The sequence below is a fragment of the Microcaecilia unicolor genome, chromosome 10, assembly GCF_901765095.1.
Source record: "Microcaecilia unicolor chromosome 10, aMicUni1.1, whole genome shotgun sequence".
Classification (NCBI taxonomy): domain Eukaryota; kingdom Metazoa; phylum Chordata; class Amphibia; order Gymnophiona; family Siphonopidae; genus Microcaecilia; species Microcaecilia unicolor.
The window spans coordinates 154811675-154883763 of record NC_044040.1 but is presented as its reverse complement, the minus strand read 5'-3'; the positions used below and the strand labels follow the sequence as shown (position 1 = coordinate 154883763).

Genomic DNA, 72089 nt, shown 5'->3' with positions numbered 1-72089 from the left:
GGTCCCTGCTTGCTTTTGCTAAGGTCCAGGTTAGTGTTAGTGCAGTGTGCACTGGTGTCTTATGTGTTTAGCTTTCCTGCTTTTCCCTTTGGTTCCCCTGCTTTTCCCTCTTGGTTTTGGAAGCATTGCTATGTGTAGGGCTTTGGAAGCTCTGTTGCTGATAGAAGTACTTCAGGGTTTGGTGTTGTTAGGAACACTGCAGAGTTTGCTGTTAGAAGTACTTCTGGTGTTTGTGCTATTGGGAGCATTGCAGTCTTTGCTGTTGGTGTTTGGTGATTTAGAATCACTTTTGGCTTATGTGTTAGCTTCACTGCTTTTTCCTTGTGGCTCCCCTGTCTTCCCTTTTAGTGCTAGGAGCTCTTCTGGTTGCTTGCCAGAGTAGTGCTTAGGAAGCACCTTGTTAGTTGTATCTAGCTTGCTAGAGCAGTGCTTAGGTAGCTTGTTAGTTTTGTGTTTAGCTTATTAGCGTAGAGCTCTGCTTGTAGCTTGGTGCTTAGTAGCACCTGTGTTAGCTTTGTGTTTAGTTCCCTGCTCTGTTAGTTTAGGGCTTAGGAAGTCCCTTTCTTGAGCAGGGCTTAGGAGCTCCTGTTTAGTTTAGGGCTTAGGAAGTCCCTTTCTTGAGCAGGGCTTAGGAGCTCATGTTTAGTATAGGGCTTAGGAAGTCCTTTTGGTCAGTTTACTGTTAGGAACACTCCTGCTGGTTTAGGGCTTGGGAGCACGTAGATCAGTTTAGGGTTAGGAGCACTTCTGTTTCCAGTCCTGGTCCCTATGTCATCCGGTATCCAGTAAGTCCTGTCGGCTACTCGAACCCAGGAGCTCAACTCTTGGGGGGCTTAGTAGCTAAGTACAGGTGAAGCTGTTGGACCAGTCCAGTGTGCTCCAGTCCCGTGTGTTCCGGTCCGGTGTGTGTTCCAGTCCGAGGGATTGCAGTCCAGTGTTCCAGTCCTGTGTCCTCCAGTCCGGGGGATTCCAGTCCAGGTGTTCCGGTTCGCTGGGCAGTGCCTGCAGTCCCTGACGGTGTGCTTACCCAGTGTTGGTTGGTGGGTTTTGCCTGCTGCTGTCGCTCCTCGGCAGCAGCCCAAGGGCTCACGTTTGCTCCAGAGCCCAGCCCTGCGGGCTCTGAACCTGAGAACCTGACAGCCGGCTGCCCACGACTCCAGCAAAACTATAATATTTAAAGGTACGGCGGCGGCGGGGGGGGGGGGGGAGGAAGGAAACAGGGTAGACAGGAGAGGAGGGTAGCTGCACATGGTGGAAGAAGGGGAGAGGAGGGTTGCTGGATGGAGGGAAGGGAAGAGGAGGGTTGCTGCACATGGTGGAAGAAGGGGAGAGGAGGGTTGCTGGACATGGTGGAAGAAGGGGAGAGGAGGGTTGCTGGATATGGTGGAAGAAGGGGAGAGGAGGGTTGCTGCATATGGTGGAAGAAGGGGAGAGGAGGGTTGCTGGATGGAGGGAAGGGAAGAGGAGGGTTGCTGCACATGGTGGAAGAAGGGGAGAGGAGGGTTGCTGGACATGGTGGAAGAAGGGGAGAGGAGGGTTGCTGGATATGGTGGAAGAAGGGGAGAGGAGGGTTGCTGCATATGGTGGAAGAAGGGGAGAGGAGGGTTGCTGGATGGAGGGATGGGAAGAGGAGGGTTGCTGGACATGTTGGAAGAAGGGGAGAGGAGGGTTGCTGGACATGGTGGAAGAAGGGGAGAGGAGGGTTGCTGAATATGGTGGAAGAAGGGGAGAGGAGGGTTGCTGGATGGAGGGATGGGAAGAGGAGGGTTGCTGGACATGGTGGAAGAAGGGGAGAGGAGGGTTGCTGGATGGAGGGAAGGGGAGAGGAGGGTTGCTGCACATGGTGGAAGAAGGGGAGAGGAGGGTTGCTGGACATGGTGGAAGAAGGGGAGAGGAGGGTTGCTGGATATGGTGGAAGAAGGGGAGAGGAGGGTTGCTGGATGGAGGGAAGGGGAGAGGAGGGTTGCTGGACATGGTGGAAGAAGGGGAGAGGAAGGTTGCTGGACATGGTGGAAGAAGGGGAGAGGAGGGTTGCTGGATGGAGGGAAGGGGAGAGGAGGGTTGCTGGACATAGTGGAAGAAGGGGAGAGGAGGGTTGCTGGATGGAGGGATGGGAAGAGGAGGGTTGCTGGACATGGTGGAAGAAGGGGAGAGGAGGGTTGCTGGATATGGTGGAAGAAGGGGAGAGGAGGGTTGCTGCACATGGTGGAAGAAGGGGAGAGGAGGGTTGCTGGATGGAGGGATGGGAAGAGGAGGGTTGCTGGACATGGTGGAAGAAGGGGAGAGGAGGGTTGCTGGACATGGTGGAAGAAGGGGAGAGGAGGGTTGCTGGATATGGTGGAAGAAGGGGAGAGGAGGGTTGCTGAATGGAGGGAAGGGGAGAGGAGGGTTGCTGCACATGGTGGAAGAAGGGGAGAGGAGGGTTGCTGGACATGGTGGAAGAAGGGGAGAGGAGGGTTGCTGGACATGGTGGAAGAAGGGGAGAGGAGGGTTGCTGGATGGAGGGATGGGAAGAGGAGGGTTGCTGGACATGGTGGAAGAAGGGGAGAGGAGGGTTGCTGGATATGGTGGAAGAAGGAGAGAGGAGGGTTGCTGCACATGGTGGAAGAAGGGGAGAGGAGGGTTGCTGGATGGAGGGAAGGGGAGAGGAGGGTTGCTGCACATGGTGGAAGAAGGGGAGAGGAGGGTTGCTGGATGGAGGGATGGGAAGAGGAGGGTGGCTGGACATGGTGGAAGAAGGGGAGAGGAGGGTTGCTGGACATGGTGGAAGAAGGGGAGAGGAGGGTTGCTGGATATGGTGGAAGAAGGGGAGAGGAGGGTTGCTGGATGGAGGGAAGGGGAGAGGAGGGTTGCTGGACATGGTGGACGAAGGGGAGAGGAGGGTTGCTGGACATGGTGGAAGAAGGGGAGAGGAGGGTTGTTGGATGGAGGGAAGGGGAGAGGAGGGTTGCTGGACATGGTGGAAGAAGGGGAGAGGAGGGTTGCTGGATATGGTGGAAGAAGGGGAGAGGAGGGTTGCTGGATGGAGGGAAGGGGAGAGGAGGTTTGCAGGACATGGTGGAAGAAGGGGAGAGGGCAGGGGAGAGGAGAGTTGCTGGACATGGGTGGATGGAGGGTAGGGTAGGGGGGAGAGGAGGGTTGCTGGACATGGAGGGGAAGGGAGGAGTGAGGAAGGAGATGAGATAACAGAAAAGGAAGAGAGTAGAAAAACTGCACATGGATGAAGAAAATAGGCAAAAGCTGGATCCACTGGACAGTCAAGTTTGCGGAGGACCCAGCTTTTACTTACGGATGTAGGACAAGAAATGAAGAAGAAAGGCGGAAAGTAAACAAATAAATGGAAAGGAAGCCCTGGAAACGGAGTTAAGAGGACAGATAGCAGCAGAATCGGATACTGGGCCAGCATGATCAGAAAAACAGTCACCAGACAACAAAGGTAGAAAAAAAATCATTTTATTTTCATTATAGTGTTTGGAATATGTCCACTTTGAGAATCAGGTGCTCAACATTAAAAGTTTATATTCACCTTTCAGGATCTAAGTGTTATTTACTTTTCCTTGACTACTACTTCTACTTTTTCACAATTATAACACGGGATCTATACCTTTCGACACTAAGCCCGGTTTAAATAAAATAATGCGTCACCGGGGCATCGCTTTAAAATAGGTTAACACAGTCACTATACTCCCGATAGCAGACGCTGTTATACTACCACGGAGGTTCACGGCTTGGGATTTAACCCCTTTCAGTTAAGTAAGAAGACCTATGCTTAATAATATAGCCTTCCATAGTATTCCCCCGATGTATTTGTCCCCCGATGCAGTTGCTGTCCGTCTGCCTCAAACAGTTTTTCTTACATTCAAGTTTTATTTCATGCAGGTTTACAAATCCTTTGCTTTTATATCTCTGAATGAGCCGTTTTTTTAAAGATTTTGTTCATACACGTGAGTCTTTTTTATATATACATTTTTTAAGAGATCTTTTCATTATATGTTATTTCTTTCATCATTTTTTCTTTCTCTTTCCTTTTGTATTTATAGTTGCTTTTTCCAAAGCATATCCCTTGCTTGGTAATGAGGAATCATTTTTTTAGGTGGGTGTTTTGTATGGTATATTGTAAAAGATGGCTGTCTGGTGCATATGGTATTTTTGAGTTCATAATTAGAAATTATCTTTGTTTTTCTATGTGTCCTTTTTAGATGTTGGTACAAAATATATTTTTGCATTTCTGTAATATATATGTATATATATGTCGCAGATATATTAGTAGTTATTATTGTTTTACCACATATATATATATTTTCTTACAATTCTAGTACTGTGGGATTTTATCATAATTTGAATATTGTGGGATTTTATTATTATTTCATTATTAATTTTGGTGTTTTTAAGAAGTTATATTAATTTTGTTGTCTTTAAGAAGTTATATGATTTGTATGATATCTTCTTACAATATTATTGTTATATGATTTTTATTTATATATTTATTTATTTATTATTATTTCTTAGCCCCTGAAGCAGCCCAGTTGGGCGAAACACGGCCTGTGTCGGGCTATCTACTGTATGCATATTTTATTTTGATTTTTACTATATCAATAAATATATTTTTTGGTTTATCTACGATCTGCTTTGTACAGTTTCCATCTTGGAGTTTGCAGATCGTCTGCCCCTTTGTTTTCTTGGACCCTCCCTTTTGGGCACTTTAGAACCTGTAACTACAGGCACCATGTCCTTCTCACCGTGGAAGGATATCCTCAGTTTTAAGGATGACTGTTTACAAAATATGCTACCACCAGATCCCTTCTTCAAAGAGCCAGATGTTCTAGAGGACTATCTTAAGCACTGGGAAGAAGTGGTGAAATTAAGTAAAAGATGGAAAAGAACAGAACTTCATGGGTCGTCTCTACTAGAATATTGTAGATATAAAAGGATACCAAGAGGGTTACGTATTAATAAGGCATCCACTATGTTTACCGATGATAATACATTTATGCTACAATGGGAAGCTATTCTAAATAAATGTTCACTAGATCTTATGATCCTGCTTATCAAAACCTGTAAAGAAAAAGAGCAAAAAGTAAAGGAAGAATTAGATAAGGAATTAATTTTCTTGAAAGAGAATGACACCTGTTTTGACATATTACATGAAGATTTCAAAAAGAGTACTGCCCAATTCGAACGTGACCTCAGACTTATTAAGTTTGAGAAATTTAGAAGAGATGATCAGGATTATAAATACCATAATGTATACCCATGGCATAGACAAAGGAATCAGAGGAATAGAAGCACTTATAAATACCAAACTAAACGGACAGATAACCCTCGTAGAACTATAAATTATAACACTCAATATAATAAGATGATAGGTAATAACATTCAGACTAGTCCACAAACCGTAAGAGAAAGAAAACGACCCAGGAGCGACCAAGACGATGTATTTGATCCATCAGCCTCCCTCTATACCACACCCCCGAGAATGAATGCTGACAAACAGGTACATCATTTGGGTCAACTTTGGAGGAAAAAATCTGACATAGGCAACTCCACTTCAGAATACCCACGGGGATACTCATCATATAGAGGTAGGGGACGTGGTAGAGGTAGAGGAAGAGGTGGTATTTTTCAACAAAGATATGGACAGGGAAACATAAATGGGTATTAGATACAGTATATAATCTTTCAGATAGAGAATTAACAGATATAGAGAAGAACGTTTTGAGTAAGGGCTTGTCATTTATACCCACGCCAAAATATAATGCTTTTAAAACAAGAATTGAATTTTTTAAGTTTATACGCAAACTAAAAATCATGGAATTTTTTTCAAAAAAATCATCCGAGTATAATGACCAATCAATTGTCAAAAATAATAGTAAATGGCTCCCGCCTGCCAACACCCATCATCTAATACAAGCCTACGAAACTGTTGTACTTAAAGATATAGCAACGTTAGAGAAACAAGGTAATAAGAGGACTTTCTATAATTTAACAAGGGAAGAAAATACTGCTATTAAAACATTACAGAAAGACCATAGTATTATTATAAAACCGGCAGACAAAGGCGGAGCCGTTGTAGTCATGAATAGGAAAGACTATATAGATGAAATTTATAGACAACTCAATGATCAGTCCTTCTATAAGGTATTGAATAAAGACCCCACAACTAATATTCAAAATGAAATTTCCTCTCTTGTTGAAATAGGAAGAAAAGCACAGTATTTAACTGAAAAAGAAGCCAGCTTTCTAGTGGTTAAAGAACCCACTATACCTACTATATATATTCTCCCAAAGATACACAAATCTCTGTCTAAACCTCCAGGTAGACCAATCATATCTGCCTGTGGCTCCTTATTAGAACCGTTATCAATTTTTACCGATAAGTTTTTACGTCCTCTGGTTCACAGCATCCCTTCTTATACACGTGATTCTTCAGATATTATTAATATGTTGAATAAGATTACACCTAGTAAAGATATGTTATTAGTAACCTTTGATGTAGAGAGTTTGTACACTAATATCCCACAGAAAGAATCAATAGAAATTATCAAAGAAAAACTGGCAAATCAGAATCTAAGACCTAGGATACCGACTCAACTCATTGTTGAACTTGCAACAATAGCACTTACAAAAAACTTTTTTTCATTTGATGGCAAATATTATCAACAGACTAAAGGTACAGCGATGGGCGCCACATTCGCACCATCAATTGCTAATCTGTATGTAGCCCAATTTGAAGAGAAATTCATTGTAAGGAATGAATATATAGATCATATACACACTTGGAAAAGATATATTGATGATATCTTTATGATATGGAAAGGTACAGAAGAGGAGCTCAAAGATTTTTATAATTGGCTAAATACTCTGGATATCAATCTAAAATTTAAAATGCAATTTGATGGAAGAAAAATCCCTTTCCTAGACATCAACATAAACATAATGGGAGACAAGTTCACTACTGACATATACCGCAAACCCACGGATGTGAACAAATTTCTGCATTATGAAAGTTGTCATAGTAGAAGTTTGAAAGCTAATTTACCATACAGCCAATTTCTACGCCTAAGAAGGCTATGTTCAGAACAAAGAACATATACACTTCGCTCCCAGGATATGTCCAGACGGTTTAAAGAGAAAGGGTACCCATCAAAATGCATTAAAAAAGGATTCTATAAAGCATCCAATAATTCGAGAGAATCACTGCTCAACCCAATCCAGAGAACAAATGAGAATAAGATAGTTTGTACCTTACCATTTACCAGTATGTCCAGCTCTATAGTCAATATTATTAAAAAACATTGGCATCTGTTAGAAGGTCTAGAACCATTTCATCAGAAGAGAGTAATAGTTGCATACAAACGAGAACGCAATTTGAGGGACCTTTTAGTTCCCTCTGCATTACCTGATGTTCCCAATACACTAAATAAATTGCCAACTGGTCATTTCCCTTGTGGGAAATGTTCAGTTTGTAAAGTTAATACTAAGACCAAGAATCTCTATATACCATCAGCAAATAGAGACATTCATCTTCGACATTTTTCAAATTGCCAAACTAGCAACGTTGTATATATTGCTATGTGTCCTTGCAAATTAGTGTACGTGGGAAAAACAAAAAGGAAACTTAATACTAGAATTATTGAACACAGAAGTGCAATTAAACGAAAACAAATAGACAAACCACTAGTACAACACTCAATATCATTAGGTCATAAATTTGATGACTATAGGTTCTGTGCAATTTTTGTATATAAAAGTAAATGGAGAGGTGGACCGACTGATATGTATCTATTACGGAAAGAACAAGAATTTATTTTCATGTTAAATACCCTCCATCCATATGGTCTAAATGGTGAAACGGATTATTCTGTATTTTTATGATTTTAAATACAAGTAGGTACATTAGACATCCATCTTTATAATATACAATATACTATACCATATTATTTTTGATTTTTTATTTAATCTCCAGTGCCCCTTGGTTGTTTATTATTATTATTATCACTATTACTATTTTATTTCTCTTTTTATATTATATTTTTATATATATTTTTTTATTCCTCATCCATTTATTTTATTTATTATATTGTCCCCCATTTTATTTGTCTGTTAACATAGTGACGATTTGTGCCTTCCCATTAATTAAATAGACATGTGCAAGTAAACAAGATGACCTTTAACCCCTACCTCCGTGGCTGCCAAAAAAATTTTTAAATATGAGATAACCCCCTTTTTTTCGTGGCCCCCCCTTTTTTTCGTGGTGTCCATTGACTTTTGTATTAAATTTTCCACCACATAAGTTGTCTCTTTTAGTTTACACATGTATATATTTTTTTCGGTTCAAATTATGACCCGTTTGTTTGAGTCATTGCGGCCATTCTGATTGGCTATTCTTTAAGCCTGCCTATTTGTTTATACCTCTATGTCCTTCTAACGTTAGTATTTTTTAATATAAGTACTTATTAATATTCTTATTCATGGGTGATCATTATTCATGACTTGCATTCGGAATAATGAATATTTTTAGAACATAACATTTGACTTTTGACTTTTGACCTCCACTTCCCTTTAAATACACTTCCGGTTCTTCGACGTAGCTTTTTCGGCAAACTCAGAGTTTAGAGACTGTTCATACGATTCTAGGTAAGTGTTATTTACTTTTCCTTGACTACTACTTCTACTTTTTCACAATTATAACACGGGATCTATACCTTTCGACACTAAGCCCGGTTTAAATAAAATAATGCGTCACCGGGGCATCGCTTTAAAATAGGTTAACACAGTCACTATACTCCCGATAGCAGACGCTGTTATACTACCACGGAGGTTCACGGCTTGGGATTTAACCCCTTTCAGTTAAGTAAGAAGACCTATGCTTAATAATATAGCCTTCCATAGTATTCCCCCGATGTATTTGTCCCCCGATGCAGTTGCTGTCCGTCTGCCTCAAACAGTTTTTCTTACATTCAAGTTTTATTTCATGCAGGTTTACAAATCCTTTGCTTTTATATCTCTGAATGAGCCGTTTTTTTAAAGATTTTGTTCATACACGTGAGTCTTTTTTATATATACATTTTTTAAGAGATCTTTTCATTATATGTTATTTCTTTCATCATTTTTTCTTTCTCTTTCCTTTTGTATTTATAGTTGCTTTTTCCAAAGCATATCCCTTGCTTGGTAATGAGGAATCATTTTTTTAGGTGGGTGTTTTGTATGGTATATTGTAAAAGATGGCTGTCTGGTGCATATGGTATTTTGAGTTCATAATTAGAAATTATCTTTGTTTTTCTATGTGTCCTTTTTAGATGTTGGTACAAAATATATTTTTGCATTTCTGTAATATATATGTATATATATGTCGCAGATATATTAGTAGTTATTATTGTTTTACCACATATATATATATTTTCTTACAATTCTAGTACTGTGGGATTTTATCATAATTTGAATATTGTGGGATTTTATTATTATTTCATTATTAATTTTGGTGTTTTTAAGAAGTTATATTAATTTTGTTGTCTTTAAGAAGTTATATGATTTGTATGATATCTTCTTACAATATTATTGTTATATGATTTTTATTTATATATTTATTTATTTATTATTATTTCTTAGCCCCTGAAGCAGCCCAGTTGGGCGAAACACGGCCTGTGTCGGGCTATCTACTGTATGCATATTTTATTTTGATTTTTACTATATCAATAAATATATTTTTTGGTTTATCTACGATCTGCTTTGTACAGTTTCCATCTTGGAGTTTGCAGATCGTCTGCCCCTTTGTTTTCTAGTTGATTATGGGGAAGAGAAATGGTAAATCCAACTTACCGAGCTCCACAGGACGGGTGAACCCCCTTCCCTCTCGGCAGACGACGTTGGAGGAGGCGGGACTGCTGTTACAGAGGACCCAAGCCGGCGCCTCGAGGGGTCTGATGGAATCTTCGGACCTCAGCATAGAGGGAGTGACGTTGAGTCCCCCTCCGATAACAACGCCCCAGAGACCCGGAGGGGAACAGATGGCTATGGAGAGGCAATTGGCGGGAGCGTCCGGAAGTGTAGTCCCTGCTGATAGCAGTGGAGACCCCATAGCTACCTCATCTCCGTTGGAAACACCTTCGCATACAGGCTTGATGCTGCAAGCGTCTTTGCCTGAGCGACAACTGAGTGAGCCTTCCGTTAGCGTCCGGGAATTAGCTAGACCATCGGTTGTTACAATGGACTCCATTTGGGAGGCAATCCAAGGACTAAACAACACGCTACTACAAGTGGCAGAAACTTTGCGTGGAGATATGGGGAAGCTATCTCAGGCTCATTCAGAACTTTCCACTAAGGTAACTGATCAGACGAATAGAATAGATCATCTTGAACCTGAGGTAAATTCTATAAAGAATTCTATTTCTGCAGTTATTAAAGATAATACTATTCAAAGGAAAAAAATTGACTATATGGAAAATCAATTACGAAGGAATAATTTACGTTTTTTGAATTTTCCTAAATCCCCTTTGACTCCAGCCAAGGAAATGTTAAAAAAATACTTTACTGAAGTTCTGGGGCTTCCCTCAGAAGCTTTTCCTCCTCTGACTAGGGTGTTATACATTTCTGGAGCTCGAGTTAATAATGTACAACCTTTTCAGCCTGATTTGAACCTAACTCAGATTTTGGAAAGTTCAATGGATGTCATTACAGAAAGGACAACATTGTTGGTCTCGTTTGCATTAGAATTGGACCGTAATAATATATTCAGGTTATTTTTTCGCCACATCTCCACACCTTTCCTAGGTTCAAAATTCAAGTGTTCCCTGATCTCTCTCGAGAGACACAAAGAAAAAGAAAAGAATTTTTACTATTAAAAGTAAGGGTCTTACAATTAGGTGGGACCTTTATACTTAAATTTCCTTGTAAATGCTATATTTCTTTCCAGTCCACTAATTATATTTTCTTTGAGCCGGAAAAACTTTTAGAATTTACAGTGAGTAAAGAGTAGTTTGTTGTTTGTCTGGATTGAATGCTATATCGGCTGCTCCGACTTGATTTCTTGTCTTTCCTGTTGTAAGACTGGGGTGGGAAACCACCTCAGTTATCTTGTTTTAAATTTGAGTTCCTAGTTCTTGGATCATTAATGTGGACAAACAAATGTATATTTTCTTTACCTGATTGTTTTTTTTCAATATTGTATATTTCTTTAAATTCTAATTTATGTATATGACATAAATGAAATGTTAAACTGAATAAATAAAAATTAAAAAAAAAAAAAGTTTATATTCATTTACTTATTTATGGCATTTTATCCCACATTAAACATGAATTAAATTGGAACCTGGGATCATTTAATTTTTTTTTCCTGGAGACAGTAATGCATTGCCCCCCCCCCCCCCCCAGGCTCTCTCCCCGGCTATAGCCAGCTCTGCAATTTTGAGGGGAGGTGCACAGGTGGATGGGGGGGGGGGGGTGCAGAGGTGGACCGGGGAGAGAGCCTGTTGTTAAACATTTACCAGCACACCACTGTCTAGTGCTCACCCATCCAAACTGTTGGCCCACCCAAAAATTGACTTCTGGCTACGCCACTGTGTTATACTATGTAAGCCGCATTGAACCTACTAATGAGTGGGAAAGCGTGGGGTATAAGTGTTACAAATTAATTAATAATGTTATCTATGGATTCTATGACCCATATCAGTTGTGCATCTTTTTGGATGGAAAAATGACTGTTAGTTCAGATAAGTTTGGGGTTATTAGGTTTAGCTGCTATGGACCCTGTTCTGTCCTTAGATTTGTTTCTTTAATACAGCTTCTCAGGTTAGTGAGGTTCCCACCCCCCCCCCCCCCCCCCCCCCCCGAGTTTGTGGACTACTCAAGTTTAACACTTCTTTTGTTTGTTCTATATTTCCTTATTTCTTTGATTTTGCTGTACAAATTATATTCTTTGTGAAATGTGAAATTCTATCAATAAAAAGTTTTTAAAAATCTTACATGCAACATGCATTATTTCTTTATTTTTTGCTGTTGTGATTAGTTATATTTAAATTCTGATGTAACCGGATCTAAATACATACTATTGAAATACTATAGTCTATTAGTATGGGATTCTTTTCCTCTGCAGCTTCAGTAAATTAAAACATTTTAAAATGAACAATTCTCATCGCAAAGCCAACTATGAAAGGCATGAAAATAGTAAAAGAAAATTGTTGTATGAAGGAAAAAACAAAGCTGAAACCTACTTAAGATGTAAAAGCATTATTAACAATAACATAAAATACTGGTTTAGGGGAACTTTCAGGTAGGGAATGTGTGTTTGTTTGAAATAACATGGAAAATATCAACAACCTCTCCCATGTTGTTTCATGTTTTATTTTTTAAACCTTAAGTGACTAAAAAACACTAAAATTTCAGGGTTTTTTTTTAAAAGAAGCTATCAATAGCATGAACTTGTTCAATAGTATACTCTCTATTTCTCAGTGTGCCCTATTGGTCAATAGTTTGCATTGCTTATCAATAGATATACTATCTGAGCAATGATGTGTACTACTATAGAGTAATAGTGCGTACTATTTATCATATAGACCCAAAATGAAAAAAAATATCCAAGCAAATTGAAATATCCTATAAATGACATGGAAAACTAAACAAAATGAAAATTTTTGGTCTCCACAACCCTACTTTCACCAGGAGAAACATAACATCAATACTTTTGAAAGAAAATGACAAGAAACAGACCAGGTTGGCCCATTCCAGGGAAATTATACAGCAGAATGTACTCACCTCAGATTTTACTATGGTAAGAATCAGTTTTACTCAACTGTACTTTAAACATTTATACATTCTTCAATGGCTTATTGTCCGAGAAAGCATTTTCAGAAGAATTCTTCAGCTACCATGATTATAAAACCATGAAGCTAGTATTTGCAACCAAGACCTGCTTGTGAGCATTTGAGGCTACTCTCTCATTGTTGCTTTTGGAATATTAAAATGTGAAATGCACTTGTCCTATCATTTCTTAGATGATCAGCTTTATCGAATGAAATTCAGTTCTTCAACAATTTAACATACATAAGCACCCGTCTTTATTATTTTTTTAGGAATCCATGTAGACTTCCAAGTATTTGTACCAATGCCCTGCAAACTACAGTTTTTGCCATTGAAACCAACTACACCTTTTGAGAATGCCAAGAATTTTCAAATAATTGACTGTAGATTAACAGCAATTAAAACTCTCTGGTGTTTGATTTTGCAGTCATATCCACTTAGTTTGCTTCTTAAAATGCCTTTCTCAGTACACATATTTAATGCACAAAGGAGAGTCCAGTTTCAGATTGCATTTCATTTCCATGGCGAATGAACATCTCTTCTGATATTGCTGGTACTGCACAGTAAGAGAACACATGGAAAAATTGAATAAGTAATTGAGCAAATCCAGTATGACTTAGAGAACCCAGCAGAAATTCCAATGTAACCTGGGTATCTCATAGGGATCCAGAGTACATAAAAATACACCACTGACATTTATCTTGCCCTTATCTATTCTGTAGATTCGGTTATACCATTCCAGCTATATTATAGGACCACGTGCTCCTGATAGTATCATAGTTTTGTTGAGAAGTGGAGCTGCTTATTTCATAGGCATTAGTAATCTCCTGGCAATTTTTTTAAAATGAACAAATAGGGGTGCTTGATACAATGGGTCAGAAAGTTAACTAAATAAAATCAGGAGTCAATGGGTTAAATCATTTTTTTCATAACCCCTCCCCCTCCAAGCCAATTAAATAATGAGATGTCCTTAGAATGGTGAGATGCCAGTTGTTTAGCATGAATTTGCATTGCAAACTGACTAATTTACATGCCTAAAACTGGGCAAATGAATTGCAGACTCAGATTTTGACTAGCTAGATTTAAGATAAATTTCAGCTGCAAATATGTCAGGCTAAGTCTAACTAAAAATAACCTAAAGATAACCACTCATATTAATGAGAAGCTCTTTGTAAATTTATCCCAGTGTCATTACTAAATTTCAGCATGAATTCTATAGTCTGTCCTTTGCTCCGCTAAGCTCAGAAGAGACTCAGAGAACAGCATAATTCAACTCTCTGCTAGGCTCAGAAATGAATACACAGATTTTTCAAATGCACTACATGTTTATTCATTAGGATTTATTCACCACCTTTTTGAAGGAATTTACTCAAGGTGGTGTACAGTAAGAATAAATCAAACATAAGCAATAGACAATTACAGCAGTGAAAATATTCAAATAACAATACAAAGTATGATAGTATACTACTTACAATGTCAACACAACATATAATAAAACATTTTAATAAACAGCTAGGGTATAAGCAAAGATGGAACATGTAGATAAGTAAGAGATATAACAACATGATTAGGAATAACTAAGATTTTATCTTCTGTACTTTTGTTTTATGTATGGGAAATGTCAAATGGTTTCTTACCTTTCGAGAGAGTTGTCATTTGCCAGAAATGCACTGCCGTATTTTAAGTTTGTTAAAAAAGATATTGCATCTAGAGCAAGAAAAAGGAAATATGTGGTTTACCAACAGATTATATGAATCATGGAAAGAACTAGTGAGAATTATGTGCACATGAAGCTAGTCACGCATTTTTATTTATTGAGGGGGTCTTTTACAAAGTGGCAGTAAGTCCAATGTGGACTTATAATGCACTAAAACGGAACTACTGCCGGCCCAACACAGCTTCCAACAGTACTTCCGGCTAACCCAGTGGTAACCAGGCAGCGATTACTGCCCATTCATTTCTGGCACTACAAAAATAGGAGCCGATGCTTGCTTAAGGACTGGAGTAACAGCAGTTATGAGATTGAAAGTCTCATTCTGCTTATGTAGTGCCTGAAATCTATTGCAAGTGGAGGTGTTCATCCCCAGAGAAGTGTGTTGGGGTTTGTCTTGAACTTTCATGAAACTTTATGTGAAACCGGAAACCGGAAGAGCAGAGTGAATGGACACATGCAAAGGTCCCGTATTTCTAATTCTGTGAAGTCTCTTTGAGAGACAAGAAGTTATGAACTCTGACACAGTGTGTAATGATATTCAAGAAAGTCATGTATATATAAATCCTCCTTGTTATAGATTTTCTATGCAGGTACTATAAGGTGTGAATGAGTATGGAAGATATAAGAGAACATTGTTTGTGAATAAAGGTTTTAAACACACGTGAGCAGGTTTTGAAGCACACGTGTTTAATAAAGATATTTTGTATTCAATAAGACTGGAGCTATTTAGTGATTGATAATACGAGTGCTCCAGCAGCTCTATTGAGTCCCTAATTGTATAACATTAACACTACAAAAATAGGACATATTTTTGGGAACTGCCACTGGACTCCTGTGGTAGCCCACCGGTAGTTTCAGATTGGCACGTGGTAAACCCACGGTGGGCTTACTGAGCTTAGTAAAAGGGCTCCTAAAGGAGAAATGATAACAGCAAACCTCTAGATGCTGAGAAGATGCCAAAAAAAATAAAATGTGGGTACGAACAGGGAAAAAAAAAGGATGAATGCAGTTTGTAACAAAGAAGTTCTTCAGTGACCAACTTTTACGACAAGGAATAAAAATACAAATAAATAAATTAACACTTACCGACAAAGAGCTGCATAAGCAGTATCCCGCATAAGGGAAATCATCCAGGAAACCAGCAGAGTAACACTTCTGAAATCAAAGATGCTGACATGCTAGAAAATTTTTAAAGTGCATGTGTGTGTGACACCGACTTAATTAAATGAAGTAAAAAACTTGAAGGAAGTGTCTTCAATGCAGATTCCACCTTTGGAAATCTAAATCCATGTGCATAAACATTTTATCTGAAAAATGTTATTTATAGTATAGTGAAAGAAAAAAAGGAAAGAATACTCATTTAAATGTAATCAGCTTTGCTCACGCTCAGTTAGCAGTGCTTGGCTGGAAATCTGATGGTGTTAGTCGTGGCCGACTCCCAGCTTTCACACCACTGAGCGTCAGAAAGCTGCACAGGTCACTAACCCCGCCCTTTACTTCCTAGAATTAAAGGGGGAAAAAAACTAAAAATTGGATTACTCCTGATTCTGAGGAAAACCAGACTAGCTTGGAAGATGTAATAATTTTATATTTATTTAATAACACCAACAGTTTCAGTGAATGAAAATAGTCAACAGTTTTTGTAATAATTGAACTATAATTTCTATTATCAGTTTCCTTAGTTGAACCAATTACAAAACATTAACCTTGTAACTTTTTCTTTCTTTACAGGTTTCACAATCTTAACATCACAGAGAAGAACAAATCAGATAAGTACTATAACGTTCAACCTACCCCTTTTTGTACAAGAAAATGTATATGTTTAAGAAAAACCCCTACAATCAGCGACCCACCCCTTTTTAGAATTTGATTCTTTGTTATTCTTCTCTTTTACAGGTGTCAAGGATCTTCACTCCCGGGAGACTTAAGGTAAGTAATAATTTTTGTCTGTTTCTGTTATTTGTATTCTTTAACTTTCTTTGTTTATACAATTGTACTTAGCTGTCGCCGAACTTGTACACTGGACCTTTCTTGCAGTGGGGCCCAAACTTCGGATGTCCACTCTTTCCTCCGTGACGTCTTTGTGCTACACCTCTTGCTTAATAAATAAAATGGGAGCAAAACCCTACCTTCTTATTTTAAACCTTTTAGAATATTCTATTTATGGGAATTTATAATAATAAACTGGGCACACTAGCTAAAGTCAAACAAAAATTAACTTAAACACCCTTCTATTTCAATTCTAGGCTTTATTTTATATATGCCCTAGGCTAAACAGAGTGTCTGATCATTTGCAGCAGAGCAGTGCAGCTCAACATTCCACTGCCAGCCTTACTTCCCAACATTCCGCTCTTTCATCTTCCCTGCACTCATACAGCCTTTCAAGATTCTTTCCTTTACCCTCACCTAAAACCCCAAAACCCAACTTCAAAAAATACTTAACTCAACCACTTAACCTCCCCCTTCACCTTATCTAACCTAACTTTCACTCTCAATCACCTTTTACTCACCCAGGACATTCAAACTCAAAATCAACTTAATAGAACACTCTTCACTCTAAATTTTAATCACACATACATACTTCCTAACTACCCTTAATAATTCTATTACCCTAAAATTATTTGTTCTCCTCTTTTCACCCAAAATCACTTTTCCACACTCACAACACCACAGCGCTTCCTCACTCTCTGAAGGTCAAAACCACTCTGACCAACTGTCCACCAAGCCGTTTCCTAGGAAACGGACCCTTCAGCTTGGGGTTCCAAACCCTAGCAGCCAATCTTAAGTCCTGCTCAACATTCTGCAGCTGCCTGCTGACAAACGGAATGCTGAGCAGCACAACTAAATCTCCATTTTAAATAAGAAATCCCCATAGAAATCTATGAGAAATTCCTAAATTATTTAAAAACCACAATAAATTTATGTTAAATCACCCCAAATTTACTATGCCCACTAAACTTCCCATTCCCTACTAAACTGTATTTTTAGAATTTAAATATCCCACAATTTAACGTCCGCCCGCCATTATTCTACCTAAATCCCTTCCAAAAATCCCAAACTCAGTAAAAACCATTCCAAAAATTCAATAAATACTTCCTTAACCCTAGAACGCATATTGGGGGCCTTTTAGGCCCCCATGCTTACATTTTTGCTATTATCTGCAAAATTACTTTAGTTAGAATTTTGAAACTCAAGGTATTCCTCAAGTATGTCATTGTTGATAATATCCAGTTGTTCATATAATTTTTTTTCATAGGCATTATGGTGTAACAATGCTTGTTTGGTGAAAACTACATCTGTACGAATTGGGGGCCTTTTAGGCCCCCGCTGTTTTTATCATGTTCTCAGAAGTGTTTGTGTCTCAAGTTACTTTATTTGTACTCAGTAATGCTGGTGGAGGGGCCAGGGTGTGGATAATAACATGTGAGGATGTCATGTGATTTTTGGAGGGAGTGATAAGGCCATGACATCACCTCAGGTCCTCTGAACACTGAGGACAGTATACACTGTGAGCTAATTGCTGAAGGACCTGTGATAAGATAAGCTGTTGAGAGGAAATCTGTTTCATTTTCTAACATCTAGTCAGCAATGGCACAGTCTTCCTCCAAGTGTCTGACTGACCAAGAGATTGAAGCGATTATGTTTCAAAGCGATGATGAAAGTGAACTATCTTTGTCTGATGAAGAATATCTGCCACCAGCTAATCAAACATCCTCATCCAGTGATTCTTCTGATGATGAAGAAGTGAATCTAGTGGATCCTCAAGAAGTGATAAGTAGAACATCCAAAACGAATGTTTTTTGGGACAGTAATCCTACATTAGTCGGACGTACTCCAATACACAATATTGTGAGACAGGCTCAAGGAGCTGTGGGAAGTCCCAGTTACTTTACCCCTAAAGATGTATTCTGTACTTATTTTTCTGACAATATTGCAGAAGAGGTCCTATTATGTTCAAACCTAGAAGGAAGATGTATCGCTTCAGCAAAAAATAAGTCCTGGAAAAATATCTCAAAAGAGGAACTTTATGCATATATTGGACTTTTCCTGCTGGCAGGGAGTCAAAAATCGTATGATGTCCCAATACGAGAATTATTTCTGGACCCACTTTCTGATCCACACTATAAGGCGACAATGTCAGTGGGCAGATATGAGGAAATTAGAAGGATCATTCGCTTTGATGATAAGCGAACTCGTGCAGCGAGGTTTGAAACAGACAAATTAGCCCCTATCAGTTATATCTGGAACATATTTATCAAAAATTGCACAAAACTTTACAATCCTAGTACTAATGTTACTGTAGATGAGCAACTTGTACCGTTCAGAGGACGCTGCAAATTCATACAATACATGCCCAGCAAGCCAGCCAAGTACGGTATAAAAATCTTCTGGATGTGTGATTCTGCAAATTATTATGGCATAAATGGCGTAATCTACTGTGGCAAAGAGGTTGGTGCACCAGTACAGAAGGATCTGGGGTCTGAAATAGTCAAAACTCTTGCTGTTCCAATATTCAATTCAGGTAGAAACATCACCATGGACAATTATTTCACCAATGTTGAACTAGGCAATTTTCTGCTTGCAAAAGCTATTACACTTGTTGGTACTATAAAGCAAAACAGACGAGAAATTCCAGCAGCACTCAAACACAATCGTCAGCGAGCACTTTATGAGAGTGTCTTTGGATTCAATAACAAAGCGACTTTGGTATCTTACAAGGCAAAGAAGGAGAAATCTGTAATTTTACTCAGTACCATGCATCACGATTGCAGTGTTGACAGCAATAACCAAAAATTGAAACCAGAAATCATCCTGCATTACAATGCAACAAAAGGAGGTGTAGATAAAATGGATGAGATGGTGGGAGAATATTCGTGTAAGAGGCAAACAAAACGATGGCCTGTAGTACTATTTTCAAATATGCTTGATGTAGCAGCCCTAAATTCATTCATTATTTATACAGAAACTCATCCTGAATTTCATGCACAGAGGAAGGACAGGAGACGCTTATTCTTGAAGGACCTTTGTCATGAACTTGTAATACCTCACATGATAGAGCGAAGCGACTTGAAATGCTTGCCAAAGAAAACTAAAGAAGCAATGAAACGGTGTGGCGTACAGTTTCAGATTACTCCAGAGCCAGGAGAAAGAAAACGAAAGCGTTGTTTCATGTGTCCAAGAAACATAGAGAGGAAAACTGAGCGATATTGTTCCACTTGTAAGGAAACTGTTTGCAAAGAACACTCTTCTGAAAAAATAACATGTCAGAATTGTTTGGAAGACTAATATAATAGAAAAGAAAGTTAGAATAAAAATGTAGCTGCAGCTAATTTGCTATAGATTTCTATGCATTTTTGTGTGTTTTCATGTCTTTGAGTGAAATTTGGGAAAAAAAAGATTTTTTGGTGTTTTCTGTGAAAAATTATAATTAAAATGTTGTCCACTATTCATATTTTATTGAGCAATTTTGAAATAAACTTGTGAAAGTTATTTAAGTGTGTTTTTCTACATTATGTGCATGGGGGCCTAAAAGGCCCCCATGACGTTAATATGTATATTTTTAACGTCATGCGTTCTAGGGTTAACCTGCCCCATCAAATTTATCAATTTAACCCTTTCCTAACCCTGTTAAACCCACGCTCGCCCAAAACCCCTATTTAAAAATTAAAAATTGAAAAACTAAATCACCACAAAAATCCTAAAAAATTCCCCGAACCTAAAACTGAAAACCCCGTCCAAATCCGTTGAACCCCTGATTTATTAAAAATCAAAAACCGTATTTTCATAATTTAAAATTAAACTAATTAAAATTTTAAAACAAAAACCTCCTTACCTGATTCCTGATTTTCTCCTCACGTTTCCACTTCCCTCCGTTCCGGTCCACGACGTCCCGACGCGAAAATGGAGCCAAAACAAAAAAAGCTCCGAAGCCGGCCCAAAATTTAGGCCCCGGCTTCGGCCTACACGGAGCTTCGCGCGCCTCATGCACACGCGCGCACGTCAACTCGTCGCGTTTCCTCTCCTCCTCCTCATCTCTCCAGCGCAGAGGGCCCGCCGGCCCCAAACAAGCCCGAAAATGCTGCCGCTGCCTCCCGCAGCTCACCTCTCCCGACATCCACGTGCTTCTCGCAGCGCCGTAGCAACTTTTCACCCCCGGGGACATGCTCAATCGTCCCCGGGAGTCGTAATTCGTGGCGCTGCCTAGCCCTCCACACCCGGGAACGTACCCAACCGTTCCCGGGAATAAAAAAACACGGCGCTGCTTCCCCGGACTGCGATCGGGCCCACACCTGCCCAGAAGACACTCCGTCCCTCCGGGCCGCCCGAACAGCCCCAGAACGACCCCCTCCCCCACAAGGTTGGACCAGACTCCCCCACAAGACTCCCCAGGTAAAAAAACTTTTTTTAAAAAAAATTTTAACCCCCCTGTTACATAAATAAAAGCATAGCGATGTTCTTGAATGACAAAAATAAATAAATAAATAAATATAGTTAATTAACAAGAGGAAATACAATTAAATTGCATTAAAGGAAAACATTATAGCGAACAGTAAAATCATAAATATCTGACTGTCTGTCCTTGTCTACAGCTGACATTGTAGTCCTCAGTCTATGTTATAGGTGGTCAATGTTGCTAGACACTGTCAATGGTTACAGGTGGTGGTTACTGGTGGTAACTACAGCTACCAGAGATACAATGAACGGCAATGAGGTACTGCTACTGTTTGTACTGGCCTGCAGGGGAGAAAGGATACAGCAAACGAGGAGACAGCAGAAGCAGTGAATGTACAGAAGCAGAACCCACTTCATGGACCTGAATGATAAGAAATGCCTGAGATGATATACATTTAATGACACCATTGCTCAGTTGTGCAGCCAGCTGAAGAAGGACCTAGAGCCTACTGCCTGGTGGGGACATGCATTGCTGGCCCATGTAAGGTAACAACAACCCTTGCCTTCCTAGCCACTGGATCATTCCAGAAACCCCTTGTTGCTCCTGCAGGCATCAGCCAGCCAGTCATCTCAAGATGCCTTGCACAGTTCCTAACTGCCTTTGTGAGAAGAAATGCTCAATATATCATTTTCCCAGAAATGGAGAAGCTGTAGCACCAAACAATGACTGCTTTTTATATGCTGGCACAATTCGCCTCTGTCTTTAGAGCCATTGACTGCACACATATCCATCAGATTACCCTCTGGAAAAGAGCATATATATAGAGTAATGGAAAAGCATTCCATTCCTTAAATGTGCAAATCATCTGCACCTCTGCAAACATTATAACATATGTTTGTGCTTGCTACCCTTGATCATGCCATGATTTTTATATCTTGTGCCAATCTAGAATACATGATTGTCTGAGCATTGCAAGACAACTGACAGGTAGCTTCTAGGTGACCTTACAACATCTTCCTCACCCATACCCACTACATTGTTACTCTCTAACTCCCACCTCCCTCCCCCCCCCCCCATGAAAGCACATCATGCCAATCCAATTCCTGTCAAACTCTCCAAACTGCAATGCCTTAAGCTTTCAAGACGCAGTACAACATGCTAACATTCTCATACATGTCTCATTCTTCCATCCCTGCAGATGATAGAGGCTATCTCTATGGACATTACTCCTTATATCCACTGTGCACCCAGTGAGTGCCCCAGAACACTGCTATAATAAAGCCCACAGCAGGAGCAGGGTTGAATGTTAAAATCCTGATTCATATGCCTTTGTTGGAGTGTGATGATATGATCAGGACATTTGTGCTTATCATCCTTCAAGTCATAGGCGCCCGGTATAAGAGGCTTGGGGAGGCTAAGCCTCCCCTGCTGCAGCAGGATGGATCAGCTGTGAAGTCCGTCTGCTCTGGGGGGTTTAAGTTGTTGATTTACCTCCATCCTCACAGCAGGAGCTGTCTCTAGCCTTGTGTAACCAGTTGTAGAAATTGGTTTATGGTTTAATTTGTTTACCTTACTGCTGGGAGAGCAGGGGGGTTGGCTGGAGGTGTCCTGGGTTGCCAGGGAGATATTTAACGAGGGTGACTTCCTGACCTGCACATGAGCAGTTCATACCAAAGAGACTTGCACTGACACCTGAGGACAGATAGCAGCAGAATCGGATACTGGGCCAGCATGATCAGAAAAAGTCACCAGACAACAAAGGTAGAATAGATCATTTTATTTTCATTATAGTGTTTGGAATATGCCCACTTTGAGAATCAGGTGCTCAACATTAAAAGTTTATATTTATTTACTTATTTATGGCATTTTATCCCACATTAAACATGAAATAGGGTGTTTTGTGGCTCTACATGAGAATTGTGATGATATGATCCCTTGTTTCATATTGTTGATGGTCTGCATTTCCCGTATGGGTGGTATATTGGTGTATTAGGTTCTGCCCAGTGTAATATTTATGGTACAGTAAGGTTCTGAGTGTGCTTTTGCACAAAGTTGTGCATAGTGTTTTGCAGTTGAGCGATTGTGGTTAGAATATGCTTTGAGCAACCGCTTTATTCTTTGACATATGATACATATCTAATATCTAAATTTAATAAAAGCTATTAATTGTGACTTTTATTTTTATTTATTTATTTTTTCTGTGTGTTATCAAACGATTATGGATTTAAGCTCCACTCCTGGCCCCACCCCTAACCCCGCCCCCTTTAGCCTCCCCAAACAGTTGGGCCACCGACCGCCTATGCTTCAAGTTTGTGGGTGTTTTACTCTTAATGCTGGTTTTGAAATGTTGCCACATCAGGCTTTTTTTTTAATCAATCAACTACCTTTCTCATACTGGTTGTTTCTGTCATTGTTTTTTGGCCTTCCTAGTGTCTCTGAAACAAGTTTCATTCTTTTTGACATTACAGTTGAATTGCATCTCTGTTTGTTGTAGCCCCAAAGGAGGAGATTCTATATATGGCACCTAAAAAATTGGCCCTGAAATCAGTGCCAACTAAGTATGTTCTATAATCGGTGCCTAGATTTAGGCACCGATTATAGAATATACTTAGTTCATATTTCAGCGCCTAAATCTACACGTATCCATTTATACCAGTGAAAACTTGGTCTAAATCCCTGTGCATAGGTTTAGGCACACTAAGCCATATTCTATGTTGAGCCCTGAGGCGCCGTCACACGCTCCTTATGATTTTGGGGTGATCCTCCTAATGCCAAAACGTCTGTAAGATACAAGTTTGTACACCAGGAGTCAGGGGATGGCCCTTCTTGCCTTCACAACATAAAATCATTTGGCAGCCAAATTGTAGAGACACACTACACTGATGATGAGGGGGGGGGGGGGGGGACACATGACATTGGTATAGGTGATGTCATTGAGGTGGACATGAGGACAGCGAGTACTGTTTGTGTGCAGTATTGTTGGGAAGTGAGAATGTTTTTCCTTTCTAGTACATTGATTCTATTAATGAATGTGCGTGTGCACATACTGATTACCCTTGAATGCAGACTACAGTTAGTGCTTACATTGCTGAGGGAGCTCTTATATGTGTAGCTACAGGAGGGGCACCTGATAGACCAGGACCATGGGGGAGGGGGGGACAAACAGTTACCTTTTCAACCTGTCTCTTATATGAGTCCAGGCTCGTATACAGACAGTCCTAGGGGGCAGGTGGTGGTGGTGCATGAAAAGTGAGCGACGGTGCCTCAGGCACAGCTGGATGAGAAGTAGATTTTCAGCGATGCTGAAATTCGGCTCTCGGCGCAAAGACATGTTTCTCAGTGCATCGCCTTATATGGATGTCCATGCATTATGGGCGTCCTTACATGCACAGTTCCATATATGGGTGACCATCCCATATATGGACAGGTCAGCACGTGGACATCCTAGCATATATATAATGGGTCTGCACGTGGACAACCATCACGCATGGATGTCCATGACATGCATAGACCGTCGTCACACGTGCAGGGCCTTATATGGATGAGTACGTGTTCACACGTGCAGAGCCTTCCTTATGGATCATTATAACAGTGTGTGAACCTCTTCATATATACACAATAAAATATGTATGTTCCTTATATTTCCCATAGCTGCATGTTTCGCAAGTACAGTGTATGTAGTTGCGGACATCCAGGCATGGGAAATATATGGAAAATTCACAGTGATAAGTACAGTAAAAAGGACGTTTATCGCAGAACTGTCGAAGGACGTCCATCTTACAGGTCCGCCGTCCTTCAGCGGGCCTGTAAGATGGATGTCCTTCGGCAGTTCTGCAAGAAACACGTCCTTGTTACTGTACTTTGCACTTATGAATGTTCCTTATATTTCCCGTACCTGGATGTCCACAACTACAAGCACTGTACTTGCGGAACAACCAGGTACATCAGAGAAGTCCAAAGTATAGTAATAAGGATGTCTCTCTCGTAGAACTGCCGAAGGACATTCAGATGACAAATGTTAGCAAGTACAATGAATGTATTTGCTAACATTTGTTTTGGGAACTTCCTTTGGCAGTTCTGAAAGATGGACGTCCTTTTTTACTATAATTTGGACGTCCCTGATTTGGATGTTTCGCACTGCGATAATCCAAACAAAAAAAACAGCACCATGGGCCTTTAAAAATGGAACACAGTTCTTTAATGAATGAACCTTGACAAAAAGACCCAATACGGGCTGTGTTTCGGTGACTAGCACCTGCGTCAGGGGTCTACATAGAATACAAAACATAGAAATAATATATTTTTAAAATTTTTTTAACATATAATGAATAAAACCAAAGATTAATATTTAGACTCATCAAGCATACATATATAAGCCTATATAAACACCTAAAGCATTTAATATTTTAACATTCTCATATATTATTATATAGTAATTTGAAAATAAATGGATAATTAATCAAAACAAAAATGGTAACTCACCACAGTGATGACATGGAAAACTTGGGGAATAACTCGAATATATTCCTCTACAATATATGATTCCTTACTTTTGGACAAAAAAAATTTTCATATATTAATATTATATGTTTAAAACGCTTATTTTAATTATGTATAATATATTTTATAAAAAGGTCATATTATATAATACTGGCTATAACTAAATTTCATATTCATAAAAGCTTAAACTAACAGGTCAAAAATATATTTTTTTAAAACATTTTAAAATGTACAATAAATTTTAAACATTACACTGATAATATCATAAACCTTCAAAAACATTCAAATCAGCACAGAAATGAATAAATATATACATCTTCAAATATAAAAAAGCCAAAACTATAATATCTAGTGGCATTACTTGATCTTAATTAAAAAAAAACAAAAACATTTTGTCACTATTCAAAACACCATTTGCATAATTGATTGCAATTGGCAGATAACAAGATGAATAACAAATTCAAAAGTATTTTATTCATTGACTAAAGTAGCATTAGCAGTTACAGATAAAATTGGTATATAGCAAAACAAGTGTACCCAGAGCTCCAAACAATAAATAAGTGAATAAAAGCCCTGTTAACCTTTTGTCACTATTCAAGATGCCATTTGTATAATTAATTGTGATTGGCAGATAACAAAATAAATGCAAATTTTAAAGGTATTTTGTCACTAGCTAAAATACCATTAGCAGTTACAAATAAAATTTACATAATTAATTGTAATTGGCAGATAACGAAACAAATATACCCAGAGCTCCAAAAGATAATAGAAGCCCTGTTAATGCTATAATATATATATATATAGCACTAAAATACTGACTTTCATTTTAACTCAAGTGTCAAAAGAAAAAAATCTGTATACCTCAAACTGTATTGCCAAACAGAAGGGTTTCAATAAGTATAACAAACCATAATGCCACAGACATTACCAAGAGGATTGTGCAATTGATAAAAGTTGTCAAATCATGAGGCAGCAAATACTATAGTGCCTAACTTAGAAACTTCCTACAATTTATTGTTATGACAAAAACTCCCACGTCTTATATAGTAAAAGCTACAAAACACCAAGGCACTTTCACTTTCTGTATCCAAATGGATGAAAAGCTGTGCTCTCAAAAGGCTCTGCTTTTAATACCAGTCACACAGGGTGGAAAATTTTTTTTAATTAACTTAAGTGAAAACACCTGATCTTCACAAAGCATTAACCTTTATCCTATCAAATGAATTTAGGTGGTTACTGGGTCTAAAAGCCTGCCAGATATGCAGGAATCATTTACTAGGTCCTAAAGCCTACATTGTTAAAATATCCATTTGTTTAAAATATATATAAAATGACAAGATATTGAGTAATTATCAAAACAATTAACTGACTATATTGCAATTTTAATCTATTTAGCAAATCTATAAATTGTGTCTTCAATTAACTGTTCATATGCCAATTTGTTATCTACTCTTAAATTGAATATTTATCAAATATTAAATGACCAAATTTAAAAAGATTTTCTGAACAAATATGAACTTACCATACCCCAATTTTAATCTATTTACTAAGTCTATTAATTATATTTTAAATTTAACTGTTCATATACTATTTTATTATGTCATTAAAAAAGCTTATAAATGCTAAAATTGAGCTTAAACAGCACTTCATTCTTATAATTGTATATTTATATTTAAATTATTTATTGAATTTTTATAACAAGCAAAAACAAAAATTTTTTCTTGTACAGAAACACAGAGCCACATTATTACAAGAATTAATATAGCAATTAAATATTCTCTCTTCCTTAGACCACAACATTGGTTGGGGGGGGCGATAGGTAACAAAGGAGATTTTATAAGCATCTATTAAAACAAAACTCGGTTTAACCTGATAACCGTATATTATTTATAACTGAAAGTTATTATTTCTCTAATGGACTGCTTAGTTTTTTCTGGTCCAAGAACAGCTGTAGCTGCGATGGTTCTAGGAAAATATACTTATTCCCCAAATATGTGATCTTACATTTACAGGGATATGCCAACATAAATGTAGCTCCCAAATTTTTTAACTCATTGCGCAAGCTCAAAAACATCTTTCTTCTATCTTGAGTAGACCTAGAAACATCCGAGTATACCCAAACTTTTTGTCCATGAAATAATTTGGAAGTATTTTTAAAGTATAAGTTCAGTACATGGTTCAAGTTTTGCTCAAAAATAAATTGAACTATCAGAGTTCCTCGATCTTTAATCTCACAGGTAGAATTTTCCAGAAAGTCACTTATATTTTGTTCTGTTTCTTTTTGACCTTTAAAGTCTTGGTTCTTAACAGGTATATAAAAAAACCCTTATTGCACGGAGGAATACTAGTAGCAGGAATCTGTAATATTTCATGCAAGTAACTTTTAAATAGGTCAATTGGATTCAATAATGAAGAACGTGGAAAATTCAATAGTTTTAGATTCAATCTTCTAGTATGATTTTCCATTTGCTCAATCTTTCGTTGTATCTTAACTTTTTCTTCAATCAAGGCTCCTACTGAAACCTTAATTTCTTTCATTTCTGTATTGAACTGATTCACTTGGCTTGCGCAATCCATTTTTACCTGCTCCAATGAGGCATCTACTTTCTCAATCTTACTCACTATTTGGTGAATTTCAATTGTAGAATTCTTTACAGCCACAGTCAAATCTTGAACTGCTCTCCAAACAGCCGTTAGGGTTGCCTCCTCCTGAGCTCTCTCGGGCCTCTCGGCCTCCCCAGCCTCCACAGCAGACAATTTGCTGACTGGTAGCGCGGCTTCAGCGCCTTCCGCGTTAGTCGCGCTCCCATCATCCACTGCACCGGCCGGGCAAGGAGGAGGATTCAGCTCCGGTGGTGTGAGCGATATCTCTAGTCCAGAGGACCCGGGTGCTCCTTCTCCCAGGCTCTTCAACGGACTCACCAATCCGGTATCAAACAGTATTTGATGTAGAAAGTTATCCAGCGTTTGCTGCGAGGGGGAAGATGTTCTAGCCAGCGGCAATTGGCTTCTTATCACCCCTTTTCGTTTAGTGTGAGGCATTATTTCAGGAATCTAAGTAGCAGCGTTTCTGAACAAACTCTCCACACCGTCAGGCTGCCATCTTGACATGCCCCCCCCCCCCCGAACAGTATTCATAATTGTATATTTATATTGTGCCATTATTATCTACCTTATGAGTCTATAAATTGCATTTATAATTAATTATTAAATTCTAAATATAAACTTAAATAATACTACAAACATATGGTTTTATCATTAAATGTACCAATATATTCTAATGTATTTACTATATGAAATAATTATTAAAAAAATTGAATTAAAAACATTTTTTGAAACCTTAAAAAACATTAAAAACTAGAATGAAACGTGAGTGGCATTACAAATCTGTAGTTTTATCATAATGTTATGTTGAATATACCCATGCAATCAAGTGTTAAACTTAAATAAGTACATATATGAAACGTTTGTTCATAAACCAAATGAATACATGTGTGAAACATTTGTTCATAAATACATGACATCAAACAATCAAAAATATATGCTTTAAACCAAGCATATCATACATCCATTAGTCACATATATAAATGTTCCTTAAAATAAACTGCAAAGAACATCCTTCCAATGTTTAAAAAGAAAGAAAACAACATATTGTCTAAATATTCATTGAAAAACAGACAAGTCTATCTCTAGATTAAGTCCTGCAGGAGTTACTGTATTAAATTCAAAAACAGTTCTTTGTTCTCATTGTAACAAAAGCAGATCAAGGTCACCGCCACGCCACAGCTTTTTAACCACTTGATAGACAAAAAACCGGAGATCAGAAGGGGAATGCGATTGTTCCATATAATGTTGCACAAGTGGGGCAGTGAGATTACCCCAATTGATATTACTCCTATGCTCAATTATGCGCGTCTTGATTTTTCTCTTTGTTTTACCCACGTAAAGTAATGAGCAAGGGCACATAATAACATATACAGCATGTGTGGTATTGCAATTAGTGTGGTACAGCAGTTTATAAATTTTGCCAGTCTGCGGATGTTCAAAGGAAACAATATCCATTGACAACTGACATACCGAACAACTCTTGCATGGATGATGGCCAGTAACAAAATGATCCAGTTCTAATCGTTGATCATTGTTAGTTTGAGGCAGTGAAGATGGGGCAATAATTTCTTTTAAATTCCTCCCTCTAGTGTGTGTGCAATTGTAACTTTTTTATCTCGAAAGCAACTGTGTTCTTCAAGGATATGCCAGTTGTTATATATAATTTTCTGAATATCTCTTGAATAGTTTGAGAACTGTAGGCTGCAAACAATATCTGGTGTTTTTCTAACATCTCGTGGTTTGAGTAATTTTTCTCTGTCAGATGTTCTAGCCTGTTGAACGCCTTTAGTAATACATTTTGAAGGGTAACCTTGATCCTGGAATTTTTTCTGTAGAGGTTTAGATTGTTCTTCAAAATCATTTATTTGGCTACACAGTCTCCGGAGCCATAGGAACTGTGATCGTGGAAGATTCTCCTTGAGACTTCTACTATGAAAACTGTCAAAGTGCAAAAACTGGTTTTTGTCAATCGGTTTCTTAAAAATTGTTGTGTCAAACCCGTCCATATTTTTAATAATATTTATATCCAAAAAAGCAATAGAATTCTGATGGAATTGCATTGTAAATCTGAGATTAGGATCTAGGAAGTTGAGCCAGGTATAAAAGGTTTGCAGTCTTTCAAGATCCCCCTTCCAAAACATCAAAATAACATCAATATAGTGTTTCCACAGTTTAATTTCATCTTGAAATGGATTTGTTTCCAAAAATTCTTTTTCAAATTGCGCTACATAGAGAATAGCGATGTCTGGGGCCATAGTTGCACCCATTGCAGTTCCCTTTATCTGTTTGTAGAATTTTCCTTGAAAGCATAAAAAATTTTCTTTTAATGCTAGTGTTGCTAATTCAATAATAAAGGATGTTGGAATCCGCATGTTGTCTGTGTGATTATCGAGAATATCCTTTAAAATATTAAGGGCCTTATCCTGAGGGATATTTGTATACAGACTTTCAATGTCAAAGGTCACTAATATAATATTTTCATCATAACCTTCAAACTCGTCCAGAAGTTGAATCACATGTGTAGAATCTCCTATATATGATTTAACATATGGAATAAAAGGTCTCAAAAAAACGTCTACAGACGGAGGAAGTGACGTCAGCGGAGCAAATGGCTGCCTAAACGCTGAGCTCCAGCACACCCGCGACTGAAAAGCACTTTCTCTCCTTCCTACAGTGGCGAAGTTGTAGCCAATTGAGGTAAAAGTGATATCCCGATCGCCGAAAGGAGTGTTCGTGATGCAGGCGAGTGGAGGAGTAGTGAACCTCACTCAATTCGCGTTTGAGGGCAGTGCGACGCAGAAAAAAAAGATGGCGGATCAACCAGCGATGGCCTCGTGCACACAAGACTCGGCGACGGAGCTATTCTCCTCCCAAGAGCAAACGGACAGGCTGGGAGAGATCCTGCCTGAGCTACGCGACTGGCTGCAGGAAATAAGATCTGATTTGAAAGCGGTCTGGGAGGAACTCACGACCCTGGGAGCCAGCTTGCGAGGAGAAATCGCGGAGATAGGCCAAAGAGTCAAAGAAGTTGAAATGCGGATGGAAGATCACACGGAAGCCTTGACAGCTTTCAATTTACAGGTCTCTGATATCAGACTGGGTCAACAACAAATAAATGATAAGATCAAGGACTTAGAGAACCGGAGCAGGCGATGCAACTTATGTTTTCGAGGCCTTCCGGAGACTCCTGCCTACCAAGATGCTGAGACAGTAATACAAAAAGTGGCTAGTGCCCTCCTATCGGCAGATGGAACTGAGGTGAATCCGGATGATATCAAGCTGGAGAGGGCACACAGGGCGTTGGGCCCGTCAAGGCAGAATCTGCCTAAAGATATAATTGTGTGCTTCCGCGAATATGTGATGAAGGAGAAAGTGCTACAAGCAGCTCGCAAAATCACAGATTTTAAATGGGATGCTCACCGCATAGAGGTGTATCAAGACCTGGCGGCTGTGACATTAAAGCGGAGAGCTGAACTGAAACCGGTTACAGCTAAGCTACGTGAGATGGGCCTGCGCTATAGATGGAGACATCCCTTCGCGCTAGTGTTTTATAAGGAAGGCAAACTACAGCAGATTTGAATGATGGCGGAAGCGCAGAAAATTCTTCCAGAGGGATTGGCAGAGGTACCATCGACCGCAGGAGTTAGAAGAGGAAACTCAGGGGGGGGGGGGCACCCAGCCAAAATGGCAGCGAGCCGGACGCAATAGGCTGCAGCGACAACAATCAGCAAATCGAATGACATGAGATCCCCAAGGCTGACTGGATTTGGTTTGGCTAGCGGAGGTCTAAGCCTCCGGTGCCTGCTGATGGGGCTGAAACGATGGCTGATTGGTATAAGAAGTTGAGAACTGTTGAGTTGTGTGGGAGGAGAGATATTGTGCTTAAGTTTCAATCTCACATGTGTATAGTTGAAGATATGAGTTGATGTCAGAAAGAGAGGCAATGGGGTGTGGGGGAGTCACTTCCTTCACGGGTAGCACCTGTCAAAAATAAGAGAAGGGAGGTGCTTAAGATGTATGAGGGTGGATCTGAGGGTGGGTGGGAGAGAAGAATGAGGGGGGAGAGGGTGGGGGGGGGGGAAGTCAGATATGTCATAATCAAAATGTGGGTACTCTTGCTGGGACTGCAAAGTGGGGATTGGTTATGCGAACAATACGAGATTAGATATCATGGCTCTTAACTGTGTAACGTTGAATGTGAGAGGTCTTAACTCTCCGCAGAAACGCAGTCAGATGTTTAGAGAGATGATACGTTTGAAAGCAGATGTTGTGTTTCTCCAGGAGACGCACTTGAAGCGTGGACATGAAAAATTGGTCAGGCATAAGAGATATCCCTCAATATATTATGCATCCAATATTGCAGGGACCAAAAACAAGGGTGTCCTAATAGCGCTTTCCAGTGCGTGCCCATGGAGTGTGCAAGAAATGACACGAGATCCTGGAGGGAGGTACTTGGTTCTTGTGGCTTCACTGTTTAATGTGCAATACACTCTGATAAATGTTTACGCTCCTAATGAAGATCAAAGGGGGTTCATAAAAGAATTAGAAGGGGTAATTCAGAAGAAAGCTAAAGGCCATCTTTTGATTGGAGGCAACTTTAATGTCACCTTAAATCCGTGTGTAGATAACTCGGGGAGGACAGCGGGGTATGCTCAGAAGGATAGAGCCGCAATGTGTGAATGGATGGCTCGGGAGGGTCTTATAGACATCTGGAGGGAAGTCCATGGGACTGAAAGGGATTATACATATTACTCTCCTAAATATAAAACATACTCGCGAATAGATTATTGGTTAGGTGAGGAAGCCTTTAGAGGTAAAATTTGCAAGATCAGGATTGAGCCTTGTTCCTGGTCGGATCACTGCTCGGTTAGTCTGGTGATCAACCTTGGGAGGGAACAGAGGGGTCATAGGAATTGGCGTATGAATGAAGCAATATTGTTAGACCCCCAGCATGCACGAATAATAGAAAAGTGTATTGAGGAGTACATTATGTTGAATGACAATGGAGAGGTCCGTCCTGTGAATATATGGGAAGGTATGAAAGCGGTTGTACGGGGCCATATCATTGCCTTGCAATCCCATATAGATAAGGAAAAGAAAAATAAGGAAGCCACAATACGCCAACATCTAGATAATTTAGAAAAGGCCCATAAGGCAGACCCCACGGATAGTACACGAGAGGGTGAGATACAACAGCTACGTAGACAACTTAATGAATTACAGCTGGCTGAGATTGCAATTCAGTTACAGGCAGCTCAGCAGGAACACTTTGAGTTCGGGAATAAAGCTAGCAGATTACTGGCCTGTAAACTACAAAAGCGAGCACAACGCAATACTATAGCTGCTATAAAATCTACAGAGGGTGAATTGTTCACCTCCTCAGAGGCTATACAAAAAGCTTTTTGGGACTTTTATGGTCAGCTCTATAAGAGGGAGCAAACAGCTAATAGGGAAGAACAGGAAGAGTATATAAATGACCTGGGGATCTCAGAGAAGGAACGAGAGGGCATGTCAGCGCCAATAACAGTAGAGGAAGTGGAAGAGGCGATTGCAGGAATGCCTACGCATAAGGCACCGGGCCCAGATGGCTTCCCAATAAGATTTTATAAGATGTTTAGGAAGTGGCTTGCCCCCCTGTTATTAAGGGCGATTAGGTCCTTTGATGAGGAAAATACATTGCCATATTCCTGGAGAGTGGCGGAGGTAGTGTTGATCTTGAAGCCAGGGAAAGATCCACAACATTGCGCGTCATACCGGCCCATATCCCTGCTAAATAATGATTATAAAATTTTCACTAAAATTCTGGCCAATAGATTGGGGGGGCTGATGCCTCACCTGATTCATCAGGATCAAACTGGGTTTATCGAGGGACGCCAAGGCAGTGACAATATAAGAACCCTGCTGCATGTGATAGCAGATTGAGGAGGAAGGGAGCCCGGTGTTGCTGCTATCGATAGATGCGGAGAAGGCCTTTGACCGGGTGGACTGGGCCTTCCTGCAGTCCCTGGTAGCGAAGCTGGACATGGGAGATAGATTCTGTAAGTGGATACGCCTCATATATGACAAGCCTCTAGCCCTATTAAAAATCAATGGTGGGTTATCCAATCCGGTCCAACTTTATAGAGGCACGAGACAGGGTTGTGCCCTCTCCCCCTTGCTGTTCGCACTGACTATAGAACCCCTGGCCAGGAAAATTAGAGAGCATGCAGGCATTAGAGGAGTGATTAGGGGCGCACGCGAGCATAAGATAATGCTCTTCGCCGATGATATTTTGTTGACCATTTCAGACCCGGTCATATCACTACAGAGGGTGATGAAGGTGTTTGTGCAATATGGGAAGATGTCAGGATTCAAGATCAATATGGCAAAATCTGAAATCCTAAATTTGTCAGTAGACCAAAAAGAAGTGCAAGAGTTACAACAGAGATACCCATTTATTTGGGCGCAAAAATCTATCAAATATTTGGGAGTACAGATAACAGCTAAAATAGACCAGCTTTATCAGGCAAACTACCCCCTTAAAGTTAAAGAACTTTTTCTGGAATTAGATAGATGGGAAGCTATGACAGTGTCTTGGTCGGGTAGAATTAATGCAATAAAAATGATTATATTGCCCAAGTTATTGTATATGTTTACGGCCCTTCCGGTGCCAATACCACGTTCCTTTTTCCAGCGATTGCATAGAAAAGTATTTGCTTATATCTGGAAAAGGAAGCCACCGAGGGTCCGTAGGAGAGCAATGCACCATCCACCAATGATGGGGGGGATGGGCGTCCCTGATTTCTTTTTATACTATCAAGCAGCCCAGTTGAAAATCCTGGCTGAATGGCAGCCCAGTAATAATAAGAAATGGCTTCGCTGGGAAAGAGCATGGATGGGCACTAAGTTTTTGGGTAACGTGCTGTGGGGGCCAAAGCAACAGATCTTGGCAGCAATACGCAGGCTGCCGGTGGGGATGGCCCATCTACTTGCCACGTGGCTGCAAATTAGAACTAGAGTGTTTCCTGAGCGACAATATTTTCTGCAAACGGCTATAAGTGAAGCCCCTGGTTTCCCTCTAGGGGCAGAGGAAAAAACCTACCAGGTGTGTGGGCCCGTAAAGGGTTATATAGATTGGGTCAACTATGGGAGGAGAGTGAGGTTAAAGATTTTGAAATAGTGAGAGAAGAATATGATCTGTCTGACAAGAACCTTGTTTATTACCACTGTGTGAGGAATTACATTCAGAGGAAAGCAAGGGATGAGCTTGAGCTGACAGAGACGGGCTTAGAACGGGCGCTAAAAGAGGGAGGAGGGAAGGGATGCATAACTAGACTTTATAAAGCACTTTTGCTCCTGTCCTCCCCGCTAGAATTCTATACAGACAGATGGGAGAAAGCGATGCAAAAGAACTTCTCCATAAGCTGGTGGGCCAACAGTTTTAGGTTCTTATTGCGCTCATCAATCACTCAGCCGGTGACTGAAAACGGGTATAAGATGTTATTCTGGTGGTACCATACGCCAATGCACCTTCATAGGATCTATCCAAATGTATCTAAGAGTTGCTGGCGTAATTGTGGGGGTCAGGGATCTTTTCTACACATTTGGTGGGAATGCCCCAAGGTGTGTACATTTTGGGAACAGATAGTAAATGTGGTCAATTGCCTGGGTAAAGGTGGCTACACACGTCAGATAGAATATTGCCTGCTTCATGCCCGCCCTAAAAAAACGAGGGTGCAGGAACATAAGCTTGTGGTTCAAATATTTGCTGCGGCCAAAATGCAGCTGGCGAGGGCTTGGAAATCATTGGAAATACCCCCCTTACAGAGGGTAGGCTATAAAGTAGAGTATATTTATCAAATGGCTAAACTGACTGCAATGCGGAAAGGCTTGCTAGTGATGTTTCAAAAAGTTTGGGGCCCATACGAGAAGAAACGAGAGAGAATCTGGCTTCCAGAGGGGGGAGATGGAAATGAGAGGGAGGGAGGGGGGAAGGGAAACTTGGAAAAGATGTGAAGAGGGAATTTTATATTGCTTGTTTGTTATGATAAGTGACGCTTTGTTGTTGTAAGCTAGTCCTTATGTGACTGTTTGATCAGAGATGTTTCCAGTTGGATGTTAAAAATACAAAAACTTTAATAAAATATGTTTAAAAAAAAAAAAAAAAGTCTACAAATTTAGACAAAGGTTCTAAAAGTGATCCAATAGCTGCAACAATCGGTCTCCCAGGAGGATTAAGAAGTGTTTTATGCACCATAGGTAACATGTAAATTGTTGGTGTAATCGGATACGGCACACTTAAAAAATCTTTCTCCTTATTTGTTAAAAAACCAGACTCAAAGCCAAAATTTATCCAGAAATCTATCTCTGCTTTTAATTCCATAGTAGGATCATTTTCTAGAAGTTGATAAAAATTAGTGTCAGACAATTGTCGTATTACTTCTTTTATATAGTCTGTCGAATTTTGAATAACAACACCTCCTCCCTTGTCTGCAGGCTTGATGACAATTTCTCTGTTGGATCTTAGAGATTGTAACGCCTCTTTCTCATTCTTTGTTAGGTTGTAAAAAAGTCTTTTCTTTTTCTTCTCTTATACTGTCAAATCACGCATCACACAACTCTGGAAGGCTTGTATTAATGGATCAGTGATACCTGGTGGAGTCCATCGTGATTTATCAGTGATACCTGGTGGAGTCCATCGTGATTCCATCGTGAACCTCTTCATATATACACAATAAAATATGTATGTTCCTTATATTTCCCATAGCTGCATGTTTCGCAAGTACAGTGCATGTAGTTGCGGACATCCAGGCATGGGAAATACAGTGGTGGAAATAAGTATTTGATCCCTTGCTGATTTTGTAAGTTTGCCCACTGACAAAGACATGAGCAGCCCATAATTGAAGGGTAGGTTATTGGTAACAGTGAGAGATAGCACATCACAAATTAAATCCGGAAAATCACATTGTGGAAAGTATATGAATTTATTTGCATTCTGCAGAGGGAAATAAGTATTTGATCCCCCACCAACCAGTAAGAGATCTGGCCCCTACAGACCAGGTAGATGCTCCAAATCAACTCGTTACCTGCATGACAGACAGCTGTCGGCAATGGTCACCTGTATGAAAGACACCTGTCCACAGACTCAGTGAATCAGTCAGACTCTAACCTCTACAAAATGGCCAAGAGCAAGGAGCTGTCTAAGGATGTCAGGGACAAGATCATACACCTGCACAAGGCTGGAATGGGCTACAAAACCATCAGTAAGACGCTGGGCGAGAAGGAGACAACTGTTGGTGCCATAGTAAGAAAATGGAAGAAGTACAAAATGACTGTCAATCGACAAAGATCTGGGGCTCCACGCAAAATCTCACCTCGTGGGGTATCCTTGATCATGAGGAAGGTTAGAAATCAGCCTACAACTACAAGGGGGGAACTTGTCAATGATCTCAAGGCAGCTGGGACCACTGTCACCACGAAAACCATTGGTAACACATTACGACATAACGGATTGCAATCCTGCAGTGCCCGCAAGGTCCCCCTGCTCCGGAAGGCACATGTGACGGCCCGTCTGAAGTTTGCCAGTGAACACCTGGATGATGCCGAGAGTGATTGGGAGAAGGTGCTGTGGTCAGATGAGACAAAAATTGAGCTCTTTGGCATGAACTCAACTCGCCGTGTTTGGAGGAAGAGAAATGCTGCCTATGACCCAAAGAACACCGTCCCCACTGTCAAGCATGGAGGTGGAAATGTTATGTTTTGGGGGTGTTTCTCTGCTAAGGGCACAGGACTACTTCACCGCATCAATGGGAGAATGGATGGGGCCATGTACCGTACAATTCTGAGTGACAACCTCCTTCCCTCCGCCAGGGCCTTAAAAATGGGTCGTGGCTGGGTCTTCCAGCACGACAATGACCCAAAACATACAGCCAAGGCAACAAAGGAGTGGCTCAGGAAGAAGCACATTAGGGTCATGGAGTGGCCTAGCCAGTCACCAGACCTTAATCCCATTGAAAACTTATGGAGGGAGCTGAAGCTGCGAGTTGCCAAGCGACAGCCCAGAACTCTTAATGATTTAGAGATGATCTGCAAAGAGGAGTGGACCAAAATTCCTCCTGACATGTGTGCAAACCTCATCATCAACTACAGAAGACGTCTGACCGCTGTGCTTGCCAACAAGGGTTTTGCCACCAAGTATTAGGTCTTGTTTGCCAGAGGGATTAAATACTTATTTCCCTCTGCAGAATGCAAATAAATTCATATACTTTCCACAATGTGATTTTCCGGATTTAATTTGTGATGTGCTATCTCTCACTGTTACCAATAACCTACCCTTCAATTATGGGCTGCTCATGTCTTTGTCAGTGGGCAAACTTACAAAATCAGCAAGGGATCAAATACTTATTTCCACCACTGTATATGGAAAATTCACAGTGATAAGTACAGTAAAAAGGACGTTTATCGCAGAACTGTCGAAGGACGTCCATCTTACAGGTCCGCCGTCCTTCAGCGGGCCTGTAAGATGGATGTCCTTCGGCAGTTCTGCAAGAAACACGTCCTTGTTACTGTACTTTGCACTTATGAATGTTCCTTATATTTCCCGTACCTGGATGTCCACAACTACAAGCACTGTACTTGCGGAACAACCAGGTACATCAGAGAAGTCCAAAGTATAGTAATAAGGATGTCTCTCTCGTAGAACTACCGAAGGATGTTCAGATGACAAATGTTAGCAAGTACAATAAATGTATTTGCTAGCATTTGTTTTGGGAACTCCTTTGGCGGTTCTGAAAGATGGACGTCCTTTTTTACTATAATTTGGACGTCCCTGATTTGGATGTTTCGCACTGCGATAATGAAATGTCTAAAGACGTCCATACTATTTTTTGATTATACCTACCTGATTTTGGATGACTTCATGAGGACGTCCTAATTCTGACTTGGACGACCTTTCGAAAATGCCCCTCCACGTGAGCTGTGTGCCTCAGTTCTAATCAGTACCAATTAGTACTCATTATTACTTAAGTGCTGTTATCAGTGCTCATTAGCTTGTTAAGCTTAAATTATGTGCTTTGTTATAGAATCTATGCTGATTTTGGCGCCGATCTTAGGCGCACTATATAGAATCTGGGAGAAAGTGGTTACAACACTCCTTATATGGTACTTAGGCCCATCCCAGTGCATGGATGCACCCTGAAGGGGATGGACGCTGCCATTTTGTTCTGGATGGGCCAGATGCAGGAGGAAGGAGGCAGTCCTCCTGCCTCCAACTTTTACAACATGTGGTAGGGTCTGGGGGTGGTGGTGGAGGAAGAAATCTCAGTAGACCACCAGGGCTTGCTACTAGGGGGTCCAATCCAGCCTAGGGCCTGCTGGGTTGGGTTGGTGGGGGTCAGACATAGGTTGGGGGTGTCCTTTGGGGGGAGTCAGGAGGGGGTCCACTGGACCACCATAGATTTTCTTTTGGTTTCTGGGAATCGCAGGGAGGTCAGAAGGTGGTCCACTGGACCACCAGGGATTTTTTGGAGATGGAGAAGGGTCACTAGACCACTAAGGAGTTTTTTGAGTTGACTCCAATGGACCCCCCCCCCCCCTCAAGCCCCCCTTCATACAACTCAAAAAACTCTGTGGTGGCTAGTGACTGGTGCTGACATGCGCTGCCAGGTGCTGTCTGTGCATGTGCAAGTTACCGAGTTGTAAACAGCGACTGATGCACAAAGGGGGATCCGTGCATCTCATTTGCATGCGATTGCCTTTGTGCATTGGTCGCTGGTTGCGACTCGGTAACTTTTCCAGTGGCACCCATATTTAATGGGTGTCTTTGTACATTGACCCTTGAGTGCTTCATAGCTCTGGCCCCCTATATATTTAAGGGCCCGTTTACCAAACTGCAGTAAGAAGTGGCTTTGTGTGTGCTTACGCAGGTCATTTCCATGTGCTAAGGCCATTTGTACAGCATAGGTAAAATAGCCTATTTTGTAGGCACGTGCTAATCGGTTAACGCGTGGCAATGTAGCTGTACTTATCAATTAGCACAGAACACGCCTACTCTCTGACCTCTGCTAATTGTGGCATTATATTTGGAACAAACACACAATAAGATCTCACGCTAAACAATGTTAACTACAAATTTTAAAGCACTTTAGTAAAAGGAGCCCAAAGTGATTGAGCAATTTAGACATCAAATACTGGAAATTAACAGAGGCCATATAATTAGGAGACAACTCTTGGCCTCCCGCTTTTTTGACATCTATATTTAGGCATCTATCTCCCATTCTATATATCATGCATAAAAATTCAGCGTCAAAATGAAATTTGCCTAAATTTCCATGCAGCATATAGAATACAGCAAGCAGCCATGACAACGCCTAACTCTAGCCATGGTCATTTATGCCAAGTAAAACTTGGTATAAATACCGATGCCTAAGTTAGGTGCAGATCAGGTGTATTCTATAACCCTGTGCATATTTTCTGGAATGCCCACAGTCTGTCCATTCTATGCCCATAGCCTCGTCCCCTTTTCGGCAGTGCGCATTACAATTTATGCACACCACGTTGCAGAATACGCTTAGTAGGTATTATTTATTTATTATGATTTATTTACCTCCTTTTTGAAGGAATTCACTCAAGGCGGTGTACAGTAAGAATAGATCAAACATGAGCAATAGGCAATTACAGCAGTAAAAATAGTCAAGTAACAATGCAAAATATGGCATGGTATACTACTTGCAATGGCAGCACAATACGTAATAGAACATTATAATTGGTAGTGAAGGGTAAAGCAAAGTTGTAACATATAGATGAGTAAGAAAGTAGGAAGAATTAGAAAGTAAGGTGATTGATTTGAAGAAAGTTGCACGTGAGGTCAGAGAGATGGTTAAATACTATCTCAGCTAGGGTAGGAGTGGATAAACATGTCCCACTGCAGTATGTGCAGCCCGAGTCAATCCTTGTGTGTGTGAGTGAGACTAACAAGTTAGTTACTTCTTCCATTAAAGGCTTGGTTGAAGAGCTAAGCTTTCACCTGCTTCCTGAAGTAGAGATAGGTAGTGTGCATAAATTTTAATTAATGCCAATTAGCGCTGATAATTGCTTGTTCACATTCAATTATCAGCACTGATTAGCTTTCTTAACTAATTAAGTTATGCACATTGTTATAGAATACATTTCAATTTCCATGCAAAAATATCTGTTTGATATGTAGAATCCAGCGGTAGATGCTTAACTTGTTACTCTGAAAATTTTCTAGAGGAAGGCAACCTGTTGAATACATAGACCAAAATTAGAATTTTCAGAATCTCAAATGCCTGTTTGGTTCATGGAATTCTATAAAAAAAACATGGACTTCTTTAAGGTTTGAAGACACTATTAATTTCTGTAGCTACAGATGGAAAAAGTAGTGTAGTTGCCAGGTTACTCAACTTAAAGCACAAAAATAAATGTTAAACAAATAAATACAAAGAAAGATATAAGGGCCCTTTTCCAAAGCCATGCTAAAAAGTGGCTCTTGCTAGTTTTAGTCTGTGAGTTTTCCATGCACCAAGGCCACTTTTAGCATGGGAGTAAAATGGCCATAATTTGTATGTCTCCATTAATTTTCCAATTAGCGCATGGTCATTACTGCATGAGCTTTTACTGCCACCTATTAGGTGGCAGTAAGGGCTCACACACTAATTGGTAGTGCACAGCGATTTGCCAATTAGTGCAGGGCATGCCTACCTTCTATCCCCAAACATGTCCTTGCACAAAATATTTTAAAATATTTTTTTGCATGGAATTGGCATGTGCCAATTCCAGAACTACAGTGGGACACCTTAGCACGTCCTGCGGTAGTGCAATTTCAGTGTGCGATAAGCACGTGTTAGTTCTTACCACAGCTTTGTAAAAGGTCCCCAAAAATTAAACATTTCTATTGGGCTAACTTAAAAAATATGTTGGCTAACAGCCCTTTGCTCAAGAAATGTATAATTATTTCAATATAAAGATATCGCCTAACAGTTCTTTTACCCAATCTGGAATATTGTAACTCCCTGCACTGTTCACTTATGGGTCAACAAAAAAGAAGACTTCAGGTGCTCTAGAAAACTACAGCTCGACTAATCTATAGGAAGGGAAAATATACTGAGTCTATTCCATCACTGAGCAATTTGCATAAAGTTGAATCGAATTCATTTTGAACATGCTTGCTCAGTTTTTAAAAGTATTTCCGGGCTTAATTCAGATAGTGTAAATCAGTTATTGCTTGTTCCAAGTAGGACATTATATTCACAAAATAAGCAACAATTGATATTAGATTTCCCATCTCTGAAAGGAGTTAATTGTAAATCTACTACTACTATTTAGCATTTTCTATGAGAGAAAAATCAATTGACTTTCAAAGTATAAGGTTCTGGAACAGCCTACATGGCAATTTACGGCAAACTGATTCATACTTATTATTTATGATTCATTATTTTTATTGATGACAATATAACAGAAATATATCAATAACATGAAAAACATGAAAATTCAACATTAAGTATGTACTCCTGAAATCAAAATGATACAATCTGCCACCAAACTTTTAACATTTTATCCCCACTACTCCGTTCTGTTTCATGTTCCATTTTTAATAAATCATCTGTGCCAGTAATGCTAAATACAAACTCTCTGACAGCCACAGAAAACCATCATATCATAATGTCTGAACAAATAGTAGGCAAATCCAACCAGCAAGCATTAACTTATTTACCCCCCAACTCCCTAACAGTTATCTTACCCCAACCCCTCCCCTCCCGATGAGCTGTTCAAATATTTAAAATATAACTTCGTCCCCTGGAAGGTAAGGTCAACCACAGAGGTTCCCATTGCGCTCTGAATTTCTCACCCACTACACTATTATTTAGAAAATCTTTTGTTTTCCAATAAAAATGTATATTTTTTATGATGTCATTCTCTTACTGTATTGTTTCCAATTGCATATAAGCTCCTTCTGAATGTAGAAGTTTATTATTGTAATCCACTTTGCAATTTACAACAAAGGTGAAATAGAAGTAAATAAATACAAAACAATACAATACAAAACAATTCATTGCTTATTTGTTGTTGATAACTTTAACACAGAAAAATCAAACCTATCATTATTTGGTTAATTAAAACATACAGTATGCTTATGTCTGTGGAATTAATATATGCTCACAAAATGCAGAGAGCTTAATAAATATACAATTACAGAACCCCCCCCCCCCCCCCCCCCCCCCCGTCTTACAGTGTCTGTGTTTCTTGAGTTTGATTCTTTGGAGACCTGAACTTTGATAGAAGAGAGGACACTTCCCAAAATTCTTTGGCCACAAAATAATAGCAAATGGCATCCAAACAGCAGTTTGAATCTGCAAAAATTCTGGCCAATTGAACAGATAAGTTAATACTGTCATATACAACGCAGGAAATATTCATGTAACCTATTATAAACTTAATAATGTTCCCAACATGAAGAGGTAAAAAACAGATAATAAAAACTAATAAATTTGCGGTCACAATACGTATCACTTTCTTAGTGGATCTTTCTTCCTGTGAACTTGTATTTTCCTTTTTCTTCAAGGTTCTGATAATTTCCACAGTACAGAAGCTCGTGATGATGAAAGGGATTAGGTATCCGAAAATGGCATAATAGACAGGTCTTAGGAAATGAGGAGGGTCCCTCACAGCAAAACATGTAGCAGAACTGTCTTCTGTGGTTTGTAACTGCTGCTGTATGCGGATCGCAGTATGTATTATCCAGATGAGTCCGGAAATAATAGCTGCTTTCAAAGGAGATCTTAAAGTTATTACTTTCATCGGGTACTTAATTGCAACATATCGATCTATAGCTATGAGAGTGATGATAGAGATGCTCATATACATGCTTAAATAATAGATAATCTTTACAGTGGTGCACAGCTCTGTTCCCAGTTTCTCATGGAAAGAATATAAGCGGAAAGGTATTGTGAAGAGAAGACTGCAGTCAGAAATCACCAAGTTTGTCATGTACACTCTCGTCTCAGTCCATTTTTTCAGCTTGCAACAGAATATCCACATGGCCAAGGCATTGAATATGGTCCCAAAAACAAATATAGGGATATAAAGAGCCAGCTGAACAAGCCGAATTCTTTCCCCCACTGTGCTGTTGCTGCAATTCATTCTTGACTTGACTGCTAAACAAATGCTGGAAAGCAATATTTTACAAAGATGAACTTGTTATACAAATCTAGAAGCATTCAATGTGCATACTGATTTATCAGTTACAGTATTATCCAACATCTTATTATATTTACTTATTATGGGGCCATTTTACTAAGCCACATAGACGCCTATGTGCACCCAATGCACGTCAAATTGGAGTTGCCACCCGGTTACTGCGTGGCCCTTGTGGTAATTTCAATTTTGGCGCATGCCCACTACGTGTCTCTGAAAAATATATTTTCATTTTCTGGTGCACAGGTGCTATATGCATCATGTGGAATTTGACGCTTGTAGACCATTACCGCCTGGTTACTGTGTGAGACCTTACTACTAGGTCAATGGCATGCGGCAAGGTCTCAGACCCAAAATGGATGTGCGGCAATTTTTATTTTGCTGCACGTCCTTTTTCGGTAAAAAAAGGCATTTTTTGTAGGTGCGCTAAATAATAATTCTGTGTGCGCCCAAAACCCGCGCCTACGCTACCACAGGCTATTTTTCAGCACACCTTAGTAAAAGGACCCCTAGATGTTCTAGCTGAAGGCCAAATTAAGCATTATCACCCTTATTCTATAACTACGTGCATAAATTTTAGGAGTGCCCCTATTCTACCCATAACCCTCCCATTTCTGCATCCCCCTTTTGAACTCACATGTACAATTTAGGCATGGATCCCAATTCTAAATTTCTGTGTGTATATTTCAATTAAATCTAATTAGTGCCAATAAGTGCTTGTTAACAAGCCAATTATTGGTACTAATTAACTCATTATTCAATTAAATGTGCATGTAAATTGAGGATGCACCAAAATTTGTGTGCACAATTTTTAGCGACTTTTATAGAATTCGGGGGATAGTGTGTAACTGCAAGGGGGCATTCACATGGGTGGACTATGGCAGGGTTGTCACTCATGTGTGCAACTTTTAGACTACAGTAACTTACACGTTTGGGCACCTGCAGTTACATCATAATACTAGTATTCTATAACAGAATCTAGGTGTTCAGATGCCATTATAGAATAGACTCTACAGTGTGCAATCAGGGCACCTAAAAGAAGGCACCGAGTTATAGAATTGTCTCCAATGTGTCTTGCTGTGATATTTAATCCTAGTAGTTACATCTTCATTTTTTACATTATTGTTCCACAATTGCAGGTTTTAAACATGTAGGTTTTAGCCAGGGCTTTTTTTGAGGGGTACTTGGGGGTACTGAGTACCGGCACCTTTAACATTGTCTGCTACACTTGACCCATGGACCCCAAGTATTAATGAAAGAGCTCAGGCTCAAACACCAATTCTGCCTTGTCATAGATTCTGTGACTGGTTGCAGGGGCCCTGCTATTATGGGGTGGGTCCCTCAGTGATCACCTCACCCCTGATGGTGGCCTAGCATTTCAGTACCGACACCTTTTTATGCTCGTAAAAATGCACTGGTTTTATCTCTGAACGTCTTTGCTTTGTTCCATTAAGGCAGAAAAATGTCTAAGTGTTAGCAACACCCAAATCCCGCATCCAACATACCCCCAACATACCTCCTTGTGATTTGGATGCACTTCAGATGAACTACATAGAAAAACAAGTTAAAATGGGTTTTGAAAATAGCAATTTGGATATTTTCAGAAAAAAAAATCCAAATTCTATTTTGTGCTGCTTTTTTTACATTTTTCTATTTTGAAAATGAGCCTCGTTTTTTGCTTCACCTTTTTGCTCCCAAACTAGCCACACAATTATTTTTCTGAGCTGGTTCTTCTAAGCGTAATTCTGGAATTTTTTTCTACAACTTCTACTTCCTAATAGTTTCTAATTTCACATTATCAGTTACAAACAATCAACATTTCATTTCCTTTGTTTGATATGGGCCGAAACCTGAATCTAACACGTACCCAAAGCACAGAGACATTTGTGGAGTTGACCAGCAAGGTAACAGACTTCCTCTCTTTGCATCAGCTACCTGAAAAATCAACAGCTTACGCTTGCCCAGTGATTCTCTAGTTAATGTACTGCAACATGTGTAGAGTGGAGATTTGAGAGGAGGTAGGGCTAATTGGGTCTGGGTGTGCCAAGTACAGGGGAGGAAGGATTAGGACTTCTACTAGTTGGCCAAAGGATAGGACTGAGCACATAGAGCAGGGTTCTCTCCATCAATTGGACTGGTAAAGGTTTTCAAGAACCTTATCCATCTAGGAGGAGAGTGTATATTGATGAAACAGTAACAATAAAGAAAAACATTGGTATGTAGCATTTTGTGGAATATTTTCCCTTTCAGAAGCTTCCAGAACTAAAGTCCTGAGCCAAAGATGGCTCGGTATCGTGCAGGCAAGTTTGTTCTGTAATCTCTTTTACTTTTGCCACATAAAGGGCTATTCTATAAACCACGCCTTACTTTAAGCACTGTTTATAGAATAGCGCTCTTTTCTGCGCTGATGTTTTTGGTGCCATATATAGCATTCGCTCCCATGCCACTTTCACTTACTTTTACAAAACAGTGCTTAGGTATTTTGCTGCCACTTTCACTTGTAAGTGTACACCTACTCATAAAATTGACAGTATTTTATATACCTACGTGCCCAAGTGGCATGTAAATGTGGGTGCCCCGCTATGGAATCAGGGGGATTACGCTCCTTGGTTCTCAGAGGAGTTGAGAGAAAAAAATGTGTGTTACATAGACTGGAAAAATTGGCCCTAGGATACAATGGGGGCAACTCTATAAAGGGTGCTAAAAGTTAGGTGCCCAAAAGCTATGTGCTAAGATATTATTTTATAATGGCATCTGGGTGCCCAGATTATGTTAGAGCCTATGTTGGCATTTGGGTACCACTATTCAGGTGCCAGTACTTCCAGTGTAAATGTTAGTGCCTACATGTTGGCGTCTAGGTGCACAGCTTACAGAATTCTATAAGTTGGTGCCTCAGTGTGTGACCCCCTCCCCCCAGGCCTGCTCAAGCTCTACCCACATGCACTCCCCATTTGCAGTTATGTGTTAAAACACTTAGGTGATAATTTATAGGATAGGGCCTCAGGAAAAGGCAATATTATGCCAAAAGCTGCAATGCACTGGGGTCCAGTAAGGTGCTATTGATTTATCTGTTATCTGTAAATGGTTCTATTGAGTTAGTGATGATTCTCTGCCACGCTTATTTTCGAAAGAGAAGGACGCCCATCTTTCGACACAAATCAGAAGATGGGCATCCTTCTCGCAAGGTCGTCCAAATTGGCATAATCGAAAGTCGATTTTTTGACACCCTTGACTGCTTTCCGTCGTAGGGACGACCAAAGTTCATGGGGCGTGTCGGCAGGGTAGCGAAGGCAGGACTGGGGCGTGAATAGGAGATGGTTGTCCTCGGCCGATAATAGAAAAAAGAAGGGCGTCCCTGACGAGCACTTGGCCGACTTTACTTGGTCCATTTTTTTTCACGACCAAGCCTCAAAAAGATGACCTGTTATGAAATTACTCTCATTATGAACAGATATGTGTAGTTTTAGCTGAATGAAAGTGAAAGTATTGGGTGAATACATATCATAAAAAAAGAATTTTATGGATGGAATAAAATTATTGATTTTCAAAAATGTAAAATCTATGTATAGTTTTGAGATTTAAACTATGATATCTTAGAAGATGATTGGCTGACACAGTGATGATGTTTTATTTAAATGCATCTGCCAACCTGAGGTTTGTATGATCCATGAAACACTGAAAACGGCAAGCAGCTCTACAAATATGAGTTATATGCTAATATAAGGGCCCTTTTACTAAGCTGTGTAAGTGTGTACGTGCGTCCAATGTGCGCCAAAATGTAAATACCGCCCAACTACTATGTGGCTCTTGCGGTAATTTCATTTTTGGCTTGCACCTGATATGTGTGTTTGAAAAATATTTTTTATTTTTGTGCACACGTACGGACACACGCCAAATGGCATTTGATGCGCGCAGGTTATTACCGCCAGGATTCTAGGTCAATGACTGGTAGTAAGGTCTCAGACCCAAAATGGATACGCAGCAATTTTGATTTTGCTGCACATCCATTTTCGGCAAAAAAGGCCTTTTTTACAGGTGTGCTAAAAAAATGAATCAGTGTGCACCCAAAATCCGTGCCTACACTACTGCAAGCCATTTTTCAGAGTGCCTTTGTAAAAGGATTCCATAATTTGTTAACAGGTCCTTTTACTAAGCCATGATAAAAAATGGCCTGCGGTAGTGTAGGCGTGGGTTTTGGGCGCATGCAGAATAATTTTTTAACACACCTACAAAAAATGTGTTTTTTAAATTTTTGCCAAAAATAGACGTGCAGCAAAATCAAAATTGGCGCACGTCCATTTTGCGTCTGAGACCTTACCGCCAGCCATAGACCTAGTGGTGAAGAATTTGTGCGGTAATGACCTACGTGTGTCAGATGCCACTTGGCGCACGTCCACTATGCGGGTCCGAAAATAAAAAATATTTTTCAAATGCATGTAGCAGACACGTGCCAAAAATGAAGGCAAGAGGCACGTGGTAGTCGAGCGGTAGGTCCATTTTGGCACACATTGGGTGCACATAGAGCCTTATGCAGCTTAGTAAAAGGAGCCCTGAGTTTGGAGGAAAGGCTTGGTATTGACAGTGTGTTTTTGTTTTTAGGGTGCAATTAAGTCTAGATGCAGCTAAATTAAATCTGTGTTTACAATATATAGGGGTGCTTTTACTAAAGGGTTGGTGTATGGCAACAGGCTTGCCACACGCCAATCCTGATCTACCACCGGGCTACCGCAGGAGCCCAGTGGTAGTTCTCACCCCCAGCACGCAACATTTCTGGCGCTACAAAAATAGTTCTTTTTTTGCAGCGACGGTGCTTACCTAGCAGTAGTTACCGCTGGGTTACTGCGGGAGCCCTTACCACCACCTTAATGGGTGGCGGTAAGTGCTTCCCCCGAAATGGCCGCACAGCTATTTCATGTTGAAATAAAGAGTCTTTTACCTGCTGCAATAAAAGGGGGCCTCAGCACATGAAAAACACACACTGATGCTAGCACAGGCCCCCTTTTACTGCAGCTTAGTCAAAGGACCCCATAGTTCTTGGTCAGAGTTTGATAGACGTACCTAAGTATTTGTATTAAGCCACATTCAAGCTTATTTTCGAAAGTGATTGCCGGCCATAAATCGGGAGATGACCGGCGATCTCGCAAAAGCGGCCAAATCGGTATAATCGAAAGTGGCTTTTTTGACAGCATCGCCGCTTTCCCGTTCAAGGGGGCGTGTTGGCGGCGTAGCGAAGGCGGGACATGGGTGGGCATGGGCGTGGCTACAAGATGGCCGGCTTTCGCGGATAATTGAAAAAAAAGAGCGGCGTTCAGCAGTATTTCACCGGGTTTACTTGGTCCTTTAATTTTCACGACCAAGCCTCAAAAAGGCGCCCCAACTGAGCAGATGACCACCGGAAGCAATCGGGGATGACCTCACCGTAGTCCCCCAGTGGTCACCAACCCCCTCCCACACTAAATCAATAAAACTAAAAACCTTTTTTGCCAGCCTGTATGCCAGCCTCAAATGTCGCACCCACCTCCATGACAGCAGAATGTGTTCTATCCTCTGACAGCCTTTCCCTGGTTGTGATGTGGCTCTCGGGTGAGTGTGACACCTTTTCTGTTAGGTGCACTGCAGAGTCACATCAGCAATGCATTGTGGTGGTTGTAGGGTAGTGGGTTCTACTCCCATGGTGCTTTTCCCCCTGCTAACTGGGTCAAGAGTGTGTCCTGTTTTGTTTCCGGTAGTCCATGAGGTAGTGGCCATTTTTGTCAGCCACTTTTAGATCCCTTTCATGTGTTAGCCACGTTACAGAACTTAGTTATTACCTTGAATGTTGCTGAAAGAGGGCATTGTACACCATTCTGCCAGCTCTGACCTACTGCTAATCTCAGTACCAGGGAGACTCTTTGCCAGTGGGGCACAACCTCTGATCTGCAGTTAACTGTGAGTAAACGTGCTTATTCAAATAAAGGACTTTTTCAAAGAGATTAGTCTTCAGGTCTCAACTGGTGTGCCAAGGTTATACAGCAGCAACAAGTCCTAGAGGCCTGCGTGAATGCAGGTTCCTGGAGCACTTTTAGTGGGTACCGCAGTGCACTTAAGGCAGGCGGACCCAGGCCCATTCTCTCCTACCTGTAACACTTGTGCTGGTAAATGGGAGCCCTCCAAAACCCACTGTACCCACATGTAGTTGCCCCCTTCACCCCTAAGAGCTACGGTAGTGTTGTACATTTGTGGGTAATGGGTTTTGGGGGGGGGGTTGGGGGGCTCAGCTCCCAAAGTAAGGGAACTATGCATGTGGGAGCTTTTTCTGAAGTCTACCGCACTGACCCCTAGGGTGCCCAGTTGGTGTCCTGGCATGTCAGGGGGGCCAGTGCACTACGAATGCTGGCTCCTCCCATGACCAAATGCCTTGCATTTCGCCGCATTTGAGATGGCTGGCAGTTATTTCCATTATCGCTGAAAAACAAAACTGGCGATCTCAACCCCAGCGAACTCTGGCATTTAGCCGGGCTAAACCGTATTATCGGAAAAAAAGATGGCCGGCCATCTTTTTTGAAAATGCGGTACCGGCCAGCTGTTGCGCTGCTGCCAAAATAGATCACTGGCGATCTATTTCGCCGTCAACGTTCGATTATGCCCCTCATTATCATTTTGTTGAATATGTTTTTGAATTCGAAAAATAGAGGCTTTTGACTGATGAAAGAGATCTAGCCTAAAGTATACACAATATTAATGTGTCTGTGGCTTCTGAGATTTTTCTTCTTTTACAATATAATTTTTTACATGATTTTGGGTTTTGTTTTGGAATAAAATTCACTCTTAAGAGTGACTTAAAATAATATATTCTTACAAGATGAATGAATATGAAGCAGATAGGTACTGAGTTGGAAAATTAACTGGACAATTGTTCATATCCACATGGTGTGAAAATGCCCATCCAAAGTTAATCAGCTGAAGTTGTCCTGTTAACTTACCCACTCACTGTTAGTTGGTTAGCTGTGTATTTGCTGGCCCTGAATATTGGCACTAAGAGGGTAATTGTATAAAGCGATGTCTATTTTTAGGTACAGAACGTACTTATTTGGGGTCTCTTTTTCAAAGAAAAGTAGGCACCTACATTTTTTTATAGAATACTGTTGTAATAGGTCAGAAATGCATCTATATTTTAGACAAGATCACTTACTTGCATGTTTTGCATCTCATTACTGTGTACCACAGGATAACCCAATTAACATTGTTAGGGCACCAAAACCAGTGTTAGAGCCTTTTAACATATGTTAAGGAACAAATTACACAGGTTAGTGCCCTAATGCAACTTGATAACTCCGTCCCTAAGTTCCAAGTTTATTTCTCATTTGATATACTGCCCATCAACAGTGCCATCTGAGCGGTTTACAATAAAAGTTTTAAAGGAAAATTGCATAATCTAAGAATAGGTATAAAAATAAAAATTACAATAAACATGCAGAGATCCATCTATATTCCAGTGAATTGAGCTTTGAACTGAGCAACTTTCACCCAGGACAACTTTCTTAATAAAAAAAAAGATGCTTCTTTTATAAAGCTACGCTTGCAATTCCCACATGGCAAATGAGAGGAAGCCCAAAGGAACTTAATGGGCTTCCTCTCATTTGCCGCACCAAGAATTGGTAGTGCAGCTTTGTAAAAGAGACCTTAAGTTTTTTAACTATGTTTAAAACAAGCAAGAGATCATTCTTTACATAAAGATAATGGAAGATTATTCCATAATGAAGGGGCTACAACTGGGAAAATTGTGGAGTGTGTATGCCCCATACAAAACTGATGTATGGAAGGAGTATAAAGCAGATCTTGCTGTAAAGACTGGAGAGATCGTGATGGAATATAAAGTACAAGAAACTGGTAGAGGAATAATGGAATTTCAGTAGAACGAATTTCGTAGATCAGGAATAATCTTTTTTAGGAGATTCTCACAGGGACTGATAATCAGTGTTCTTGTTTCAATAAAGGAGTGACATGATCCTAACGACTACTGCCCAATAATAATCTAACGACAGTATTCTGAATAAGCTGTAAATGCCCAAGATCTTTGAAATGAATACCTGAGAAAAGTGAATTACAGAAATCTAGATTACTCAGTACAAAGAAGTGCAAAACTTCCCTCTATCTCAATGTGATCTTTTTTTCCTCACTCTTCTCCATCCATCCATGCATCTCATTCCTTTATGTTTTTCTACAGCTTTTTCCTCTCATATTTTACCATTTCTATTTTTAAAACTTCTTATCTTTCTATATTTAAATTAGCTTTTTTTTGCCTGTCTCATTTCTTTCCTTTCACCTTTTTTCCCCACTACTTTCCTAACATTCTTTGTCTTCTGATGTGTCTCTCCCTGTTCCTTCTTGTTCTGTTTCTCTTACTTTTTCCATTTTTCACAGCCTTGTCATGTTTTTCCTTTTATGCCTCATTCATTGCTTGCTGCCATCCTGTACTTTGCCCCTCCTTCCTAGTTTTGGCACTTTTCTCCTTATTAATGAATTCATTCTCTTCCCTTTCTTCTCATCAATTTCTACAGAATAAAGTTCTATGCGGTTGAGTTCATGCTGCAGTAAGTTTTCTCAGCCTGCAGAACAGCCTATCATCTATCATACTAGATGGTTTTGTTTTTTTAAAATCTTGATAACACACAATCACACTTCCTCTCTACAGACACAGAATCAGGCCATTGGCCCTTTACATGGGATGCCAAAGCTTTCTGGTCTTTGTGGGCTAGTATTTTTTTATTTTCTGTTTAGCTGGGGGATTTTTTTGTGGTTCAGTTATTGTCTGAGTCATCTGTGAAGATCTTGAGTTCAATCAGGCATAGCCTTATCTTCAACTTGGCTTGAGCTCGCTTAACTCTACTTTTATTATGACACTTTTAGAATCGGAACCTTTGGAAAGTGTCACAGAAATTGCCAAACAATATCCACTGTTTAGTATTTGATGACCAAAAGCTTCAAACTACTTCATCACTTTTGTCTATTATTTTGCATGTATATAGCAATATCCATTTATCAGACAATTTTCAAAACTAGGGGGGGCCCTTTTACTAAGCTGCTTGCACCCCCAACGTGCACCAAAATTACCGCCAAGCTACCGCGTATCTCTTGCGGTAATTTCATTTTTGGCACACGTCCGATATAAGTGTCTGAAAAATATATTTTATTTTCAGATGCGCGTATCGGATATGCATCAAGTGGCATTTGACACGCGTAGGTCATTACCGCCCGGTTACCAGAAGAGTCTTTACTGCTAGATCAATGTCTAGCAGTAAGATCTTAGACTCAAAAAGGACGTGCGGCAATTTTCATTTTGCCGCATGTCCATTTTCGGCAAAAATTTTAAAAACGGCATTTTTTACAGGTGCACTAAAAAATGATTCCGTGCGCACCCAAAATATGCGTCTACACTAGCGCAGGCCATTTTCAGCGCACCTTTGTAAAAGGGCCCCTAGGTGTTTTGATACAAAGTTAATGGGGACTATATATGGGATTTGCATCAGTTCTCAAAAGGAAACGTATGTAAGTCCTTTCCTTTGAAAATTGCTATGAAATAAAATACCTGCAGTGATTTGCACCTGCTTTTCTGCATATATTTGCCCTGCAAAACAGAATGCATTATTCTGAAAATGGAAAATTATGCATGTAGTTCTCTCCCCCAACCTAACCCTGAATCTTGTCTTCCTATGCCTAAAAGTTCATTACTGATTCCCATGCATACAAGAAGGGTGATTTTAAGATAGCCCACTTACCTGGGTAAATAACTGAACATTGACCAAAATACTTCTTTCTAACCCAATGTACTGCGTATATTTCCGTGTCTATATCCTAACCAGTGTCAAAACAGGCATGGTAATAAAAATCTCCTGCTAATTTAAACGGTGATATTAAACTGAGTTTCAGTGACAGATTTACTAAAGGAGGAGTAATTGGAGTGGTTATTGGCTGAGGGAGAGGTGTATAGTATACCCAGCCGATTGACTTGTGATGGATTTATTTTCAAGAGCAGGTTTTTGCCGGGTTTTTGAGCTGCTCTAAATGTGTTTGCCCTCTCCATATCTTGTGTGTAAATTTATGCACCTTTGCGTGCGGGTAATATACAATAGTAGCAGTTTTGACTGACCATCAAAAATGGAGTTGCTTGGCACAGAGTGGTCCTAATTTATAGTTATGTGCGTAACTGCATTTAGGCACTAGTCTATCATGTTCTACTACTGACTTGCCCTATACCCTTCTATCCCCTCCTCTTTAATTCCCCTACCTCTTATTTGTTCTCTGTTGACCTTTCCAATTTAGATTGTGAGTTCTTTGAGCAGGGACTGTCTTTTCGTGTATGGTGTACAGCGCTGCATATGCCTTGTAGCGCTATAGAAGTGGTAAGTAGTAGTAGTAGTAGGATGTGCCAGAGTACTATTCTGGTACTGTAATAGGTGCAAGGAAAAACTGTTACTGTAATGACTGACAGGGAAATGTAATTGGGAGGAGAAATGAAGAGAAATAAAAGTGTCTGCCATTTTGTGCATGACGTCTTTGGTTGCCCAAAACCCCCAAGACCCGTGGAGTGAGGGAGTATCTTAACCGGCATAATAAGCAGGGGCCTGCTGTGACAAAGTAATCTCTGCTGAAAAAGACAGAGGTTAAGACAAGAAGGCTCCAGGGGGGAGAGAAAGAGAGAGAATACCCCTCCCCCCCAAGTGGAACAGGGAGAGACCTGTTCAGACCCGGAGGTGGGTGAGAGGAACCACAGCTCTGGGGAGGAAGGATGGACAGGGAGGTCCAGTCCGGAATACAGATCAGCATCTGGGGGGGGGGGGGGGGGGGAAACCCAGCATGATCCTTGTCTGGCAAGGGAGAGGACAAGTTGAAGTCCTGAATTGTCCTGCTGGGTGGAATGGATTTGGAAGTTTAAGAGCTGAATGGACACTGAAAGAGACTAATTTTAAAGGACTGTCCATCTGATTATTGTCCCGGGATTTCCCCTGAGGGAATAAGAATCTATAACAGTTAGATTTGTTGGTGAAAATTCTGTTTAAACTTTTGTTAGTAAAAGTTTAAGAGATTAAATATGACAAGCTATGATGCCTTTTTACTAAACCTATTGGTCTGCACATTAATAGCTTTCTCATAAAGGTAAGTTTTTAAAAGAGACCTGAATTTTTGACAAGAAGTTTCAAGTCTAAGGGAAGAGGGAACAGAATTCCAGAGAGAGGGTGCAGTGTAGAAAAAATCTCTCTCTCTTGTAGCCTGATAATGTACTATTTTCAGCAATAGAAGTTTTAAGCAAAATTCGTTAAGAGAATGGAGAGCCCTGGATGAAGTGTAATGTTGGACCGACAAGGATGAATAAGGGGGATTGTCAGAATGAATGGACTTGTGCATAAGAATAAGAGTCTTAAACTGGACACAAAAAGTGACAGCATTTTTGATGGTCTGAAGGTGAAGAAGTAAATGTTGCAGAAGGCTGGAATAAATTATATTGCAATGGTTCAGGCTTGATGTTAAGAGGATAGTTTTCTGAGAGGGAAGATCAAGGAATGGGTGAACTGTTCTAAGCTGGCGAAGGGAAAGAATTCATGCTTTAGCTACTGAAACAACATGATGAGACAGCGAAAATTCTTGATCTAAGATCACGCCAAGATATCTAAATATGAGACAGCAGTAATCTGGGTACCATTCAAAGTAGGATTAAGAGAAGGAAGACAGGAGTTACCTGTGATCCAACATGCAACAGTTTTGGATGGATTCAAAAAAATTGATTTTCCTTAAGCCAGTATGCAATCTTGGAGAGAGACAAATTGAGTTTAGACAAGTCAAGATAGAGGGGATTAGATGAAGTAATAGGATATCATCTACATAGTAGAAGGCATGTATACCTGAGTCCTGAATAACAGTAGTGAGGGGATTTAAGAAGATGTTAAAGAGCAATGGTACCAGAACAGAACCAGGGGAACATCACAAGTGACAGAGAGTGAACACGAGACAGAAGAAGCATATGAAACACCAAAAGAACAATTTGACAGGAATGATTTAAAGGTGAAAGCAATAGATCATGATTGGTAAAAACAAAGCAAAAGTGAGGTCCAGAGATACCAGCACTGTAATATCTCTAGTGTCCAGGGCAGAGTGAAGGCCATCGGAACCTTAACTGGTATCTTACTTGCCTTCTTGGAAACACTTCTCCCAACTCTGTCTTTCTGGCAATCCTAAACCTCTAAGATGCCTCAGTCTAAGAAGAACCTCCTAGATCTCCCTTTCCTGTAGCTTGACAAGCTTTTCTCCCCTAACCCCTCCCCAAACAAACACGCCCTACAATATTTCAAGTCAGCAGTACAATTTTGGATTTGTTGCTGTGTCCAACAGGAGGGAAATTGGCTCTCTCCTGAAAGTGAAGATTTGGAGGCATCTATAAGCCTGTAAGTAGGGGTTTCACAGGCCTGAAAAGCTGGTATTTGATCAAGAAGGAGATATTGGGAAATCCAAATCTGTTCTGGAGGGGGGTCAGGAAGGGGTTGGATCAGTAAATGGCCTTCTTTAACACCCCTGTTAACTAAGCTGTGACAATGTGTTAGTGTGTAGTAAATGCATTCAGCACTTGCATTTGTGGCCACATCCATGTATAAATGACCTCTTATAAAACACTGACTGGTGTAAAGGTACATGCTTTTGACATGATGGTGGGTGCTTTGCCTGTAAGTGTGTACAGGGATGGAATTTGGGCAGAACATGGGTGGAATTTATAAATATGCATATAGGCAGTGGCATTCCTAGGGGGGCTGACATCCGGGGCGGATCGCCGATGCGCCCCCCCCCCGGGTGCAGTGCCCCCGCCCCCCGAGTGCAGCTCAACCCCCCCCCCCCCCCCGGCGAAATGCGACTATCCCCCCTCCACTTACTCTGCTATCCCTGGTGGTCTAGAGGTACCTCTTCGTCTTCAGGGCAGGAAAGAGCCCCCTCTTTCCTGCCCGGACTGCTGCTGCTAGCTGCCCTGCATCCTGTCCTGTGGTGAGTCCGGCTCTCGGCGTTTCAAAATGGCCGCCAAGAGTTGAAGCAGCCTCGCGAGACTTCAACTCTCGGCGGCCATTTTGAATGCCAAGAGCTGGACTCACCACAGGACAGGAGGATGCAGGGCAGCTAGCAGCTCCGGGCAGGAAAGAGGGGGCTCTTTCCTGCCCCGAAGAGGTACCTCTAGACCACCAGGGATAGCAGAGTAAGGGGAGGGGAGGGGGGGAGGAGAGATGACAGGGAGGAGGTGAGGGCATGGAAGGGGCGGGACAGGGGATGAGAAAGGGGCAGTTCCCCCCAGCGAAACGACACCCCCCCCCAGTGCATCTTTACCTGCTGGAGGGGGTGGCGCGCTTCTGTCAGCAACACTCGTTCCCTGCTCCCTCTGCCCCGTTACAGCAAATAACCCATTCCGGGGCCAGAAGGAGCAGAGAACGAGCGTTGCCAACAGACGCGCGGCACCCCCCCCAGCGGCGTGCACCCGGGGCGGACCACCCACACCGCCCCCCCTTAGTACGCCACTGCATATAGGCCCCAATATTCAGCTGGTGGTGAGCAACGCTTTTGCTGTCCTCTGCCGGCATTAGTAACATAATAACGTGGAGGGGCATAATCGAACTGGGCGCCCATCTTTAAGGGCGCCCATCTCTAAGGACGCCCCGGCGAAGGGGTGGGGTATCCCGTATTATCAAAACAAGATGGGCGTCCATCTTTTGTTTCGATAATACGGTCAGGGACACCCAAATCTTGACATTTAGGTTGACCATCTTGACATTTAGGTCGGCCTTAGAGAGGGGCGACCTCGGTTTTTGCCAATAATGGAAACCAAGGACGCCCATTTCAAAAAGACCAAATCCAAAGCATTTGATCGTGGGAGGAGCCAGCATTCGTAGTGCACTGGTCCCCCTGACATGCCAGGACACCAACCGGGCACCCTAGGGGGCACTGCAGTGGACTTCATAAATTGCTCCCAGGTACATAGCTCCCTTGCCTTGTGTGCTGAACCCTCAACCCCCCCCCAAACCCACTACCCACAACTGTACACCACTACCTTAGGGATGAAGGGGGGCACCTACATGTGGGTACAGTGGATTCCGGGTGGGTTTTGGAGGGCTCCCATTTACCACCACAAGTTCAACAGGTATTGGGGTATGGGCCTGGGTCCGCCTGTCTGAAGTGCACTGCACCCACTAAAAACTGCTCCAGGGACCTGCATACTTCTGTCATGGAGCTGGGTATGACATTTGAGGCTGGCATAAAGGCTGGAAAAAAATGTGTTTTATTTTTTATTTTTATGGGTGGGAGGGGGTTGGTGACCACTGGAGTAGTAAGGGGAGGTCATCCCCGATTCCCTCCAGTGGTCATCTGGTCAGTTCAGGCACCTTTTCAAGGCTTGGTCGTGAAAACAAAGGGGCCAAGTAAAGTCGGCCAAATGCTAGTCAGGGACGCCCTTCTTTTTTCCATTATCAGCCGATGACGCCCATCTGTTAATTACGCCCCGTCCCACCTTTAGTACACTGCCGACACGCCCCCTTGAACTTTGGTCATCACTGCGAAGGAAAGCAGTTGAGGACACCAAAAATCGGCTTTCGATTATGCAGATTTGGGCGACCTTAGGAGAAGGATGCCCATCTCCCGATTTGTGTCGGAAGATGGCACCCTTCTCCTTCAAAAATAAGCAGGATGGAGGGGCATAATCGAACTGGGTGCCCACCTTTAAGGGCGCCCATCTCTAAGGATGCCCCGGCGAAGGGGTGGGGCATTCCGTATTATCGAAACAAGATGGGCGTCCATATTTCATTTCGATAATACGGTCAGGGACGCCCAAATCTTGACATTTAGGTCAGCCTTAGAGATGGGCGACCTCGGTTTTCGCCGATAATGGAAACCGAGGACACCCATCTCAAAAATGATCAAATCCAAGGCATTTGGTCATGGTAGGAGCCAGCATTCGTAGTGCACTGGTCCCCCTGACATGCCAGGACACCAACAGGGCACCCTAGAGGGCACTACAGTAGACTTCATAAATTGCTCCCAGGTACATAGCTTCCTTATGTTGTGTGCTGAACCCCCAACCCCCCCCCCAAAAAAAAAACCCTCTACCCACAACTGTACACCACTACCTTAGGGATGAAGGGGGGCACCTACATGTGGGTACAGTGGGTTCCGGGTGGGTTTTGGAGGGCTCCCATTTACCACCACAAGTGTAACAGGTAGGGGGGGATGGACCTGGGTCTGCCTGTCTGAAGTGCATTGCACCCACTAAAATCTGCTCCAGGGACCTGCATACTGCTGTCATGGAGCTGGGTATGACATTTGAGGCTGGCATAGAGGCTGGAAAAAAATGTGTTTTAATTTTTTTTTGGGTGGGAGGGGGTTGGTGACCACTAGGGGAGTAAGGGGAGGTCATCCCTGCTTCCCTCTGGTGGTCATCTGGTCAGTTTGGGCAGCTTTTCGAGGCTTGATCGTGAAAACAAATGGACCAAGTAGAGTCAGCCAAATGCTCGTTAGGGACGCCCTTCTTTTTTCCATTATTGGCCGAAGACGCCCATCTGTTAACCACGCCCCCGTCCCGCCGTCGGTATACTGCCAACACGCCCCCTGTAATTTTGGTCGTCCCTGCGACGGAAAGCAGTTGAGGATGCACAAAATCGGCTTTTGATTATGCCAATTTGGGTGACCTTGTGTCAGAAGATGGGCGCCCTTCTCCTTCGAAAATAAGCATTAACATAGTAGATGACGGCAGAAAAAGACCTGCACGATCCATCCAGTCTGCCCAACAAGATAAACTTATATGTGCTACTTTTTGTGTATACCTTACCTTGATTTGTATCTGCCATTTTCAGGGCACAGACCGTAGAAGTCTACCCAGCATTAGCCTGCCTCCCAACCACCAGCCCCGCCTTCCACCACCGGCTCTGCCACCCAATCTCGGCTAAGCTTCTGAGGATCCATTTCTTCTGAACAGGGTTCCTTTATGTGTATCCCATGCATGTTTGAATTCCGTTACCATTTTCATCTCCACCACCTCCCACGGGAGGGCATTCCAAGTATCCACCACTCTCTCCGTGAAAAAATACTTTCTGACATTTTTCTTGAGTCTGCCCCCCTTCAATCTCATTTCATGTCCTCTAGTTCTATCGCCTTAGCATCTACAGAAAAGGTTCATTTGCGGATTAATACCTTTCAAATATTTGAACGTCTGTATCATATCACCCCTGTTTCTCCTTTCCTCCAGGGTATACATGTTCAGGTCGGCAAGTTTCTCCTCATATGTCTTGTAACGCAAATCCCATACCATTCATGTAGCTTTTCTTTGCACCACTTCAATTCTTTTTACATCCTTAGCAAGATACGGCCTCCAAAACTGAACACAATACTCCAGGTAGGGCCTCACCAACGACTTATAGAGGGGCATTAAAACCTCTTTTCTTCTGCTGGATATTCAATGCCGAGCTGTTTCCGTCGACTGGCATTGAATATCTGGGGGGGGGGGGGGTAACCGCTAAAAAATTTACAAGTTAAGCCGATATTCAGCACAAACCAATTAACTTTTTAGCAGTTAAAAATAGGCTTGCTATTTATGCAGTCTATTTTAACTGCTGAACATAGACAGTAAAACGCTGAATATCTGTTTCTAACTGGCTATGTCAAGCAAAATAGCTGGTTAGCGAGTTAACCAGTTATCTCCCAATGAATATCCACAGTTGGGCACTTATATGCTGTTTAGCTGGTCATCAGCTTTGTCTGACTGGTTATGAAGATAAGAACAGCCATACTGGGTCAGACCAATGGTCCATCTAGCCAAGTATCCTGTGAGAAACTGAATTAGTAGCAACATTCCATGCCACCAATCCCAGGAGAAGCAATGGCTTTCCCCTTGTCCATCTCAATAACAAACTACGGAGTTTTCCTCACTCGTTCCATTTTCCAGATCATCTACTATATTAAAACTCACCCTCAACGTTCTGAAGACAACGTTCTGAAGTCACTCAGTCACTCACTGAAGGGTTCATGGATTCATGGTGGTGAAGCCACAACACTGACCATGTCTCTCTGCCCCGCCCTCGCATGACGGACCAATCAGAAAAAACACCCTCAACATTCTGAAACACAAAGGACCATCACAACACCGTTCCCAGGCAACACTAGGCAACGTAAGACAGACCAATCAGAGGAAACTACATGACAATAAGGGAGGAGCATTCCCCAGCAGAATGGCTCATTATCTGTGCAGCACGGAGAGCACAGAACCACCGCTGGAACGAGAGAAGAATATTCCTGCTGTGGGTATGTGCAAAAATAGACCCCGGGGGGGGGGGGGGAGAAATTTTTAAATGCCTAATGCCAGTACTGAAGAGTGCCAGAGGGCCTATAGCACAGACTATATTTGGGATCGCTTGACATGGCATCAGAGGAGCCGGAAAACAACGTGCCCGTCACCATCTGGGACGTGGGCGAACAGGACAAGCTGCGGCCCAGCTGGAAGGATTACCCGCGACCCAGCCAGCAGCAAACAGCGACCAAGGAAGGGGGAGGAGTACTCCTTCCCTGCCTAGGAATCGCTGGAGACTGGCTGCCAAACTAACGAAACAACCGCACACCGATGCACCACCTCCATCATTCAAAAGGCATCCACTCTTTCTTCAACAGAAATGCAAACTAATAATACAAAACAAACAAAGAATACATGGTTTCTCAGGCGGCTACAGGTAACTCCCCACCCCCTTCCTCTTCCCCTTTTGCCGAAGCGGCCAAGGACGTGCCCAACCATCCCCAGCCTCAGGCAAGCTGTCTCCTACCTCGGGGATTCCCCGAGCACCCGGAAAAAGACGGCGCTGATTTCTGCAGCGCATAAATGTTCCAGCATTCCCCTGCAGCCGGCATGAAATGGACCAAACATACCGGATCACCCCCCCGACGGCCCGAGACCGTGCTCTTCTCCCTTCCACCAACTTAAAACAACCATCCCCGTCCTCAGGCAAGCCGTCACCCACCTCCAGGATGCCCAGAACCCCAGCCCAATGGAAAAAGATGGCGCTGCTTCCAACAGCACATTTCTCTTCCAGCATTCTCCTACAGCAGCCCTGAAACGGCCAAAAAATACAGACAGACAAAGAACGTGCTCCTCTACCTTCCGCCCATCTAAAACAACACTGCTGCCTCAGCACAACACAAAAAAAAACATGGAAAAAAAAACAACACTCAACAAAGGCTGACCCCCCTACAACCACATTTACATTTCACCAACAGAAAGACCCCCCTCCACAAACCTCCTTGACAGACAAAACCACACACACACAATACAACAGAAACACACCCTCAAAGCCACACACCAATCCAACTCACTTTGCCAGCACAGCACAGCACATCCCCCAACCCCCAAGCAAAAAACAAAACAAAACAAAACAAAAAAAGACACACATCAACAACCTGCACACACACCGCACCCTCACACACTGACACACACACACACACAATAACTCTGTGACACATACACACACACACAAAAAAAACCACATGCTAGCGCCCGTTCCATTGGTTTCGGAAACGGGCCTTTTTTACTAGTTTATAAATATGTTAAACAGCACTTGTCCCAGTACAGATCCCTGCGGCACTCCACTATTCACCTCCTCCATTGAGAAAAATGAAAATGTATTCCTACCCTCTGTTTTCTGTCCAGTAATGAATTCTCAGTCCACAGAAGGGCATTGCCTCTCATCTCATGACTTTTTAATTTTCTCATGAGTCTATCATAAGGAACTTTGTCATAAGCTTTCTGAAAATCTAGATACACTACTTAAATAGCTTTGAATATCGGGGGAATAGAATCTAAGGGCACAACGATATAAAGCAAACACATTCATTTACATCAGCTCATGAGCAGATGTAAGTGCTTAAGCTTACATTTAAGGCACATTCTTTGCCACATATGCTAGTATTTTGTAAAAAGATAGGCACTTGGCTTTATAAAATACTGACTACCTAGGCACCTCTGTATGTGCCTACTCGTGGTGCCCTGTTATAAAATTACCCTCTTGCTGTGTACTCAAAGTGTATTTATGTATACTATTTCTCTGAAATCATGCAATAAGCAAATTCATGAGCTGCCATCATATTATGTTTTACTATAGCAACATATGATAGCAGAAGTGGACCATAAGACCATTTTATTGTAAGGGAGGTTAAGGATCCTTTACTAATGAGGCATGTCTCCACAGAGGCACATGGTTATGAGGTTATAGATGGTGTTGGTAGTAGTCAGACACACCCTAATAGAAGGTACTAAAATATTCCGAAAAAGGAAATCAAACCAGAGAATATAGAAAGTTCTGTTCTTTTTCTTCTCAAGTAGTTCAGATTCAGGGTGAGACTCTGGCATTACAAAAGGTGGGTTAGTGCTTAAAACAGCTATGAGCTTTAAACAGAAATCTTGGTAAGATTCTTTTCATGAGGGGAAACCAGTGTATCCAGAATGTCATTCAAATGAGGTTCTTTAGCTAAGAAAGAGCAGTATTGACTTATACTAAAGGGAATGTTTCAGAGCATTCTCAGAAGAGAAACCATAATCAGGAGAAGCATTTAATTCTGACAAAGGGAATCTACTTTGTGACTCAGAGAATTTCAGAGGAGAAGAATAACTTGGGCAGATTCAGGTACCAATACGAGGAGTTCCTAGAAGTAGCCTGATATGGACTTTTGAGTCAAAGGAAGCTCCTTCTAACTGGATAAATTGTACTTATGATAAGGTCAATTTTTTTTAATGAGTGGAGGGATGTTGAGAGGAAAGAGGTCCCCACACTATATGCCCTTTTTAATATTTTGATAGGGCAGGGGGAGGGAAGGGACCTTTATGCTACTGGACAAATTCTTTTTTAAGAGTGGAAGTTGAGGAGGAAAGGGTCCCACTTTTGCTGGGTCTTTTTTTTTTTTCTATTTGAAAAGTTGAGAGGGAGGGAACATTTTAAGCCTTCTATTACAACACAGATTTGGCTGACCAAATTGCATGGCTAGTGGTGAAAATCAGTGCAAACTAGCTAACTTTCTTTTTCCTAACACTGCCCTCAGTTTAGCCTAACATGTGATCCACTAAATTTAGTTGTGTGTAAATAGCAATTTTAGAAAAGATGCTTTTTTTTCACATGTAAGTGGTTCTGTGGGATATTAGTAGCCAATGGGCTGACTTGAGCAAGGAGGTGACATGGTCAAACTTTTTATGGCTCCCACAATCAGTTTGGTGGATGCATTTTGTAAAGTTTGTAAGCTTCTTAATTGGATGTCCATGTTTATAAAATCTAGCATATACATGCATAGTTTAATAAATCATCACTTACACGTTTAAAGCCCTGAGCGAAGTTACTCTTTCTTGAATGTATTCCTTTGTTAAACTGTGTACCCTGCGTGTGCTGAAAACTACATCTATATTTCCAACATCCTTGTAGATATTGCAAGAGGTTTAACATTTATCAAGCCTTTTATAAAATTCTCAGGAAACTGACTTTTGAGCATCTTTTTTCCTCCCTAGACAACATTCAAAATCAGCTTTTAAATGTTTCCAGGAAAAAAAGGAGGAAGAAGACAAAATCCTTATGGATGGGTAAACACCAAACAAATAGGTAAGGTGAATACAAAGAGGATGTTCAATATTCAAGGACCTTTATTAAAACGAGTCATTGAAGGACCCGACACGGCCATGTTTCGGCATGTGAGCATGCCTCAGGGGTCAGCAAACCTGTTTGAAAGAGTGAACAATCATTTCATGTTTATCCATTCCACTCTATTCAGGATTTTATAGACTTCAGTCATAAATCCCCTCAGCAATCTTTTTAATTTTGTCTCATAGAAAAGTCCTTCCATTCCCTTAATCATTTTGGTTGCCCCGCTCTGCACCCTTTCCAGTTCCATTATATCTTTTTTAAGATGTGGCAACCAGAATTGCACACAATACTCAATGTGTGGTCTTACCATGGAGCAATATAGAGGCATTATGATATTCTTTGATTTATTTTCTACTCCTTTCCTAATGATTCCTAACTTTCTGTTTGCTTGTTTTGCCACCGCTGCACATTTGAGCCCAAGATTTAAATGCATTGTCTACAATGACCTCTAAATCTTTTTCTTTAGTGGTAACTCCTAATGTGGATCCTAGCAATATATAGCAATAATTTGGGTTATTCTTCCCAATGTTTATCACTTTGCACTTATCCACATTAAATTTCATTTGCCACGTGGATACCCAGTCTTCCAGCCTCCCAATGTCCTCCTGCAATTTTATGCAGTCTGTATGCAATTTCACAATTTTGAATAGTTTTGTGCCATCTGCATTCCCATTCCTAGATCATTACTAAATATGTTAAAATCACACTTGCAGTACCTTGTAAACCATCGTAATCACTATTTAGAAAGACAGACTAAAAATTCAAATTTATTATAAGGAATACACCTGTTGATGGGCAAACCATGCTTCCCAGGAACTACAATTAATAAATAGAACTGTGCACATGAAAATGGATCTCCGGGCCAATATTCAACTGGCACTGGGCAGTTCGCTGTCTGTCCAATGCCCGCGCTAAGCCTGGATATTAAATGCAGGGCCATTTCTGGTGACCGGCATTGAATATCTGGGGTTTCTTGGGGACAGCTTAAACTTAACCAGCTATGCAATATTCAGCACTGGGCGATTAAGTTTATAGTAGCCAAAGATGGGTCTGCTATTTGAGTTGCCCAATTTGACCCCTAAACTTAACCAGTGATGTGCTGAATATTCACGGCTAGTCAGCTATAATGTGTGATATAGCCGGTTAGCCGCTCTGTGTTGACTGCAAATATTCATTAGGAGATAGCCGGCTATTCCCTTCTGAATATTCATAGATAGCTGGTTAAGTGCTATTTAACCAGCCAGCAGTGGCGTAGGAAGGGGAGGCGGGAGTGGCGGTCCACCCCGGGTGCACGCCGCTGGGGGGTGTCGGCTCCGCTGGTTCCCTACTCCCTCTGCCCTGGAACAGGTTACTTCCGGGGCAGAGAGAACAGGGAACCAGCGGAAACGACGCAGCTCCCAGCAGGTAAGTGCACTCCAAGGGGGGGTATCGATGCGCCAAGGGGGGTGGTGGTGTTGTGCTGCATCCTGGGGGGGTGTCGTGCTGCACCTGGGGGGGTGGTGCACAGCGGCAAACCACCACGGGTGGCAGCCGCCCTTGCTACGGCACTGCCAGCCAGGTGCCATTCCTGGATGGTTAAATTGCGCTGAATATTGGCCAGCTCTTCATTACTCTGGCTCTCTCTCTCTCTCTCTCTCTATATATATATATAGGACCTGTTTACTAAGGCATGCTAGCGTTTTTAGTGCATGCTTATGCTAGAGACACCCATATATTCCTATGGGTGTTTCTAGTGTTAGTACACGCTAAGTTTTAGTGCACACTAAAAATGCTAGCATGCCTATAGCGCAGCTTAGTAAACAGGACCCTATACATACAAAAGGATTTTTGAGTATCTTTTTGTTTGAGTTTGGTATTTATATATTAGCTTTTCATTGTGTCAAGAATACTGTCACATTTTTATTTTTTTTGCCTTTATAAAATAGTCTATATTCCTTTTTGCTACTTGGACATCCCTGTAATTTATAAAAGGATGCCTCGGTAGTCAAGAGTCAAGAACCATAGGTAGCAATGCTATGTCTATTTTATAAAGGCAATATGCACTGTAAGTGGTAGATTCAAAAATGAATGCCAAACTTTAGGCACTGGGATGATGTGCACTAAGCGTAAATTCTATAACGGCAGTTCTGTGTGGAACTGTGTTATGGAGTACTAGCGTAAATCCACAGTATAGATACGAGCATTTTTGCCATGTCAAAGGCCGTAGAAAGTGCATACGCCTAACTGTTGGCAGTTAGGCATGTAACTCCTAGTGTTCTATAACCTGTGTGTGTAATCCTAGGCATGCCTTGACCCACCCATGCCCCTCCCATATTCCCTCCCCATAGAAGTTGCATATGATAGAAACTGCAGATGCAACTTTTAGAATAGCGATTAAGGACAGTTGTGCATGCAACTGCTAATTGGTGCCAAATATCACCAATTATCACCAATTTAAACCAATAATTGGCTGTTAAATCCAATTAATAGCCAATTAATAAATTAAGTTGTGCATGCAACTGGCTTTACTCTATATATTGAGTGTGCAAATTTGCATGCTAATCATCAATTTGAGTGAGCAAGTTTATAGATTAAGGGGTAGGTGCCTATCATGCTTATTTTCGAAAGTGATCGCCGGCCATCTTCCAACACAAATTGGGAGATGGCCGGCGATCTCCTGAACCTGGCAAAATCGGTATAATCGAAAGCCGATTTTGGCTGGGTTCAACTGCTTTCTGTCGTGGAGCCGGCAAAATATCAAGGGGGCGTGTCGGCAGGGTAGTGAAGGCGAGATGGAGGTGGGACGGGGGCATGCTCACGAGATGGTCGGCTTCACCTGATAATGGAAAAAAAGCCAGGCTTGACGAGCATTTCGCCGGCTTTACTTGGTCCCTATTTTTTCACGACCAAGCTTCAAAAAGGGGCCCCAACTGACCAAATGACCACTGCAGGGAATCGGGGATGACCTCCCCTTACTCCCCCACACAAAACAACCCCCTCCCACACAAAACAAAAACAAAAAAAACTTTTTTGCCAGCCTCTATGCCAGCCTCAAATGTCATACCCAGCTCCCTGACAGCAGTGTGCAAGTCCCTGGAGCAGTTTGGTGCAGGGCACTTCAGACAGGTGGACCCAGGCCCATCCCCCCTACCTGTTCCACTTGTGGTGGTAAATGGGAGCCCTCCAAAACCCACCCAAAACCCACTGTACCCACATGTAGGTGCCCCCCTTCACCCCTTAGGGCTATGGTAATGGTGTAGAGTTGTGGGGAGTGGGTTTGGGGGGCTAAACAGCCAAGGGAAGGGAGCTATGCACCTGGGAGCTATTTTTTTTTATTTTTAGCAGTGCCCCCTAGGGTGCCCGGTTGGTGTCCTGGCATGTCGGGGGACCAGTGCACTACAAATGCTGGATCCTCCCACGACCAAATGCCTTGGATTTCACCGGGTTTGAGATCGCCGGCATTTTTTCCATTATGGCTGAAAACCGAGGCCGGCCATCTCAATCCCGGCAAACTCTGACATTTGGCCAGGCCCAATCGTATTAGCGAAGAAAAAGATGGCTGGCCATCTTTTTCGAAAATAAGGTTGGCTCTGCCCGCTTGCGGTGCCGGCCCTGGAGATGGCCGGCCAGCTATTTGGCCGGCGCCTTTCGATTATGCCCCTCTATATGCCTTTTATAAAATTGGCTCTAGAAAAGATTCCATACAAAGTTACACCTACTGAGAGGCAGAAGGAACTATGGAACTTTTTTCTAACGTGCATTAAGTACTTAGCTCTAGATTTTATCATGGTGCCAAAAAGAACTATAGAAAAACACTGGCACTCAGGAATCATGCCTAAATTTAGGCATGGCCATTTGCACCAACTGAAACATAGTGCAAATGTACGCACCTACATTAGATGCGTATCCCTGTTATTCTATAACAATACGCATTAATTGTAGGAGCACCTCTGTTATGCCCATGACCCTCCCATTTCCATGCCCCCTTTTTCAGATCATTTGTAAATTTTAGACATGACTCCCATGCCTAAATTTGCATGTGTAAATGCCAATTCAATCTAATTAGTGTAAATAATTGCTTGTTAAAAAGCCAATTCTTGGCATTAATTAGTTTGTCATTCAATTAAATTGCATACACAAATTGGACATGTACCCGAATTTGCACACAAATTTTGGTGACCTTTATAGAATTAGGGGGGTTAATGTGCAGTAAATACACAAAAATAGGCTACAGCACATCTGCATTCAGGGGTTTTGTGGTAGATTGCCTGTTTTACAGGTAGGGGTGTGGCATGGGCTTACAGTGGGCGTGAAAACACTAGCCAGCTAGTCCTATATAATAAAACACACCTCCAACATTCTGAAGCTGACTACATGGCTGAGGCATTCCTGCTCTCTGTATCCATCTCCTGAATTGACATCACGTACTTCTGGGTTCGTCACAAGCAGAAGTGACCAACGACACGAGGTTTCTCGGCTTCAGAATGTTAGAGGTGCATTCTATTAAATAGGATTGGTCAGTTCCTTGAAGCACAGCCAGAGCTCAGCGTCCTGCACAGTAACGCTCAGACACCAGAGAGAGGGGGGGGGGGGGGGAGGTATCTGTCACACACACACTCTCTCTCTCACACAATGTCTTTCTCTCACTCTCACACAGTGTCTCTCACACACTCTATGTCTCACACTGTACCACATTCACTCTCTATGTCACACAGTCACTCACACACTCTCTTACACTCTCATACACTCAGTCTCACAGCAGTGGCGTAGGCAGAAGACAATTTTTGGGTGGGCCAGCGGGTTGGATGGGTGGGCACTACAAACCCCCCCCCCCCACACACACACACACACGGTCCAGCACATTTCAAGTTATCGGCGCTGCCTCCACTCACCTTCTCCCACCGTGGTGCTACCTCCTCTCCTGCACTTCATGGTCTTCGTCTCCCACCCCCGCGGCAGCGCTCTATCGGCGCTGCCTGCCTGACAGCTGACAGACGCGGTGCGATGACGTCCTGCTCCGGGACCTTCCCTCTGCCGCGTGCAATCCGCCCTGCGTAAACAGGAAGTTGAATCAACGCGGCAGAGGGAAGGCCCCGGAGCAGGAGGACGTCGCGCTGCGTCTGTCAGCTGTCAGGCAGGCAGCGCTGATAGCAAATTGAAAGCGCTGCCGCGAGGGTGGGAGACAGAGACCGTGAAGTGCAGGAGAGGAGGCAGCGCTACGGCGGGGGTGGGAGAAGGTGAGGATGGGCCTGAGACAAAACTGGGTGGGCCTGGGCCCACCCAGGCCCACCCGTAGCTACGCCCCTGTCTCACAGAGAATCTGTGTTTCACACACACTGTATCTGTGTGAAACACTCTCTCTCTCACACTGTTTCTCACCTCTCTCTCTCACAGACACACTCGCACCCAGACTCACTCTCTCTCACACACTCACACATTCACTCCCTCTCTCACACACTGTCACTCTCACATACACTCTCTCAAACATACACACTTCGAGGAAAACCTTGCTAGCGCCCGTTTCATTTGTGTCAGAAACAGGCCTTTTTTTACTAGTGTGTTATATTTATCATGTACTATCTGGCTAACACACAGTTAACATATTTATGTATTTAGCACATCCTAATGGGAAGTGGTAAGTACTCCCACATTACTGCTTGCTAATTGCCACTTTAATGTGAGACTACCATTAGAAAACACTGGTTCTGTCCCTACTGAGTGCTATGTAAAATTTGCAGCTACCACAAGGTGTATTCTGGCATTATGCCGTAGTAACTTATTTACCATGTTTTAGTAAAAGGGGTCCTAGGTGTCTTTTTGCTGGTAAAAATATGCACCCATTCTCTGCTCCAGGGAATGCCTATGCATGCATCATAAAACAGCAGGGCTATATTGTCAGAACATCTACATTTATGGGCATATATCTGCAGGCAAATTTATAAGCACCTATTTGAACGTATAAAATGCTGTTCTATGTGCTCAAGTCAACTAAAAAAATTACTCCATTAATGACTAATCTATGGGACTTATTCAATAAATATTTTTTTCCATGGACTCAGAATGAGAACCATCCTTTTTTAATAAGGCTTGTGGTAATGAACGCTATAGTGGCAGGGTGTGTACTGAATGCATAGAGCTATAGTAAACACTACTAAAGAATTGTCATTTAAAATCCTACAAAGTTTAAGTCTGGATAACATTTAATATGGCAAGAAAAGTATAATACTTACCGGATTCTGGATTGTTTTCTATGACTTTTTCCACTGAAAGGTTCAGTTCCGCTGTTCTTGAGTTGGTCTGCAGTAGTGTGTTTTGCTTACTAACAGGTTTTGCATGTGGTTGAATGTTTGAAAGATAACATAGTTTCAATATTCATTTATTTTGGTTACGTTCTGCTTCCTCCTTTTCCACCAATGGGTTTTCTAGGGCATCCAGGAAACCAAGACAAGACTGTAGAAGAGTAGCCTAATGGTTAGCACAGCATGCTAGAAACAGGGGAAGGCAGGGTTCACATGCTGCTGATATTCCTAGCAATCTTGGGCAAGTAAATTCATCCTCCATTACCTCAGACTGTAAGGTTTCTGGGAGTAGAGGAACACCTATTGTAATATTCCTTGAGCTAACATTTAATAGGCATGAACAAATCCAGATAAATATAGTAGCCTTATTCATTTCAGCCACAGGTGTATCTTAAATATTGCAGTTAAGAATTTTGTTGCAGCTTCTAACCTTCTTAGAATAAACTTTGCCCTGCTATGGTACGAACTTTCATTTCTTAGAAATTCAGCAGCATCTGTGGTCACATGACATGATGTGACAAAGCTATAGCAAAAGCTGCATGTTTCATCTTCTTCTGCTATCTCTTTTAAAATATTCTTTATTCCTAAACCAAGATTCTAAGAATGCCCAAACATATTTGCTTAAGACTGTAGAATCAAATCCGTTGATATTCTTTAGTCTGAACAAGCAGGGAAACTGAAATGAACTAGTACATATGTACATAAGTATTGCCACACAGGTACAGACCAAAGGCCCATCATGCCCAGCATTCTGTTTCCAACAGTGGGCAATTCAGGTCACAAATACCTGGCAAAATCCTGAAAAAGTTCAATACATTTTATGCTGCTTATCCCAGAACTAAGTAGTGGATTTTACCCAAGTCAATTTAATAATGGTCTATGGACTTTTCCTTTAGGAAGCAGTTCAGACCTTTTTTAAACCCCACTAAGTTAACCGCCTTTAC

The 72089-nt window shown here is 41.4% G+C and overlaps 1 protein-coding gene across 1 annotated transcript; it reads right to left on the bottom strand.

The window, feature by feature from the left end:
* Positions 1–43232: 43232 nt before the first annotated feature.
* LOC115479312 (G-protein coupled receptor 35-like) lies at positions 43233–71148 on the bottom strand. Its single transcript, XM_030217178.1, has 2 exons — positions 71077–71148; positions 43233–44172 (listed from the first exon to the last, which is right to left on the bottom strand). Exon 2 carries the CDS (start codon positions 44145–44147, stop codon positions 43233–43235), a length of 915 nt encoding a protein of 304 aa, XP_030073038.1. The 5' UTR covers positions 44148–44172; positions 71077–71148.
* Positions 71149–72089: the final 941 nt, after the last annotated feature.

What these genes read in the sequence shown, in the direction of transcription:
- LOC115479312 (XM_030217178.1), bottom strand. Translation starts at nt 44,147, where the DNA reads ATGAATTGCAGCAACAGCACAGTGGGGGAAAGAATTCGGCTTGTTCAG.